Source organism: Staurois parvus, unplaced genomic scaffold (assembly GCF_062004578.1).
Source record: "Staurois parvus isolate SC_StPar_1 unplaced genomic scaffold, SC_StPar_1.0 ptg000546l, whole genome shotgun sequence".
Taxonomy (NCBI): Eukaryota; Metazoa; Chordata; class Amphibia; order Anura; family Ranidae; genus Staurois; species Staurois parvus.
The window spans coordinates 227,352-299,440 of record NW_028318342.1 but is presented as its reverse complement, the minus strand read 5'-3'; positions in this window follow the sequence as shown (position 1 = coordinate 299,440).

The window sequence follows — 72,089 nt, the reverse complement described above, 5'->3', positions numbered from 1 at the left end:
CTTTCCCAATTTACAAATAGACCTGTTTATATCCTACAAAACTGAAGTGATGAAATGCTCATAGCTTCCGGTCTCAGACTATAGAGATGATTGGAGCCATTCTGGTCTCTGACCAGCTCTATGGTCAGCCAACAGAACTGCCAGCTGCATTCTCGGATTCCCCTGTGGGACAGGAGAGCCCAAGAAAACTGTGGAATGCAAAAGTGGGGGGAATGTCCCTTTCCGCTGCTCGTAAAAACAATTCAGCAGCTAGTTGGCCACTAGGATTGCTTTTACATGAAAGCTGAAAATGAATCGGTACCAGAATGATACCTGTAGCTGCAGGCATCATCCCGGTATAACCACTCAAAGTCCAGCGATGTACCAGTACATTGCTGGTCCATGTTGGGCTTATATGTAACAGCAGAGAACACAGGCATACGATTAATTGGCTCTGTGGATCAACATGACCGCAATTCATTCTTTTCTGTAATGCCCATGTTGAGGGTTAGGCCCAAAAAAGTTCAGAAACTGTGATAGGTTTTCATGCTAATTGTCTGGAAAGAGCTGAATTTGGATGGGCGGCCATGTATTGTTGTGTGTATAAATTGCCTTGGCCCATATTCAATTGATACAAATCTTCCATGAAAAATGGGGTTAAACACTAGTGCTGGCAGCGAACATGGCTGATCCTGCTAACTCTGTATTTTTGGGAACAGTATACAAAGGAGGCACTAGTATAGTTCTGTTCATGATCAATATCTTGATCCGTACAAACACTAAACTAGTAATGGCGGTGATCAGTGACCTATAGCGTGAGTGCGATAGTGTGTGGACAATCTCACACTAGCTGGCCCTGGCTGGGTGGAGCACTAACTAACCCTGACATTATCTGATGTCGCTAGTGGCAGGAATGCATTGATCAGTGAAAAATTCTATATACTGACACTGTACTAATGGCACTGGTTGGGTGATGGGGCGATCAAAGGGTTAATAGTGGCGATCAAAGGGTTAATAGGGGCGATCAAAGAGTTAAATGTGCTAATCTAATGTGTGTGTGTACAATGTAGTGGTGCTTTTACTCAGTGCAGTGTTCTCACTTCTCTCCCTGGACCGACGAGTGTGGGGGGCAGCGGGGGGCCCAGTTGCGTTCACATCCCAAAATAGGAAGCGACGCAAGGTTACATTGCTTTGCCAAGAGCTGTTGCTCATGGGGGAGTGGTTGGCAAGTAGCTAAAAACAAAAAATAAAAAAAAAAAATTTTCAATATTTTTTTTAAAAACATTTTTTTAATTAGTTTTTTTTAAATACTATATTGTACTACTGTGTGTGTGTGTGTGGGGGGGGTGATCAGTGTGACGATCGTGGTGTCAGACCTCAGCCCTTCTCACCAAACTCGTAACCGAAGAACTAGCCAATCTAAAACCGCGCTGTCACGTGCGTAACAATGCCACGCCCAGCTGAACCCTGCACAAAGATTTTCCAGCTAATGGACCACAATCTGTGTGTCTGAAGCCTGAGAGCGATTGCTAGGTCAGGTTAATTACGCAATTAACCCTTCATACTGCCACCACCTCCTTTTTGTACAGAGAAAGAGGAAACTCGGCAATATTAGCAATAACACTATGATGTTTGAATAATCGTTTGTATACACAATGTCACCGCAGACAGATGTATGCAGACATTTAAAACACACAGTAGCGCTCTTCAGAGACAGGGGTTCTTAGTTTGCATTAAAGAGCTTTAGAAACAGTTCAACACTTTTAGAAAGTAAAATTTATTACTAAAAGGTCAAAATGGTGCAATAAAAATATTTACAGAAAAGATGTAGCCAATATATAAATATACAGAGAGCAATAACACAGCAAAGAGATAACAGAAAGGAATTTAGAGAGATAAAGTACTTGCCAAAAGTCCTGGTTTAAGCAGATCAAGTTTCCTGAGCCAAAAGGGTGCCTTATCTCCCAAAGTTAGTTCTGATGTTAAAAGGGAGAATCTTCAACTTAGCTCAACTCAGCTTAACTTAGCTCCAAGCATAACAGCCTTTTTCTAGGAACTCAGCAGGGTGTCTCCTTAAAGCAGAGAACCAATCGCTTCATTTGGGGAGGGGTGTTGTAGGCGGGGAGCTCAGGCTATGACCAAATCCCTCCCAAATTATACTATGGTCAATAACTTTTCCTAGGTACATGTAACAGTCTATCCATTGGTAGAATAATACGCAGAATAATCTGCTGAACGTCTAGTTATGAAATATGACATACCTGCTGGGATGGTTAAGGAGATATCATTTTCTGATATAGAGAATCTCCTCTCCATGCCACACTGGAAGTTAAGATTTGCCACCACTCTTGTTAGGGCTGGGGACTCTGTGGTTTTCCATAGGCCAGTTATAATATTTTTTGCTGCATAGAGAAGGTGAATTATGATGCTACGAAGTTCTGTGGAGAATCTATCAATACCTACATGGAGAATTGCTAGGTCCGGACTGAAGGAATTTACAGTGCCCAAGATCGCTAAGATTAGATTGAATATACTATTCCAAAATGATCTGATAGACTTATAAGCCCATATGATGTGAAATGAGGATCCTGATTCTCCACATAGTCTCCAGCAATGGGAGGAAGTTGTCGGGTATATTCTGGACAGTTTAATTGCTGTTAGGTACCATTGATGTAGTAGTTTAATGTAGGCTTCCCAATGTGTGGCACATCGGGAGGCTTTATAAGTGATGGTAACGGTTCTCTGCCAAATCTGGTCTAAGACCTTTTAGGATAAGAGGGGTTCCCAACTGGATAATGATGATGTTTTAAAGGTGTGTTTAGCATCTAAAATAAGTGAGTAAAATAGGGCTATGCCTTTACCAAGATAGTGGGATCTGTTCAAAAAATGAAAAGCTGAGGCAGGGAGTGTAGTGATGTATGGAAGATTGTTGGATTTCACACAGTGTGAAATTCAGAGCTATGTAAATTTGTCTTTGGAGGATAACGGATATTTCTGTTGCAATTGGTGAAGGGGGGCCAGAGTTTGGTATTCAAAAAGATCTAAGATATGTGATATATCTCACTGTTCCCAAGGATTTAAGTCTATGTCGGAATTAAAGTAGCGAGAGCATTAAGAGGAATATATATCTTGTTGGACTTAGGAAGGGGGAGGGAGAATAAAACTGACCAAGCATCTAGTGAGGGTTTGACGCAGGGGTGTGTGTGAGTTGGAAACTTTCTATTGGTGGACGAGAGCAGAAGGTATGATTGTGGTGTGCTGGGGTGAAAAATAGTAGTTTCTAGGAGTGACTAATTTTTGTGTGAAGATGGATGCCACCAAAAGTTGCCTGATCTAGTAGAGTAGCCAGGTAATATGTGTGAAAGTGAGGGTAAATGAGGGATAGATATGGGTAGGGTCCTAAATATGTATAGGATTTTGGGAAGGATAAGCATTTTCAGGGCTGTTATGCAGCCCATTTTGGATAATCCATACGTCTGAAGTGAAATGTTTTATGATTGTGGTCGTACAATTGGGATGGGGTCAAATTGATTCCTTGGTATGAGATTGAGTATGTTGTCCAGATATAGGGTAGATCTTTAGATAATCGGAGTTGGGTCTGCCTAGGGGTATATGAATTGAGAATTAGGGATTTGAATACATTGAGTTTGTAGTAAGAGATACTGGCATATTGAGACAGGAGTTCTTTAATTTTTTATAGGGACCCAGTTGGGTTTGTAACCATTAGGATGATATCGTCAGCGAATAGACTTATTTTGTGTTCAGAGTCATTGAATTTTATATCTGTTACTAGAGGGTCCTGTCTTATTTTTGCAGCAAGTGGTTCTAATAATAATGCAAATATCAGGGGGGATAAAGGGCAGCCTTGTCTGGTTCCGTTAGTGATATTAAAGGAGCGTGATAATATGCCATCTATTAAAACTCTGGCAGATGGGGAAGAATAAAGAGCCAGTGTTGCTGATTGTATCCATTCTGAGATTTCACATTTTTGCAGGACTTTTTGCATGAACCCCCAATGGACATGATCAAATGCCTATTCTGTGTCTAACGAAAAGAGCAGAGAAGGTACTTTGTGATCTTGCAGATTATGTAGTAAGGAGATTATTCACCTAGTGGAGTCTGGGGCTTGTCGACCCAGTATGAAACCTACTTGGTCAGGGTGGATTAGGGAAGGTAGGATTGGGAGAAATCTGTGAGCTATAAGTTTGGCGAACAGTTTAACGTCTGTATTAATGAGAGATATGGGTCTGTAATTTTGAATGTTTTGTGGATCTTTTCCTGGTTTGGGTATAGTCGTTATGGTGGATTGCAGCATCTCTTTGGGTAAGGAGCCCTTGGATGTTGTTTCGTTAAAAAGAGTGGCTAAATGTGGAGACAGGACATTAGAAAATTGGTTGTAAAATTAATTATTGTGGCCATCACTCCCAGGCGACTTGTTAAGAGGTAGGGAACGGATTACTAATTCGATTTCAGTTGAGGTGAAGGGGTCGGATATGTTTTGCAGTTGTTCTGCAGTTAAGATTTGGAGATTAACTGACGATAGAAAGGTTTGTATATCATCTAGGGATGGTTGGCGGGTGTTGTGGTCCTCGTTGAGGTTATAGAGGGATTTATAGAAGTCTGCAAATGTGATTGCTATATCTTAGGGGTTGGAAAGAGATAATAAGGAGTAATACATAGCTTTTACTTTTCTTAAATTTAGGTCATATTTGTACATGAGGAGGGATCTGAGTTTTTCCCTTTCTTTAAGGAGGTCATCTGATATTTGTTGTGTAGGATTTCTTATGTTGGCTTGTTCATTCATTTTTATAGTGTCTAAAAGTTCTTCAATCTGTCGCCATCTGCGGGTAGAGACATGAGAAGATATTTTAATGAATTCTCCTCACATGAAAGCTTTGTATGTCACCCATAAGGTACTAGTAGAAATTTTGGGGGTAGCATTTGTCTGGAAGAAGAGATCATGAGCATCAGCTATGATCTTCCTATCATTGGGGTCTGCCAGGATTAGGGAGTTGAGCCTCCATGGTTTAGGGGGTGTCGTTTTCTTGTGGGTATGTAAAGCAATGCTGACTTGTGCATGGTCCGACCAGGTGATAGAACCTATTGAAAAAGATGAAATGCTTTGTAGGGTCCACTTATCTGTAAGGAAAAAGTCTATTCTGGAGTAGGATAATTGGGAAGGAGAATAGTATGAGTAGTCTCTTTCTGTCCCATGCTGGCATCGCCAGATGTCATAAAGGTCATGATCATGTAGGAATTGAATTAAGGCTTTGTTTTGAAGATCTTTTGGCGGATGTGGTATCAAGTTGTACATTTCCCACAATGTTAAAGTCTCCTCCTAATATCAACTGTCCTTGTTTCATAGAAGCAACTTTGGACAATAAGGACTTGAAAAAGCTAAGTTGATCTAAGTTAGGGCCATATACATTGACCAGTGTGAGGGGTATTTCATCGATCTTGCAAACAAGGATGTGAAAGCGTCCACTTGGGTCTGCATATTCCATGGAGAGTTGAAATTTGAGAGAGCCTTTGATGAGTGTCATAACCCCGTTGTTTTTTTTTATTATGTGATGTGAAGAATTTTGTTGAGAAAAATGTCCAAGACGACATCAGCTCGGTGAGCAGCAATTTCTTTGCTTAGGAAAGACCTTTTGAAGGGGGAATTAAGCCCCCTAGCATTAATCAACAAAATATTAATTATGTTTGTGGTAGGAAGCATTCTTATAGGTGGGAAATCGTCTGTGGTTGTGGAGAAATCTTAATGTAATGTTGGAGAAGTCTGCTCGAATATTCATGATTTCAAAGTAGAATGGGAAGTAAGGTCTGATGGGACCATAAGGCTTAAGGAACTTTGGGAAGGCAATGTTACATTGGAATCTTGAAGGAATTAGCATATGATATATATATGTATCATGGAGCACTAATTACTGGCTATAGTAGCAAAGTGTAGAACAGGAACAGGTAGTTAATAAACTCTTGCACAAAGGGCAAGAAACAGGTGTAGTTTGAAAAACTACTGTCAAACCGGGGCTTTGAAAAACAAATAGGAGCCATGGGTTAACATTGAGTAACAGCCATGTGAGCAAGCCTGACATTCACAGAGTGAGGAGGAAAAGAAATATAGAGCTCAACTCTGCAAGTGCAGATGTGTGGTGGGTAGGTCGGATTATCCAACTATTGCAAAAGGGATGTTCCAGTCTCCTTTCATGTGATGGGGTTGATTTTGACGGGATGTAGTCGGCGGTCTTCCACTGGAAGTATATTCCACTCCTTTAGAAGATGTATGCTGTCATCTAGGCTTCTGATAATGGATGTTCTTCCTTGGTGTTTGATGATAAGTTTAGTAGGGAATCCCCACTGGTAGGCAATGCCATGATTTCTTAAAGCTTTAGTAATCGATATCAAATTTTTTTGTGTAAGAAGGGTTTCTTTAGATAAGTCGGTGAAAAGCTTAATACCAGTGTGAAAAGTAGGTAGTGCTGTGGGATGTCTAGCAGCCAGCATGGGCTTTTCTTTAATTTGGTAGAAGTGGACCCTGATAAGGACGTCTCTCAGGGTAAAAGCTGGTAGGAATGAAGGTTTAATAGGGGTAATAGTCGGGATCAAGAGCTTCATGAGTTGCTGTATATATATGGTAGTAGGGCGTCTGTCATTACTGATTCTGGGTTCCCCCTAATTTTTATATTATTTCACCTTAATTGGTCTTCTAAATCTGCTATTTTACTTTTCAGCACGTTGATTTCAGAGTCATGATCTGCATGTGCGCCCACTACCGTGTTGTGTGCTGTGAACATGGCAGACATCTGGTTTTCAATATGGTGTAGTTTTTTATCATGGGCTACAATGGCGTTGGAGATGGGGGTCACCATATTCATTATGTCTCTATGCAGCATTTGCCGCAGTGAGAGAAGCATGTTCTTCATTGCCACTTCAGAGACCGGCTGGTCAGAACCAGGGAATTCTTCAATGGCAGAATGGATTTGCAGTGTAGGATTAATTAGGGCCTTTGATGTATGAGGGTCACTTAGCAGGGGGTCTTCAATTCTAGGCCTAGACTTAGCGGGGCTTCTATTTGTAGGTGAGAGTGGGGGGGAAGACTCACTAGGGTCCCCATAGTATAGTGAAATTCGAAGCCATGGATCAGGAACATAGGAGCTGTATTCTGCATCAGGGATGGAGCTGCTGTGCAGAGATGAGCCGGCGCCATCTTGGCAGCATGTGTTCCGGGTCGGGAAGACGTCTGTGAGCTGCTGGGGGATTGCTGGTAACTTCCGTGTCCGAGGCATAGCACAGCAGGTCTTGAGGGAGGTAATCCCCTTATTTGTGGGGTGTTAGGTCCCAGGCGTCGAGTTGGAAGTCACTAATGGACCTGGAGTGGCAGTGGAGCTCAGCTAGGAAGCGACCATCTTGGATCCCGGCTGCGCCCCCTAAAATGGTTTGTTTATGATTCATGGATTTCCTGTGTAATTTTATCTTGGGGAAAATAGTTGTTAAAGCCCAATGGAAGCTTCTGCAAAAACTGTATAACTTAAATCTGTTTGCAACAAAATTGAAAAGGGTGTATTTCTGACCTTATTTCCTATGAAACATCACCTAGCTCTCAAAGAAAAGTGCCTCCCCATTCTACGCTGCAGAGTTGGACTACTGCACTCTGTGCATGAGCAGCAGTTCTCTCTGCAGTGAACCTCTAGGTCCCATGCTGTATTGGACCTAAAGTCCTCTACGCTTTCAAATTTGGAAACATACCAAACACTGAACAGTACACTGCTGCTGCCTGCTGTTGACCCCTTCTAATAGATCTGGGGTTGATTTACTAAAACTGGACAATGCAAAATCTGGTGCAGCTCTGCATAGAAACCAGTTAGCTTCCCTTTTTCTGTCAAAGCTTAATTGAACAAGCTGAAGTTGGAAGCTGATTGACTACCATGCAGAGCTGCACTCTCCAGTTTTAGTAAACCAACCCCACTGTGTTTAGCTAAAACAGTTAAAAATAGAAAAGATTCACTAATTCTTTTTGCTGAACATGATTGGATGTATAAAGTTTGTTCAGGTCCTTACTCAAAATGTACTCCTTTAGCAAATAAACCCTAGAACTGGGCTATTACCACTGGTCTGCACATAAACAGATGTGTACCTTTGTAAACCTCCATGAGCAGGGCCCTCCAATTCCTTCTGTATTGGCCTGTATTGTAATTCTACAACCCCCCTTATATTGTAAACGGCTGTGTAAACTGTTGGCACCATATAAATCCTGTATAAAAATAATAATAATGATTTAACATGACATAACCTTTTTGCAAGTGATTTACTTCTGTATAAAAACTAAGCTTACGCAAAGGCTATAGCTGGCACACAATTTCTAAAATTTTCACTTTGAAGGATACAATAATTTTTAATGTATTACTCTTTTGATCTTTAACTGTTCTTGGTATTTGAACTGTTTTTATGCACAGTGGAAATGTTATTATAATTTGAAATTATGCATACGTGTTTTGCAATTCCCATTTGGTCAACTTCTAGTACACATCAACAAAATAGTTTAAATTAATAGCTTTATATCCCAAAACACACTTATATGATATACATAATGAAAAAACTGAAATAAAAATATGAGCAATCTGTGGGAAAAACTCCATTTGATATTTCTAGTAAAGAAACATGGAACATTGACCTTTCAAATGAGAAACTGTGAGAAACTGGATAATTGGCTGGTATGTATTGCTTTGTGTAAAGGCATTTAAGTGTTGTACTTTGTTAGCAGAGTGAAAAATAATTAGTGTAATTAACAAAAAAATGTGTTATTATAATTTAAAGAAGAGGCATACTACCATAAATAGGATTTTACATAATAGGGTTGATTTACTAAAGGCAAATAGGCTGTTCACTTTGCAAGGGAAGTTTGTATCTAAAAGAGTAACGAGCAGTACAGCTCTGGGAAAAAAAAACTACATTTCAGTCTATTTGTATGAGTTTTGATTGCTTTCTTTTTCCTGAAGGGGAAGGGAAATTAATACACTAGTGTCGATTTACTTCTTCCTATGCAAAATGAACAGTCTATGTGCCTTTTAGTAAATAAACCCCAATGGGGGAGATTTACTAAAACTGGTGAACACAGAATCTGGTGCAGCTGTACATTGTAACCAATCAGCTTTCAGGTTTTATTGTTAAAAGCTTAATTGAACAAGTTGAAGTTAAAAGGTGATTGGTTACTATGCATAGATGCACCAGATTCTGAGTGCACCAGTTTTAGTAAATCTCCCCCAATGTGTCCTAATAGTGATAATCACAAAGTATTTGTAGCTACCTTTTTGCTCTGCATTTTAACATTGTAAAACTGTATTTCGTTTTTTTATGTATACTCTCGTACTGATGTTCCCTTATTGAAAATCTATTGTGGAATATAGGGATGTCCTTGATGTTCGAGTCAAACATAAGTTCGACTCGAACATCGGGTGTTTGTGTGTTCTGCGAACACACGAACAGTAAGGGTGTTCGGCGAGCTGTTTGCCACGCTCCACAATGCACTGCTCTCTGACAGTGGATTGTGATTGGCCAAAGCACTGCACCTGACCACAGGTTAGGTGCAATGCTTTGGCCAATGACGGCACAATGTACTGTGAGAGCCATGAATCGTGGCTCATGGATTAAGTCCACAGCCCACACTATATTAGGCTGCTTACACATCAGCCTTGTGTAGTGTGCTGGTATTAGTAGTGAGGTTAGTTAGTGGTGTGTTAGGAGACAGTCAGTGACAGTGTAGTGCAGTGTTGAGAAGAGCAGTGTAGTGGTGTCATTAAAGTGTCAGTGTTTTTACAGCACTTCTGCATCACTACTGTTACCATTTTTTTTCTTTGTTAATTTTTAAATTTTTTGCAGCATCATGTTGTTTTGCTGCATCATTACTTTTCCCTCTACTGCTTTTTAGTCATTCCTAATTCTGCGTCAGCAGTTGTTTTCTGTTTTTTTCTATTTATTTTATTTAACTACTTGCCCTCCTGAGGATTTACCCCACTTCCTGACCAGGCCATTTTTTTGCATTACAGCGCTGCATTAGTTTAACTGACAATTGCGCGGTTATGCAACACTGCACCCAAATGAAATGTATGTCCTTTTTTCCCCACGAATTGAGCTTTCTTTCAGTGGTATTTGATCACCTGTGCACTTTTTATTTTTTGCGCTAAAAAAAAAGACCTACAATTTTGAGAAAAAAACAATATTTTGGACTTTTTGCTATTTAAACATGTCCAGTAAAAAAACATTTTAAAAATCAAATTTCAACATAAATTTACACCAAAATGTATTCTGCGACATGTCTTTGCTGAAAAAAACATCCCAATACATGTAAACTAATTGGTTTACGTGAAAGTTTTAGCGTTTACAAATGGCAGTATAAATTGTGGGATTTTTTTTTTCTACTAGTAATGGTGGCGATCAGCAACTTTTAGCAGGACTGCGGCGGACATTCTGACACCGGGGGGGAACTGGCTTGGTGTCACTGACATCCCCAGTGACACTAATACAGCAATCAGTGCTAAAAAAAAGCACTGACACTGTACTAATGCAACTGTGCAGGAAGGGGTTAATATGAGGGGCGATCAAAGGGTTAACTATGTGCAGGGAGTGTGTTACTAGGGGGCGGGGGGTGTGCTTCACTGTAAGCACACTGCTTTGGATGGCTGTGCTGTGCAGAAATACTGCTACAGGACGGCAAGTCTGCACAAAATCATATATATATATATATATATATATATATATATACGTGATTTGCATGTCCAGCTATAGATGTCAATGCCGGAGATTCCCCGCTGAGAAACAGTGACGGGAGAGACCTGTGTGCAAACAACACGGGTCTCTCTCCTGCCAACAGTAACATGCTGCTGTGTTTTGCTCTGCACAGCAGAGAACCCCACCCCCAAAAAATTAGGGAGAAAAAGCACCCCCCCTAAATTCTTATCAGAACCTTGATCCAAGCACAGCCTTGGCAAGTCAAGAGGGGGGACAATGAGAGCACCCCCCTGCATGAAAATCCCAGTAGATCAGTTTTTTAAATACTCAGACCATGTTCAAAGTCACTTAAATCCCCTTTCTTCCCCATTCTGATGCTCGGTTTGAACTTCAGCAAGTCATCTTCACTACGTCTAGATGCCTAAAATGCATTGAGTTGCTGCCATGTGATTTGCTGATTAGCAATTCACGAGGTGCACCTAATAAAGTAGCCATTGAGTGTGTCTGAGGATATTTCTACAGCAAGATTTGGATAATATGTCACCAAGATGCTGGAGGTCAAAAGTGTAAAGTACCACAGACAAAAATCACAGTGTTGTAAGTTTAATAGCAAGGTTAGCCATCGCTGCCTAGTGTGTGACAATGTCATTGATTTATGGAATAAGTATTGGCAGGTAAAACATCTTCCTAAAAGTGTTTTGCCAGCTTCTGCATAATCCTGTCTTGGCTGCTGTATGTTCATATTGTGAATCATTCAGGTAATCCATGATGTGTTTTTTTTACTGTAGGAATTAATGGCATATATCCATATTGCAGTGAGAATTAGTAGGGAGCGAATTAGCCAAAATTGAATATGTGCCGAGTTTGGTGAATGTATCAAACATTTTGCTGAACTTGAACTTTGTGATGAATTGCATTGAACTCAAGGATGGCACAGTTTTATGGTCAGTTGTGCCAGCACTGCCAATATGGGGCAGATAAGAGACAGTTGAAGGAGAAATACAGATTCTGGTTTGGTCACTGGCCTGCACTATGCAAAAGAAATAAGATATGTCTGTGATTAAATCTAAATCTCAATTTATTACTGATCAGGTGCCAAATGGGTGTGTGTGAGTAAGGGAGGGATATAACCGCTGTCAGTTTTTTGCCATTTTTGTCTCATTGGGGAGATTTACCTCCACTTTACTATCTCATAGGCAAAAATGGGAATTGAAATGAAATCCCGCCAAAGTGAGGGAATCCTTGGATTTCACCATGCTCACCAGAACTAGTTTCCCTACTAGAATGTTTCTCCTCAGTTCCTGTTCTGGTGATCACCCAGAATTTGGGGTTTACTTTCATTTCTACTTTTATTGATTCCAGGAAACAGGACAATTAGAAAGGGGGAATGTCCCCAATGGGGCACAGATAGCAATAAAAATCTGACAGGGGGTTTAATCCCCTCTACTTTATGCAAAACATTAAAAAAAATTATTTATATTTTAAAGCAGAACTCCATGCTCGTTTGGTCCAGGGGTTTAGTGGAAAAGCAATACTTACCTCGTCCTCCGATCCTCTGGAAAACTGCACTCCCCCACAGCCAACGGTGGACTGTTCCTGCCATCCTCCTGGAACCGTTCTATGGGCATGATGATGCCAGGAACAGTCCATTCAGAAGCTAGTGTGCAGGGGGGAAGAAGCAGCAGTGACCGGTCTTGCGCTCTGAGGATCGGCAGGTTTGGTAAGTATATCTTCACTCTTATGACCCCTAGACAAAAACAAACAGATGGCCCATGCAGTGCAGGCACAGCCCCACTGTATGGTCTAGAAAATGGTTTGCCCGGATTTCTGCTTTAACGTGCCAGGCACTGATGTCTCCTGGAAATAACATGCATGCTTTATGCAACATTTGTGTATGGTCACATGGACTATTCACTGAAGGTATAGTGCAGCTTTTTTTGCATGTGATATTTTTTTATGCTGCAATTAAGAGATTGTGTACTTAATTTTAAGAAGGAGTGCAGAGCTTTTAATTAGAACTACTGTAGGTTGAGACAAATCTATAACATTGTCATTAAAGAGTAACTCCACTTTCATTGAAAAAAAAACATTACTTTCTGAGTGATCTATAAACATGGCAGAGATTTTACCCAACTTTTGTTGCAAACTTCTACTTTTTGTTATTCTGAAGAAATAGCTATTTGTGTGTACAAACAAACGTAATACTTTTGTCAGCTCTACAAGTGGAAGAACTCTGGATGTAATGGGTCTAGATAATGGCCCAGAAAGGGCTTTGCTTCTGTTTTGTGGAATATATTAAGGACAATCAACGCATGGAGCCTAGACATCACTTCAGCTTTGCTTCCCACTTCAGATCAAGGAAATGCCAAACTGAAAGAAAAACAAAAAGAAGGAGACACACAGGCCTAGTGCATTACCATAAGACCTTTTATTATTAAAACAAATTCCAATGTACTCACAAAAGTACAGGATAAAATGCAGGTATTAGAATCCGATCCAGACCAATGCGCCTTCTTCTTTTTTGCTTTTGATTCTGATTGTTTGTCGGTGTCAATGTGTAAAGTGAATGGGAAAGCCTTTTTCATTAATGATCAGCTGATGCACTTGCAGGGTTCCAGTATCTTCATTAGAGGGTCTGCATCCCTTCAGACATGTAAAAATAGTGAAGTGAGCGCTCTAGATTATCAGTGTAACACTAAAGGTAACCACAATAAACCTGCAAAATGACAATAAAAGATATAAAGTGCAGCGCTGATAAAAGTTCATATAGCATTAAATGAATAATCCTCTCAGCAGCAGATTTCTAGCAAGCTATGTCAGGAGGAGCTGACATAACGTGACGTCATTGCCGCCGGAGCCCCGAGGAAGCCCGGCGGCCATCTTTAATAAGATCAGTGCTGCTTAACTCTGCATTTACTCTGCAAATACTGTGCAATACTACCCTGTCTTTTAATTTATTTACTGGAATAAATGTTTTTTGACATACTACACTATTGGCACCTGTTTTATGGCTCCTTTATGGAGCTATTAAACTTGCAGATATCCCCTATCGAATTCAACACCCAGAGGAAGGGAGCCCTGTATCCAGGCTGAGCACTCATCCATCCTTAAGGGGACCTCTGGATCTAGCAGATTTCCTTATTATCCCAAGACTTGATGACCGATCCATAGAAGGAAGCTCACCATATACCTGACACATTCCGCCTACTTAAGAGATCCTTGGTGGTTATATTTACATATGCGCATTACCTACGCGCTTCCGGTGAGTGCGCAATTTTACCATTGGTTCCAGTCTCGAGCTTGCTAGAAATCTGCTGCTGAGAGGATTATTCATTTAATGCTATATGAACTTTTTATGTACCTATTATTTATTTCCTACATTGGAAGAACTCATATTTTAATACTTATGACTATTTATCAGCGCTGCACTTTATATCTTTTATTATCCCTTCAGACCTGATTAACTCTTCGGGAGCATATCATAACTAAGTTCTAACAGCTGTGATTCCAATGTTCAATAAAAAGATATAAAAAAAAACCAAAACACTCCTATTTCTTGCTATATTTTTACCAGAGCAATACACCCACAAGCCTCTATACTCCTAAGAGTAGCCATCTAAAAATAGTGAACACAATGTTGTATAGTGAACTGTTACATCAGTTATTGCCAAAAGTGAACATGAATGAAAATCCTACATTTTGGGTTGTCCTCGGAACAGTAATAAAGGGGAAATCTTCTAGTGAGAACACCTGTGCTGGTGACCCTGGTGACAACCAGGCATTCCCTCACTTTGGAGGGATTTCCTCTCACTTCCTCTTTTGACTATGGGACAGGAAGTGAAGGAAAATCTCCCAAATTGGAAGTAGATAATGAAAACCAAACTGTTATGGGTTCAACCCTCCTTTACTCTATCCATAATTTAAAAAAGTTTTGACTTCAGTTCTACTTTAACCCCCCTGGCGGTATTCCCGAGTGTAGCTCGGGGTAAAGTTTCAGTACCACAAGCGGTAACCCCGAGCTACACTCGGGCTTACCATGCGGCGCTGCTCCTTGAACCCTCGATCACTTACCTTGTCCTGCGCTCCTGCGATGTCCCTCCTGCAGTGTCCCCGGCAATGTAATCCGGTGGATGCCGGCATCTGTCATCTGGGTTCTGTCCCCTGCGAGCGTCGGGACGTACAGGGGACGGAACGGAGGGAAATTTGAAAATGACAAAAAGTGACATTTACTAAAATCACTAAAATCACATAGTATAACATTACTGTATTAAACCATTTCACATACATTTTGTCCCTAGTGCTTTGTCCTGTGCCCTGCCTGCATTTTTACTGTTCTTTCTGCCTGGAAACTGAGAAACGTCCATGGTGTCCAAAAAGCGTCCCTTTAGGTCAAAAGCGGTTTTAGACCAGCTACAGAACAGCGATAGTAAATCAGAACCACTTGCAGAATTGAGTGATAATGATTCGTGGGGAAATTCATCATCAGACACTGAAAACGATTTTGCGACTTTGCTCAGTGATGTGCGAGCTTGGCGCTCTATTTCAAATTTCAGTGTTTTTGGTTTGATTATATTATTGAATTAAATTTATTATTATTATATTATTATTATTTTTTATGATTATTTATTAAATTATAATTTATGATTTCGTGTTTCAAGTTTTATCCTACCCGGGATGTTTGCATATTTCCATGCAAAAAAATTTACCGCTTTGAGCACAGAAATATGGACATAATCAGATTGCTAGGGAGGTTAGAAAGCTGAGAAAGGCAGTGAAGAGGCTTTTCTGTTTAATAAAAGTAAATGGAGCATTTACCTTTATGGAACATTTACTTTCCAACATTTAAAATGAAAAGAGGTTCAATTAAAATAGTTTTTCAAATGGTCTTTCACTTGCCTCTCATAATCCCCCCTATGAAGTTTGGATTGAGAGGAAAGCACTATATTCCAATCAATTGTTACTACATTGCACAATGCTGTGAATCTATCAATTGGAGAGTGCTGATTAGAAGAGAAAGTACAGAGGTCTCATCACTGACCTTTTGTTCTTTTAGTATCCAGTAATAGTCTTGACAAAGTTGTATTGTTTTGGCTGCAGTAGAGAAAAGTAAGGGGACAAAACTGGAGAAAATTACATTTTTTTGTACTTAAAACAGTTCACAGATATGCATTTCAGCTGTGTATTCATCTGTTTGCCCCACTTAAAATGTGCTATTTTTGTTGGTGAAGGAAATCTGTCACCAAAAAAATAGCACTGGGACATACAACATTCCACAATTAGAATTAACATTTTACTGCCATATGTCAGTGCCTGGATTATTATGACTATGCAATACAACATTCACTCAAGGCACAGAATATTCAATTATTATCTGCTGTGTCCAGACTCAACAGTGTTAAAAGCTCTGACCTTCTGTAGTTCTGTCCAGATATATGATATTTAAATAAATGGCTTAAAAACTGATGACTTTCTATAGATTTAAAAGTTATATTTCTGCAGTGTTGCAGTTTGCTCTGCACTCTTGCAATTTAGATCCCTGGTGCAGTAATCATAAGGGCCCTATATCATATATCTCTTTTTATGTAACAGTACGTTTAAAACCACAAGGTAAGATTTCTGCAGGCCAGCTTCAATAGCAAGTGCTAAACATTTTTTTTAGGAAATTGTCAATTAATAAATGTTTTTTCCTTTGTTTTTAAATAGATTAACTGTGCAAATATATATGTTGAAAATACTAGGCAGAAGCAACCGTTGCAATGCATAAATATTGTTTCTTGTCGTCTTTTTTACTTTGCACTTTGCAAAACAGGCGTTGAGCTAAATTCTCTAGGTGGAAGACATAAAAACAGTCAGCCATATTTTATTTCTGCGGCTCTTCCATAATTTATTATTTAGGCTTGTGTGCCATCATAAAACCAAATACTCTTCAGTATAGCTTGAGAGAACTCATATTCTTTCACAAAAGGCTTTAAATCTAACCAGCAATTCTTTCTCCATTGCAGCCACAACAAATACTTTCTTTCTATGCTCCTGGGGGCTTTCTTTGTGCAGATTCAAACTGCTATCATTTAAAATCTATACAAAAAACATTGCATTTTAAATCAAACATGTCATAAATTATTTTCTTTCCACAAATATAGAGTGATTATCAATGCAGTGTCATTTGTTTTCCTGAAAACACAAGGTTGGGGTAAATATGGTGAAAACTAAAAAACAAACTGATTATTAATGTCAAACAACATAAAGTTTGAAAAAATACTATGGAATTGTCATAAGTGTGCTATTTATTAACACAGTGCTTTCTATAGGTTAGAAACTTGATTTATCAATTGCCGAAAACACTTTTTTATGACATCTAAAGCATATTGAGATCAGGCTGGAGCTCTGAAATTTGTAAGAAAGATGAATTTCAGTAATCTTCAACTCTTAATGAGGACCTAAACCCTCGTATTCTTTTCAGCCAAGAAAACTACCATTTTAGCCTCTGTTTGATCTGCAACTGCCATGGTGCTGCACATGTGATTAGTTATGACACCAGCTATTTGATGGTTTGACAGTTTGGTTGAGAGCACAAGCAAATGTAACAGCATTCCTGGCATGCCAGGAATGTACAGAAAAGTGTCAACCACCCCAACCTATAACTGGCCTTAGCAACAAAGTGCAAATGGAAGGGCAATGCACATCACAAACAAAGGATTTCCCAGCACACTTACCAGCCAGCCTGCAAAATTACTGAATTGGCTCTGTCTAACCATTTACTTTAAAAGCAGAGGGTTTTGTTTGCACAAATATGCAAATTTATTTGTAAGCTGAAGTGCACACACCCAGGGACCTTTCTATATACTGCGGTCCTAACTCAAAATTTCTAATAAGAATGAACAGATGAAGGGCAGGTATATCTGGAGGGAGCTCACCCCTCCTTAAAGGCACAGGGATGCATTTGACTCCCAGCAAGAGCACAATGGCAACGAACGCATCCAGTGTGTCCCTGGGCACTGCGGCTTATACATATATTTGAAAATGTGTGCGAACAAAACCCCCTGCTTTTATCGTAAATGGTTAGACAGGATCAATTCAGTTGTTTTGCAGGCTGGCTGGTAAGTGTGCTGGGAAATCCTTTGTTTGTGATGTGCTTTGCCCTTCCATGTGCACTTTGCTGCAAAGGCCAGTTATAGTTTGGGATGGTTGACACTTTTTTTGTATAGTTGGACAATTTGGCTGCAGAAGGGCGCTAGATGCCTTTGCTGCAATTGTGAGCTTGCTGGGAGTCACATGCATCCCTGTGCCTTTAAGGAGGGGTGGGCTCCCTCCAGGCATTCCTGCCCTTAATCTATCCATTCTTTTATGTGCTCCTACAATCGACTTGCTGAAAATTTAGAGTTCGTACAGCAGCATATACAGAGGTCCATTGGCATGGGCAATGTGGCTTACACATATATTTGCAAATGTGTGCAAAAACCCTCTGCTTATAATGTAAACAGTTAAACAAGGCAATTTCAGGTGTTTTGCAGGTTGGCTGGTAAGTCTGCTTGGAAATTCTTTTGTTTGTATGTGACATACCGGGAATGTAATGTTTTTTGCAACTGTTAAATTGATGGGTTTAGTTCCTCTTTAATGTTCTTTAAAGTGATTTCACAGGCTGAATAAAAAGTGGACCACTGGAACCTTCTGTGTAGAGATAAGCACAGGTTCTCAAGTCTTGCATCTCTCATGTACTTTTCTGCTCAAATAACAGAGGGTCTCATGTATTACAGTTGTTTACTATCTGTTTTTTTACCTACTATTTATAACATAATATTATTCACAGAGTACAGCCATGTTTCGCTTTTTAAAGTTACTTTACCTATCATTTATATAAGCTTTAGTATATCCAAAAACATTGACTTTTTAAGCTCCCTTGAAAGGTATAGTTTTGTTTTTTTTGTTTATTTGTTTCCTTTTTTATATAGCTGTCCCATCTTACTGCATTGTCCTGTTATTCTGTCTTCTCTAATGACTTCAATTCTATTCTACGGATGTACCAGCTGAGATGTATGATTGGTAGTATCCACAATGGTGCTTGCACAATGAGAAAGTAAGAGAACATCACATATTCCATTAGAACATTTAAACTAGCTCTGATATGCAGTATCAATTCATTTACAAACAGGAAGGGTTTGATTTCAGAAAAAAAAAACAAGCCATGCAAAGTATTGCAAAATATAACCCTTATTTGAAACTTTAAAGCAGAAGCTGGAATAAGAAAACAACTGCTGCATAAGTGACCTGTGAAGACTGAGATTGAGCTCTGCAGTCACTTTTGCCACAGTTGTTGTCTTATTCTGAGTCACAATCCTGCACAATGCCCTTTTTTCTCTTACAGTCAGTTGGCCATGTCGACCACGCTTATGCTTCTCAGGCGACGCTTTCCCGTAAACTGTATATGCAGTCAAAACCTTTGATACTGTACCTCACGATACAGCAAATACATTGGCAACTTCAGTCATAGAGGCACCAGCTAAGTGGGTAACAACAACTTGCCCCCTTTGAAGCTCAATAAGCTCTGCCATGACTCCGTAGTACTAGCAGCACACATAGTAAATGATGAAACTGCGGCTTCTCACCTGTTAACTAGGTGTCTCATCACACAGCGGAGGCAAAAGAATGTTACATCATTTTTGCTTTCAACGCGAAACATGTTGTCACTTTCACATCTGCAAATCATGTAGAGGTTTTTTTTTTTTTTTTTTTGCCAACCCCTGTATATTCCACATTAACAATTATGCTACCAAGATGAATGTGTGCTGTTAATTGCCTCCAGCTTTGTTCCTGCTTCTTTCTGCTGGAGGCTGCCATTTTGTTGAATCCCATAGCAGTCACTTTTCTATGGAAATCTACCCCCTGTCCTTGGTCTCAAAACCTAAATAATACATTTTCATTTCATGCTTTCATTATATACGGTATATATTTGCTCAGAGAAGTAAGCTGACAGAAGCTTTGCCTTGAGGTTCACAGGCCGCTGATGAGGGAAAAAGGAGAAAATATTTGTGCTATACATCTTGTGCAGCTGTGTAATAAAGTTGAGGATTCATACTGTGAAACACTACGTCCCATGTTGCTGCACACCTTGTCTCCTAGAATGTAGCATTTAGAGGGGGACACTGCAGAGCCTGTGTCCTGCTCCACCAGTCCAGCCTTCCTCTCCCATCTCACTCCCAGTGGCAGAATGGGGTCCCACTGTGAACGAAGCGTGGAACTCATGCTTCCACAAGTTAACTCCTCCAGCTCTCTCATACCTGTGACTAGGTCCATGGAGTCTCTGTGTTATGGTTTGGTCAAGATTGCTTTTGGGGCACTGACTGCTAGTGAGGGAGTCCAAGTACTGACCTCCTCACTACCAGAGCACCTGTCACCCATGGCCGGTATCACTCTCCACTGTGTGGCTGCTATTACATTCCCACCAGTTCATGGTTATACATAGATACTACATACTTTCTGCCAACTTCTTTGCCGAGTTAACCCTTTGTGCTGGCTTTCCTTTCTTTCCTCTCCACCCCTGTGTGTCCTTGCAGACCCTGTTCTTTTGGATACGCCATGTATCATCATGTACCCCTTTCAGTAACTTCAGACGAGCCATAAAACAGTTAACAGTTTTTACTGAAGATCAACAGTGCATTACAGCAGCATTGAACAGCAAGATAGTCTTTCCTTGACTAACTATACAGTACATGGATGCTGTTGTGGACCTTTTGAATTATGTCTCAAAGATATGACTTTATCAAGACATAATATTATATGACAAGCAGCTCAATATAGCCGGATGTTAAGGGGTTAATTTGTCTTGGTTGGAAAGTCGAATGACCATCTGGCTGGAGAGGTGTAGACGGTGGGTGAAGGGATTTTTTTTCCTCCTAGAGACAATATACTATTTTGAAGTTCTACAGGTGGTCAAACACCATTATTCAGACTTCAATAGCAGGTAAACATATACAAGGTCTGGACATGACAATAGAGGAACCAAACTGATTGTCTGAGAGCTTAACCAAACCTTGCAGAGTGTGATAAACCAACAGAACTCTCAAACTATCACAATATGCTATTGTCCACCAAGGGTGAAAGTATTAACAGTTGTTTACTGTGACTCCAATACAAGAGCCAGGCAAACAGAGAGTTTTCCCTACACATAGAAAATGTTGGTTCTAAAACAAAGAAGTTAAATTCAGGACATTTAAAGCTAAAAAAAATTGAATGTATCTAACTACAAAGATATACTACAAAAACATGTTATAAAAGAGATGTTATAAAGAATAGGTTTCACACACCACCAAATATTCAGCAATGGGAACTATATATCACTAACTTGAGTATTGAGATGATGGAAAGTAAGATGTATTATAAACTAGCATTAGTTACATGTCTTATCAGGAAACAAACAGGATGGTATTTCAAGAAGGAATACCGGAATATACACCTATATTCCATGGTCCCTATTTAGAATATTATAGGTATGATCACTTATATCTTTAAAAAGACGTATATTTGATCCCTGAAATTACCTTAAGATTCCACCCGAGGTATGAGTCATCTCAAATACTCAAATTGTTCTATGATACATGACCGCCACCTGGCGGGCAGTTGAGAAATAGCTTATGTACACACATTTCTCAACTAGCCAATCAAGAAGCCTGGTGGGAAGGTATCTTAGAACAATGGATTAGTGGATATAAAAAGCCCTTGTACCTTTAAAAAAAAAAAACTCATCAAAAGAAAAGACCTCATCAAAAGAAGACCCTGACATCTGAAGAGATCTCTGCTGAATAACTACTCTTCCATACTTTCAAACTTCCTAAAACTTTACTAAATTTCTAAACCTCTATCCTTATAACTTCCTACATTCTCCCACACTATTGAACTCTATCTCAATTTCCCCTGTGGTCATCAGTCTAAAGGCGTTCCACTGCCAGCTAAATCCACGGGAGAGTTGCCTAGTCTGAATGCTGGGTGCGGTGAGATTGTTTATTTGATTTTGTATTACCTATTTTCTCCATTGTGTAGAATCATAGAATTACCTTAGTGTATCACAACAATATTGGGTAGTTCGAGATATATGTAGAGAGATCCTGTTTTTACTGTTAAAAATTGTTTGGTGCCATATTATAAATTTTTTTTTTATATTTCATAATTTATTGAATATTAATAATCAGAGTATAATATATCAAGGGCTAGCTTCTTGCAATCCTATGGCCACGGCTTGTGAGAATATCACCTTTGAGATACTCGAAATTATTAATTATTAATAAATTTAATTAATAATCAGATCATTTAAAAATTGTGATATTGATGTAATTAGTTAGAAACCTTATTATTATGTATTACATTGGTAGGGTATATTTTTGATTGTGTGTACAAATATTCATTTATCACCAGTCTTTTGCGTTTTGTGTTAATATATATATAATTTTTGTACATAAATAAATTTTTATATTTATCTATTATAAGGCAAATTTTGTGTGTATGGTACGAAATCATATTGGCTAAAAGAATTCAAGGTATAATAATAAGTGGTGATCAAATTATCAAGGTGTCCAAATTATTGGTTCACTAAATATTTGCCGTATTTTAACGGCTGGAGGCACTGTAATATTTCATCTAAGGGAAAGGGACACGCCCTTTATAAGTAAAATATATCCTTACATAAACCACCACAGGATAAATTTGGAGGCACTGCTGAGATCCATAGAAATCGTACCATAACACAAAACGCACTGGTGATTATATATTTGTACACTTGGTCAAACATATATTTTGTATCAAAATGGCATCCAGTAATCACGGATCCACCTCTTCCAAGCATAACGAGGAAAATATGGCGGCTCAAGGCATTGAGCAGGAAGCTCTGAAGCCAGCCCGGAAAGCTGTCGGTGCTTGGCAGAAGTATGTTGAATGTGAAGTAATAGATTACATCCGCAAGAGATTAAGTTTGGGGGATAGCAATAATGAATTTGTGGATGAAGAGAAAAGGCAGGCTATGAGCACCTTTGAGGACCTGTTCAACCAAAAGGGCCAGGTTGTTGGGTTTTTAATAGCGTTTGCTGGAGCAGAAAGTGATAAAAGCCGTGACAGACTTCTCCTAGAAGCTTGGCCCATGTTATGGTTCATGACCGCTGGAGCTGCCCAGCGAACCATGACTTTAAGGGAAGAGTTGTCAGAGGCCCGCCTCTTGTTAGAAAGCAGAAATCAGGACATTGAATCTTTGAAAGGGAAGCTTGGTCATGCCGGTATTCGTTTAGACGAATCCCAGAAATGTTATGATAGATTGGTCAGAGACTATCGAAGTGCTCAGGACCTGTATGAAAGAAACTTTCAGGAATTAAAACAACTTCAAGAGAAGTATCAGGACTTAAAAGATGAGGTGGAGTACTTCAGATCAGAGAGGTTATCTCCTGTCAAAATTAAAGTTCACCCAGGGGATAAGCATGACCAGTCAGAACTTACATTGATAAAATCTGAGCAGAAAACTCTGGAGGAGCAGATTATGAGGTTGACGGCCCAAATAAATTCTGGAGTCCAAAACCGGACCAACCCAGTCAAGCCGGAGGCTGATGAGCGGAAATACCCGCATCACAGCGAAGTATCTGATAGTGAGGCAGGGTCAGAATATAGGTCACCTCCTAGGCTTTTAAGATACACTCCAGAGCGCTCAGAAGAAAAGTATGAGGTTTTATATAGGCAGGAAGGGAAATCCCAGGGGTCATTCAGGAGATATGACACCCCAAAGGTCATTAAGTTCCTGAAGGACACTGTCCCTATGTTTTCTAAGAAAGGGTCCCTTGAGATCACCGAACACATGAAAACATATGAACAGACGTTAGAGATTCTGGGCATTAGAGATGACCACACCAAAATAGAATTGCTGCCATGGGTGTTTGAAGAGAAATACCGGCAATTCTTTGAGACCTTGAGGGCCTATTCCAATCAGTCCTGGAGAGAGGTTAAACATAAGTGCCACATGGAATTTGGGCCTTATAAAACTGTAACCTCTGCCAAGGCTGCGGCCTACAATTTAAAGTGTGGTCCTCACCAAAGCCCTGCAGAATTTCTGGCTGTCCTCAGAAATGCCTATTTCCTGGCTGAAAAGGATCCCAATCCTAACCAGCCAGAATTCAAGACCCTATTCTATGAAGCATTACCTGCTTACATAAAATTGGGACTTGCAAAGGATTACAGAAAGGGATGCTCTCTTGATTGGTTGGTGAGAGAGAGTGACTATTTATTCTCAATCCAACAGTCTAGTGAGGGCGGGATAAAAAGAGAACCCAAAAATAGCCCCAAGATAGTAGCAACCACTACCGTTTCCCCTCCAAATCCAAATTTGCAGGCAGAGAAGAAATCATATGCGGAAGTAGTCCGTGGGGGTAAAACCAATGGTTCCCCTAGATTTGTACCTCAAACCCAGCAAGTGAAGGAGGTCCATAACTTTGCACCCCAAAACCAGTGGGTGAGAAAGGATAGACAAAAGCTAGGAAACTACGGTAGTGGAAGTGAGAAGAATAAAAAGTATGGTAAGGGTCAGTACAGTGATGAAAATCAAAGGGGGCAATGGTATCCTCGGAGGTTCTATTATCCTCGCCAAAACCAACATGGGAATTTTTATGGGAACCCCAATTTCAACAGGAACCATAATTACAATAAGAATCCCAATTTTAATAAGAACTCCGACTTCCAAAGATTTCCTCCACGCCAAGAACACCCTCAAGCTCAAAGGGGGGATACGGTACCCCAGGCTCCCCTTAATGACAGGGAGACCCCAAAGCCTCAGAGAGAACAATGGCGTCGGGACCAGAGCAGTAGTTCTGACTCTGAGTCTCATTACCAGTCTCGTCCAAAATACAAGCGCAAGTATAGGAAAAGGGAGAATCAACAGAATGACTCCTCTGAGCGTATTGGACAAATAGAGGCACAGGTCAGCAAAATGGCTGAACAAATGGACAGGCTTGTCACTCAATTTTCATCCAATCCTTTTTTAGGAGCAGCTCCTGTGACCAACCAAGGGTCACAGAATTAACAGGCAACCAAGCCTTAAACCAACAGGGGAGAACACTGAGTCAAATGACAGGAGATGTGTGTCCCGTCCCTGACATGCCTACTAATAGAGAATCTAGTTCTCAGGCAAAGGGGGACCATTTGTTGGTTATTAACGATTCTCCTATTTTTCAGTGTCCATCTATTGCCCCTAATATAGTCGCGGCATCGGAAGTCGTCGGGATTGACAAGCCAGACGGAGCACCAACTTCTAGTTGTGCTTCTGTCTTAAAGACAGTCCAAGAATCCCACCAGGGAGGATAAGGGTAAAGTGTCCACCACATGCGGTGAGATAAGAGCTAGTCATATGTCATTGAAGGGCCCACAGATCTTCAACCACACCAATTTCATGTGTGAGCTGACTGAATCTGATGGGAGATATTATGCCACAGTACAGGTGCAGGATGCCAGTGATCTTTCTATTGTCGGCCTAATAGACACTGGATCCCAAGAAACCATCATGTCACAGGAACATTTTGATAAAGTGGCGAATGTCATGCCCACCAAGCCGAGACTTAAAAGCTTTGACAGCTCATTGATTGGTGTAGGTGGAGACCCTTTACAAGTCATGGGTACCGCCTGGCTTAAACTGAAACTGGGTAATAAGGAACTGAGACACCCCATCATCATTGCCAGCATCTCCCAGCACCACATGATAATTGGGATGGACTTCCTAAAAAGGCTGAACACAATAGTTGACTGTGTGAACCAAGTACTGTGGTCACAGGTAAATACCCCGATTAAATATGGGAAACTTAAAACTCCCCATTCCCGACAACACTGCCACCTGGTGGAAGAAAGGCCTGGATCATTAGAAATCCATTTCAGGAACAGCCAACTTCCTGATGTAACGGTTATCAAACCTGATGACCATAACCCTATCAGAAGAGATGAGGAACACATTTTTAGAATTCCCCAAGATAAAATAAAAGATATTTCCCTCCAAGATGACATCCTTACGATATCTTTTCATCAGGAGGATAAACCAAGAAAAGGGGGAGATCACACCCAATTCTTGACAGGTATTGAAAGGGTTAACAGCGACTTGTTTATCCCCATCCGGATAAATGGTCTTAATAGGTCAAAATATGCCAAACTAGATTTGAGACAGGAACACAGCTTTGTAAGCCATGGGCTGATAAAACACCTGACCGAAATGGAAATGATCCGTTTCTCCACACCTCAGCGTCATTGGATTTCAGACTCCATTGATGACTCTGATGATCACAATTCAATGGCTAGGTGTCTCTTAAACGTCACTGTAGGAAACAAAACAGCCACCCATGTGTTCCTAGTCTTGGATAATCCCCAAACTAAAATTTATTTTGGCAACGATGTATTACATCGCTTTGCAATGCAAGTCGACCTAATTAATGACTGTTTATGGAGTCGACTAAAGGGGGACCCCGAAAAATACCAAAATCTGGACTTAGCTTTAAAATCCCAGCAACAGATGCCTTATGCTGTTGAAGTCCAGGTAGCCCAAAAGATTACAATTCCTAAGGGCATAAATAATTTCATACTCCCCATCCAAGTTAAAAAGGGACATAGACTGAAGGGGTCAGATGCATTAGTATGCCTCTCCCATAGAATGCAGGGGGAGGGACTGAACATTACACACACGCCCCTAGTCAACACACATCAATCCCCGATGTACATTTACATACATAATCTGTCTAATCAGGACATCGTCTTACCCAAAGAGACCCTTATTGGTCTAGCGGTAGAGACTGAATATTACACCTTTGGGGTCACTAACCAGGTGATTGGACTCATCCCCGATGAATATTTGTCGGAGGAACAATTAATTGAACAAACATTCCATTCATTACCAGAGGGTATTTTCACCATAGAGTCCATTTATCCATTCGATTCTAAAGATGGCACCTGTCGAATCGAAGAGACATCAATCGTCTTTGATCAACCAATAAAAGAACAAGAGTATCCCAGAGAACCTGGATGGCAGGAGAACACACACACACATCACATACCCAATGACCTCACCACAAAACTTGAAGAGGCATATGAGATAGGTCAGCCGGAAAGCTTTCCTGGATTCAAGGAGTTAGTGGAAGAAATGGTGGCCCTCGCCGACGCGTGTGCCAGTGATCTCGACCGACAATTGCTCCGAGAGCTTCTCCTTGAATTCCAAGAGATCTTTGCCAAGGATTCTTACGATTGTGGGACTACTGACCTACACATCGCTAGGATCCAAACAGATCCAGATGCCCCACCAGTATTCGTAAGACAGTATAGGTTACCATTAGCTTCCTATGAATCTCTAGCTGAGATTATCAGGAAGTTACATGAAAGGGGTATCATTAGGCCCATCCACAGCTCCTATAACCACCCGATCCTGGGTATTTTAAAACCCAATGGACAATGGCGTTTGTGCGCTGACCTCCGTCAGCTGAACAAACGTGTGTACATGTCAGGATGGCCGGTCCCATACATAGACCAGTGTCTAGCCCAGCTCAAAGGATCCCAGGTTTTCACAGCCTTGGATTGTGCACAGGGGTATTGGACCATTAAGGTGAGTGAGGAAGACCAATACAAACTGGCTTTCAGTTTTGGGAATCGACAATATTGTTGGGTGAGAATGCCTTTCGGATTCATAAATTCCGGACATGAATTTGCTGTGTTCATGCACAAGGCCATGCCAGACGCCTTCGAGAGGGGGACGTTGGCATATGTGGACGATATCCTGATCAAAAGTACTGATATGGCCAAACACATTACAGAACTTCGGCATGTCCTGGGCCAATTGAAATCAGCAGTTGTTAAACTGTCCTTACAAAAAGCCCAGTGGTGTCGCACGAAGGTAAACTTCCTAGGCCATGAAGTTACTGCTGAAGGTTTGAACCCACAAAAGAAGAAAGTTGAGGCGGTTCTGAACTGTAAAGTCCCTACTAACCTTAAAGAATTGAGATCATTCCTAGGTATGGTAAACTACTTGCGTAAATTTATTGATAACTACGCCGAGATAAGCAAGCCGTTGCTTCACCTACTGAAGAAGGATGTCGGATGGTCGTGGGGTAAGAAACAGGAGGACGCCATGAAGGAGTTGAAGGAACGTCTTACACAAGCGCCGTGTCTAGGATATCCCGAAGGGGGTAAAAATTTCTATCTAGAGACAGGGTTTACGCAGGTAAGTATGAGTTCCGTTCTTTACCAGAAACGTGATGATGTCAGTAAGGTGATTGCCTATGCCAGTAAAACTTTGTCCCCGGTTGAAGTAAAGTTCAGTGACTGTGAAAAAGCTCTATTGTCCACCGTGTGGGCATTACAGAATTTTCGCAGTTACATTCAGGGAGAGAGAATCATTGTTGAAACGGCACACCAGCCTTTACAGTATTTAAAGAGTGAACGTATCAAGGGAGGAAATGTGTCTAATAGCCGCATCACTGCTTGGACTTTGTCTTTGCAAGGGTGGCCTCTTGAAATTCGGTACAAACAGAACAAGGAAAGTCCAGTAGCCCAGGGCCTAGCCGAGCTCCATGATTGTTCCGCAACTACGCCTGCTATGGAGGCCCCGGACACTGACTTTCTGGAAGAACAACTGTTCTCTCCCTACAAGGTTTACGATGAAGAATACTGTAAACAGCTGCTGTGTGTATATGTGGATGGTTGTGCTTTTCATCACAAGGATGGGGAACAGCTCCAACTAGTGGCAGGTATTGGAATCGTTTGGACCCAAGGTGTCACCCCAATTTCTGTGGGATACAAACTTGGACCAAAAAGCAGTCAGGTTGCTGAACTTACTGCAATCCTTAGAGCAGTTGAGATGGCTATAGAGTTCAACATTAAAGAGTGTGCCATCATAACCGATTCCAATTATGTCAGGAATAGTTTTGTGGAGTATTTCCCTAGGTGGAAGCGAAACAACATGAACAAGAGTAATCACAAACCCGTGAAACATGGTAAGCTCTTTTGTCACATCGATGAACTGGTAAGGTCCAATGATATCACCCTGCACTTCAAGAAGACCAAAGGCCACTCCAAGGTTCTAGGTGCCGAGAAAGAAGGGAACGATCTGGCCGATTCTCTAGCCAAGGAAGGGGCAATCACCGGTGAACTGTTAGACATTGATCAATTTTTAGGTACCGTACAGGTTGAAGCTGTCACCAGGCAACAGGCCAGAACAGCTGGTGATCCCAATGCAATACAGTGGAGTCACGATTATCCTAGTGAGGATTTAATTACTGCCCAAAAAGAAGACCCAATAATTGGCTTGTTTTATAGTCATATAGAAGATCCCAACCAAAATCCCATAAATAAGGAAGTATGTAGTGGGAAGGAGGATTTACGTATCTTAATGAAATCCAAATCCCAATTCTCTTTATACCAGGGATTGTTGATACGAACCTCAAAGGGTGGCGTACAACAATGGGTCGTCCCACTTAAATTTAGAGGTTTGATGCTACAGCATGCCCATGATGCTCCCACTTCCGGTCATCGTGGAGAAAAGATCACGTATGAGATCCTGCGGGATTATGCCTACTGGCCTCATATGTTACGTGATGTGAAGGAGTACTGCCAAGGTTGCCTAATATGTCCCCAATTTCAACCTACCAAGCCAACTCACAGAGCACCTCTCCAGAAGAGGGGGATATGTATGCCTTGGTCAGACCTTCAAATGGATTTTATTGGGCCCGTAACAAAATCTTCACGAGGTAATCGGTATATGTTAACAGTTACATGTTTATTCACCAAGTATGTCGAATGTATACCAGCACCAAATAATAGCTCCAAGACATGTGCTGCATTGCTAATAAATCATGTATTTTCACGTTTTGGTCTACCACAGAGGATAGAGTCTGATAGAGGATCGCACTTCACTAGCGAAGTGATGGCCAAATTGTGGAAAATTTTGGGGGTTAAAAGGAAATTGCATATCGCCTATCGGCCAGCCTCTAGTGGTGGTGTAGAACGATACAATCAGACCATCGTTAATGTCCTTAAAAAATTTGTTAAGGAAACAGGCAAAGATTGGGATGTCAAACTTCCACTGGTCCTGATGGCGTTGAGGGCTACTCCGAATACAGTTACAAAAATGTCATCTTTTGAACTGATGACAGGTAGACGGATGGTACTGCCCCAGCACTTATTGTATCGCACTACAGATCAAAATTTGATCAATGCCACCACCACACACCAGTACATAGAGGATTTACGTAAACATCTGCAATATGCTTTTGCCTTTGCCCAGCGAAATTTGGAAAGAGCTGCAACGAGTGCTAAGACATACTATGATCTCAAAACCTCCAAGAAGGAATATGAGATTGGTGACAAAGTCTATCTATACAACTTTGCAAGAGACCAGATCAAGGAACGGAAATTCCTTCCATCTTGGAAAGGTCCGTTCTCTATCATTGATAAAATCTCTCCGGTCGCATATAAATTGCAGGTTACCCGGTATGGTGAAATCAGTGATAGATGGGTGCACATCAACCAATTACGTGCTTGCCATCCAAAGTCTCAATTGCAGTTGTTGGAAGACTAACCCACCAGTTCCTATCTGGAGATATTGAGATCATTATTAAATTTCCTTTGAACATATAATTCATCTTATGCTTTACAGGATCCAGTAATATAATTTTATGTATATCCAATACTTAAACTGTTCATTTTAATAATTTAGAAAGGAAGGCCCAGACTATGATCAGACCGGCAATCGGAGGTGTCAATGACCAGACCCTAGAAGGAAGCTATAATTTCCTGTGGGAAAGACCAGATGCCAGAGATCGATCCGGAGACGATAACCTGATGTCCCAGGCCACCTAGGACCAGTCCAGAGGAAAAGACCCGCCTAGGAGACCGTCTAAGAGACCTGTCGTGCGGAGGACCCATGGACCCCAAGGTGGATGTGCCAGGCCAGGCCGGCCTCATCACAAGACCAGGATCGTCATCAGAAGTGTCCATCTAAAGACGCCGAGTCAAGTTGAGGACCAACCAGCATCACCGCTGCCATTTTATATTTAAAGATTTTTTTTTTTTTTTTGAATTTCATTCACTTCACCGGAGAAGACGAACAATCACTCTAGCCAAAAGTCCCACTCATGTTTTGCGACACAGACACCCCTATACACGTGCCTGTACCCCAAACAAAGGGGGATTTGTTGTGGACCTTTTGAATTATGTCTCAAAGATATGACTTTATCAAGACATAATATTATATGACAAGCAGCTCAATATAGCCGGATGTTAAGGGGTTAATTTGTCTTGGTTGGAAAGTCGAATGACCATCTGGCTGGAGAGGTGTAGACGGTGGGTGAAGGGATTTTTTTTCCTCCTAGAGACAATATACTATTTTGAAGTTCTACAGGTGGTCAAACACCATTATTCAGACTTCAATAGCAGGTAAACATATACAAGGTCTGGACATGACAATAGAGGAACCAAACTGATTGTCTGAGAGCTTAACCAAACCTTGCAGAGTGTGATAAACCAACAGAACTCTCAAACTATCACAATATGCTATTGTCCACCAAGGGTGAAAGTATTAACAGTTGTTTACTGTGACTCCAATACAAGAGCCAGGCAAACAGAGAGTTTTCCCTACACATAGAAAATGTTGGTTCTAAAACAAAGAAGTTAAATTCAGGACATTTAAAGCTAAAAAAAATTGAATGTATCTAACTACAAAGATATACTACAAAAACATGTTATAAAAGAGATGTTATAAAGAATAGGTTTCACACACCACCAAATATTCAGCAATGGGAACTATATATCACTAACTTGAGTATTGAGATGATGGAAAGTAAGATGTATTATAAACTAGCATTAGTTACATGTCTTATCAGGAAACAAACAGGATGGTATTTCAAGAAGGAATAACTGAATATACACCTATATTCCATGGTCCCTATTTAGAATATTATAGGTATGATCACTTATATCTGGAAAAAGACGTATATTTGATCCCTGAAATTACCTTAAGATTCCACCCGAGGTATGAGTCATCTCAAATACTCAAATTGTTCTATGATACATGACCGCCACCTGGCGGGCAGTTGAGAAATAGCTTATGTACACACATTTCTCAACTAGCCAATCAAGAAGCCTGGTGGGAAGGTATCTTAGAACAATGGATTAGTGGATATAAAAAGCCCTTGTACCTTTAAAAAAAAAAAACTCATCAAAAGAAAAACTCATCAAAAGAAAAGACCTCATCAAAAGAAGACCCTGACATCTGAAGAGATCTCTGCTGAATAACTACTCTTCCATACTTTCAAACTTCCTAAAACTTTACTAAATTTCTAAACCTCTATCCTTATAACTTCCTACATTCTCCCACACTATTGAACTCTATCTCAATTTCCCCTGTGGTCATCAGTCTAAAGGCGTTCCACTGCCAGCTAAATCCACGGGAGAGTTGCCTAGTCTGAATGCCGGGTGCGGTGAGATTGTTTATTTGATTTTGTATTACCTATTTTCTCCATTGTGTAGAATCATAGAATTACCTTAGTGTATCACAACAATATTGGGTAGTTCGAGATATATGTAGAGAGATCCTGTTTTTACTGTTAAAAATTGTTTGGTGCCATATTATAAATTTTTTTTTTATATTTCATAATTTATTGAATATTAATAATCAGAGTATAATATATCAAGGGCTAGCTTCTTGCAATCCTATGGCCACGGCTTGTGAGAATATCACCTTTGAGATACTCGAAATTATTAATTATTAATAAATTTAATTAATAATCAGATCATTTAAAAATTGTGATATTGATGTAATTAGTTAGAAACCTTATTATTATGTATTACATTGGTAGGGTATATTTTTGATTGTGTGTACCAATATTCATTTATCACCAGTCTTTTGCGTTTTGTGTTAATATATATATAATTTTTGTACATAAATAAATTTTTATATTTATCTATTATAAGGCAAATTTTGTGTGTATGGTACGAAATCATATTGGCTAAAAGAATTCAAGGTATAATAATAAGTGGTGATCAAATTATCAAGGTGTCCAAATTATTGGTTCACTAAATATTTGCCGTATTTTAACGGCTGGAGGCACTGTAATATTTCATCTAAGGGAAAGGGACACGCCCTTTATAAGTAAAATATATCCTTACATAAACCACCACAATGCCCAGCTCATACCTTAACAGGCAAGAGTCCCTTCAGAGTCCTGATTCCAGGTGTGGTTCCCTGTGGGGGGTGCTTCATTGGTTGCTGTGGTCTCCATCATTCTTCTAGCTTATTCCAGCAATCTTCATCCAGGCAATGGCAAAAAGCCCCATTGTTAGGGCCTCCAACCCTATTTATAATAACTCAGAATAGAGGACAGAGCCCAAGAATTCCCAGGAAAGAGCAGAGCAGCGTTTGACCCGTTCCCTATCTGGGCACCCTAAACTAGCTAACTTTAAAGTATATGAAACATGTACTTAACCAAAAAACATGTAAGCACCTACTTACACTTTTATTTTTAATGTTTTTCAAAGCTATATCTGCAAAAGGAGTCAGCCTGAAGTGATCTATCAGGACTTCTAGTTCCACCTTAACAAACAATACCATGACTATTGATAACCCCAAATCAGGTTACGAAAGATGCCACATCCCATAAATGAATATACCAGAGGAGTATCTAAAATAAGGGGATTTTAAAGGCACCAACAATTATCAGACAGCATTAACAATGAAACATTTATTATATTTAAAAAAAAAATGCAAATAGAAACTGGTCCATAATCATACATAGAGAGCCACGGTGAAACACATGAGCATAATAATGCATAAAAAAGTATTTTTAATGCTGTCTGATAATTTTTGGTGCATTTAAAATCCCTTCTTTTTCTACTCCCCTGGTTTATTCATTTATGGGCGGTGGCACCTTTTGAAAACAGATTTGGGGCTATACATTCAATGGCCTCTTTATTAGGTACACCTGTTCAATTGCTTTTTTTTTTTTTTTTAAAGAAGCTTTATTGGGTTTTATTGTACACACAAAAAAACCAACGATGAGGTTTGTCAGTATTCATAGCGTGGCAACATGCCAAAACAGATGAATAAATTCCAGGATAACAATTTACTCATAAACATATTACAGAAGCCCCGAAAGAATCCGAGAGGGAATGGAGAAGTTTGGAATGAAGAGTATCTATGGGAAAATATAGCACATGTAATATGTCAGGGTACAAGGGCTTGAAGTTAAAGTATGCAGGATTTCGAAAAATCACATATATATATATAAACATACGTAAAGCAAAAGAATAAGCGACTTGAGCAATGTTAACCATTTGTCATATCGACCGATAGGGAGGTCATCGTGCATGAGATTAAGAAAGGAAAAAAGAAAGTGAAAATATAGAATAGAGATAAAGCAGTAGGGACATAAGACCAGGGAGTTGGAAAAGCCAGCATATAAAGAATATGCCAAAAGGGACAGAAAAAAAAAAAAAAAAAAGGAGAATTGGAGTACAAGAAGTTATGTACCAAAAGTCTGAGGCCAGAGGACCATGAAAACAAGCCAGGGTAAAGAGATTAGGATAAAAAAAGTAATAGACTGATAAAGTAATAAGATAGTCAAGTATAATGAGATATTAAAGTATAGTGAGAAGCAGCGCATCAGTATGTATAAAGATGTGCTAGTAGGGGACCACTTCATATAGGTCCGCCAGGAAAATGAGAGAGAGATTAATAAGCCAGATTGGCGAAGTGGGAGTGGAGCAAAGCGAGAACAAAAGAGATTTCTGAGAGGTACACAGCATTTATAATGTTACAATCATTTGACCCCTTGAGCAATAGAATCACCATGCATCAGGAATACCCTGGAAACTAGCTTAAATCTAGCTTATAGAACCATGAGAAGGGTGCTGGGGCTCAGGACTTGGGAGAACTTTTGAAACATATTGACCCCACTTGCGGTTGAACTTATCCACTCCTGTTGTAGAAGGAGCTATATGTAGACCAAGCCGATCCAATTGAAGTAGAAAGTTGAGTTCCAATTTGACGTCTGAGATGGTAGGTGGACAGTTGGAGACCCATTTTTTCAAAATAGACCTTCTCGCCGCCATCAAACAAATGGATAGCCAAGGTTTGGTTGCTCTGAACAAAGCAAGATTGCAGTGTGAGGCAGCAGGCACTGATATTTCCAGATTGCCAAAGAGAAGAAGCAGCGGGTCCCTAGGTAACTGGAGAGTAGTGACGAAAAGCACAAAGTTCAAAAGTTGGTTCCAAAAGATACAGACCCGTGGACAATTCCAGAATCTGTGATGAAGTGACGGTTTATATGAACCACAGAGCGGGCATGTAGAGATCAATGAGTCTGCTCGGGAGTACAAGCAAGGCATATATGCATGGTGCATAATTTTGAATTGCTGCTCCCTCCAAAATTCGTTCGTATTGAACGCACAGGTAGTATTAAAACCTGTGAGCAATTGCTCCGCGGTGAAGGCATTGTCAAAGTCTCGTATCCACGTTTTGATGGAAGTATAGGAATCCAGCGGTTTTGCATAGTGCATAGATAGTTGACCATAGATATTGGATATGTTGTATTTTTGATTCCTTACAAGGACTTCTATCATAGTAGAACAAAAGCGAGAAGACTTATTTTGTACTATGGAATTCACATAATTCCTAACTTGCAAAATATACAAAAAATGATGGGAAGGTAAGTCAAACGCGCTGAGAATTTGTTGGAACGGAAGGGGGGATCCTGATGCTGAGTCATACAACTGACTTACAAATCTAAGACCCTGGTCATACCACTTTTCATAAGCTGCATACTGTTGAGAGACAGAAAAGGAAGGATTGTGATGGATAGGAAGATATCGAGACAGCCAGGGAGAAACTCCTAGTCTACGTCTGACCTCCCTCCATGTGAAGAGGGTGTCCCGTATGAGTGGATTGTGTTGAAGATGCGGAGGAAGTGAGGCAGAGTTAGAATGTAGGAGGGCCGACAGATCATATGGGCTCACCATAGCAGATTCGAGTCGGTAATTAGAAAACACGGACGAACGGGAGATCCAATCTACACACACCCGTAAAATACAAGATAGATTGTAGAGCCTAATGTTAGGAAGGCCCAGACCACCCTCACATCTAGGAAGAAACAACTTATGTATAGCTATTCGCGGACGGCGCCCCCTCCATAAGAAACTAGAAATCGCTTTATTCAGCCTGACTATATCCGTATGTTTGAGCAGGAGAGGAATAGTTTGAAGAGGATACAGAAGCTTCGGAAAACTCGTCATCTTGAAGAGATGGACTCTACCCATAAGTGATAATGGCAGTTCTTTCCACATTTCCAATTCCCCTAAAATTTTTTGAATTACTGGTGAATAATTCAGAGAATAAAGGGACGAGGCCAATTTCCCAATTTTAATACCTAGATAAGTGATATGGTTCGTATTAATTTTAAAGAGTGAGTCGCCAGCCCACTCAGGGAGTCGAGCGTGATATAACGGCAGAACCTCACTTTTCGCAAAATTAATACGGAGGCCCGAGCAGCATCGAAAATCTGCGAAAACGGATTGAATGTACGGTAAGTCTAGAGTCGGGTTGGAGGTGAATATAAGTATGTCGTCCGCAAATAAAGCTAGACGAAGATCCTGTTGGGCAATTTGAATGCCATGGAGTCGTGATTGAAACAACAGGAAGCGGGCTAAGGGTTCTAAAGCTAAGTTGAAAAGCAGGGGGGACAATGGGCAGCCTTGTCTTGTACCCTTATGTAATGGAATGGGATTGGATATTTTCCCCGCCGCCACTACCTGAGCCGTCGGGGCGGAATACATAGCCTGAAATAAACGCGTGAACGGTCCAGAAAAGCCAAATTTAGTGAGGACCGAATAAAGCCATTGAAAACTTACATTGTCAAATGCTTTTTCAGCGTCGAGGGAAACAATCGCTAGATCCTGTAATGGGTTATGTTTAGCCTGATGTAAAACTGTGAGCACTTTGCGAATATTTGAGGTGGCCGAGCGCCCCTTTATAAAGCCAGCTTGAGAAGGATGAATAAGGGTGGGCAAAATGATGGCCAAACGATTAGCTACTATTTTGGAGAGAATCTTTGCATCTAGATTAAGGAGAGAAATCGGTCGATAAGAGCCAGGGTCCGAGGGGTCCTTGCCTTTTTTGGCTATTAATTTAATGTGGGCCTGCGAAGCTGATGGCAGATATACCCCGCTCTCCTGAATAGACTGATATACCAGCTGTAGAGTAGGAGAGAGAGTTTTATCCATAAGTTTGTAAAATTCAGAAGTGTACCCGTCCGGGCCTGGAGCTTTACCATTGGCTAAGGAACTAATAGCTAAACAAATATCCGCCTGCGATATCGGGGCATTTAAAGATTGCAGTGCTATTGGATCAATTTGTGGTAGATGTACGCTGTCAAGAAAGGAGTGTGCCTGTGCCTGGTCTATAGGGTCCGGCCCATATAAATTTGCGTAAAAATTTTCCAGAATAGATATAATCTCTTCCGATGATTGTTTAAGTATCCCTTGAGAATCCTTTAAAGAGGTGAATTGTGTGGGGGTAAAAGGCTTCCTACACATGCGCGCCAAAAATTTTCCTGGTTTGTTACCAAACCTGTGATACTGTAGGTCAAGGTATGAGTGATGAAGTGTTTCCTGTGCTGCCGCCCAAGTGTTGAACTGGTTCTTAGCGGCCGCCCAAGCTGTCCTATTGTCCTGCGTATTTGAGTCCGTCATCCTGCGCTGAGTCAGTCTAAGAAGGTTACTAGCCTCCGTGAAATGGTGCAAAATTCTTTTTTTATATGCGGACGTAAAAGCAATAATTTTACCGCGTAATACCGCCTTCCCCGTATCCCAAAATAAATTTGGATTAGAAACATGAGCCGCATTAGTAGATTGGAAATCTGCCCAGGTGTCTTGTAGCTGCCGGGAAAGCTCCTGATTATTTGCCAAAAACGAGGGGAAACGCCATATCCTAGGGTGCGGTGTAGGATCTAAGAAATTTATCATAATAGAAATTGGAGAGTGATCCGATATGGCATGTATAGTAGATGATACCACATGTTGCAACGTTGTGGGGTTGCAAAAAATATAATCGATTCGAGATAAAGAGTGGTGAACAGGAGAATAGAAAGTATAATCTCTACCATCTGGGTGAGTCAAGCGCCATATATCAGTAAATTGCATAGCTTCAACAAAATTGCCAAGTAAAGTGGGCGTTGGACGGGGAGGCTGAGTAGAGCGAGAGTCTCGGTCAACACTCTGCGATTTATCCTCCTGCTCCTGCATAACAGAATTAAAATCACCTCCTATGACAAGCGGCTTGTGGATATAGGGTGCCAGCCGTGAAGACAGGCCCTGAAAAACCTGCCTCGTCGGGGAGTTAGGAGCATATATATTGGCAAGGACCAACTCTTGGGGTCCTATTTTGACATGTGCTGCTATGAAACGGCCCTCGGCATCTGCGTCCACAGAGACCAATTCAGGATTAAGTCTCTTGTGAATAAGAATAAGTACTCCTGCCTTATTATTAAGGGAGGAGGAGCCGAAGACGTGACCTACCCAAAGTTTTCGCATACGAACAAAGTCAGGCTGTGTAAGATGAGTTTCTTGGAGTAGAGCTATATCCGCGCGTAAGCGCCGCAAATGTCTTAGTACTGCCATGCGCTTGTGAGGGGATCTGAGGCCCTTAACATTCCAGGAAAAAATACGTGTCATTCTAGCTGGGATAAGGTATGTGATAAGAAGATACGGGACTTACCAATTAGAGATGTAGAAACAAATAGCGCTGCTTCATTAGGCGGACGTGGGTGGTGTAAATCTGGTCTCAGAAGACGACGGAGATCTCCAAAGAAGAGAAAGTGAAATTGGAGAGAAAAAAGAGGAGAGAAAGCGAAGACAAGAGCAGGGGCCCTAGCAGAGCCCAACAAAAATACCAAACATATAATATACCACAACAGTATAAAGGACTTCACGTCATTCCGCATGCTGTATCCACCAACATCAGCGTGACCGGGAGTAGCAGTGAGAGGAGCCTGCCCCAGGGACCAAGTTATAATTGCTAAGGATACGTGGGGGCGTCCCTCAAATGAACTCCCGACAGCGGCTCCAGCACCCCTCCCCCGCAGCACCGCTGATGTATGGAGCAAGGCAAATGCAGGCAGGAAGAAGTAAAATTCAGGCATATATGTAAATAAAACATGACATTGAAGTAGGCGACAATGCAAAGGCCTTGTGCCAAACAAATAATACATAGAACATCTAGCGCTGAACAATCGAACTGACTCAGACTGTAGAACGTGTGAGCTGTCAGTCAGTATTCAAAAAAAAAAAAAAAAAATACCATTCAAAAATAAGAATTCCAATAGAAAGCTCTTTCATCAGAGCCAATCGAATCAAGAGAAAAGCTTGAAGCTTTAATGTAGAGACCAATGGCCTCCTAGACCTTCAAGGCGGACGAGCTTTAGAGGACGATGGAATGATGCGTTGACGTTTAGGTGGGTCTTTGCGGGGACTGCGTTGATCTCTGGGCCCAAAATTTCTACCCGCTGGCTGTGATGTGTCGGCTAGGTGATCTCGGATATATTGGTGGGCTTCTTCAGGATGGACAAAAGATTTAGAGACCCCAGATGGTGCAGTGAACCGTAACGTGGCCGGATACGCCAATGTGAACTTTATTCCTTTCTGATAAAGAGTGCCACATACTTGTTGGAATGCTTTCCGTTTACGCGACACTTCCTGCGAGTAGTCCGCAAATAGCAGTAATTTGTGACCCTCAATCTGCAAAGAGCGTGAGTTACGGAAAGAGGTGAGGATCGCCACGCGGTCAGCATAATTGAGATAGCGGACAATCACTGAGCGAGGCGTTCGGCGCTCGGTAGACGGAGGCCCCAGGCGGTGAGCTCTCTCGACCTGGCAGGAGGAGGATAGGCCTAATGCCGCCGGGATCCGTGTTGAGCATAAATCGGGGAGAGATCCAGTATTAAAAGATTCTGGAAGACCTACAATGCGTAGGTTATTCCTACGTGATCGATTTTCCAAATCGTCGATTTTATCCAAAATATTTTGCTGTATACTATTGGATTGTGATGTGCCCGCTTGCATGGAATGGACTTCATCTTCTAAATCAGATAAACGCTGCTCAGCCTCAGTCAATCGTTTAGAATGATCACATAAATCCTTTCTCAGCTGTTCCATGCCCATTGTGACAGCTCTATCCACAGCCTGAGTGATATTAGGGAGCAATATAGAGGACACTGCCTGTGCAATCATATTATACTGCTCATTAAGGCAGTCAGTGCCTAAAGGGAGTGGAGAGGCAGTGAGGAGGTTGGAGGGAGATTCCATTATACCTGCTCCCCCAGTGTGATGTCGCTCCTTGCCTGTGTCCATAGAGTGACAGGCATCGTCGGCCATCTTGGCTGCAGGAGGGGGAGAGCCGCACCCCTCCGCTCTAGCAGCCGACTCGTGGCCGGACTGCGCCGGCAAAAGGTACCGCTCCATGCTGGGGCCACTGCCAGAAGGTAAGGGACACCCGAGGGCTGTAGAGCGGGGACCCGGAGGCAGTTAGCGGGATTTATATAGCCGGGATCCCGGGAGCCGCGGGTCCCGCGTTTACAGCATCCGGCGCCGGAACCGGAAGTCCAATTGCTTTTTAACACAAATTGCTAACCAGCCAATCACATGGCAGCAACTCAATGCATTTATACATGTAGATGTGTTGAAGACGACTTGCCGAAGTCCAAACCGAGCATCAAAATGGGGAAGAAAGGGGATTTAAGTGACTTTGAACTTGGCATTGTTGTAGGTGCCAGATGGGATGGTCTGAGTATTTCCAAAACTGCTGATCTACTGGGATTTTCCTGCACAATCATCTCTAGGGTTTACAAAGAATGGTCAGAAAAAGAGAAGTAGCAGTTGTGTGGATGAAAATGCCTTGTTGATGTCAGAGGAGATTGGGCAGACTCTTTTTAAGAGTTTGAGATGATAGAAAGGCAACAGTAACTCAAATAACCACTTTTTACAACCAAGGTATGCAGAATACCAGTTCTGAACACACAACATGTCGAATCTTGAAGCAGATGGGCTACAGCAGCAGAAGACTGCACGAGGTGCCACTCCTGTCAGCTACGAACAGGAAACAGAGGCTACAATTCGCACAGGCTCACAAAATTGGACAATAGAAGATTAGAAAATCATTGCCTGGTCTGATAAGTCTCAATTTCAGGTGTGACATTCAGATGGTAGGGTCAGAATTTGGCGTTAACAACATGAAAGCATGGCTTCATCCTGTCTTGTATCAATGGTTCAGGCTTGTGGTGTAATGGTGTAAGTTATATTTCTTGGCACACTTTGGGCCCCTTAGAACCAATTGAGCATTGTTTAAATACCATGGCTTACCTGTGTATTTTTGCTGACCGTGTCTATCCCTTTTTGACTACAGTGTACCCATCTTCTGATGGCTACTTCCAGCAAGATAATGCACCATGTCACAAAGCTAAAATAATCTCAAACTGGTTTCTTGAACATGACAATGAGTTCACTGTACTCAAATGTCCTCCACAGTCACCAGATCTCAATCCAATAGAGCTTATGTGGGATATGGGGGAACAGGAGATTTGCATCATGGATGTGCAGCCAACAGATCTGCAGCTGCATGATGCTATCATGTCAATATGGACCAAAATCTCTGGGAATCCATGCCAAGAAGAATTAAGGCAATTCTGAAGGCAAAAGGGGGTCCAACCCAATACTAGCAAGGTGTTCTAATAAAGTGGTCGGTGAGTGTATATAGTCATGGTATTTGTAAAAGTGGAACTAGAAAATTAAGTCCTGATAGGTCACTTCAGGCTGCCCAGGAGTGGACTGACAACTCATAGGGTCCCCCGGGAATGGGAGATCATGGGGCCCCCTGTGTCCCCCCAAACCCGCACACTTTAGTGGTGCATTGTGTAGTATACAATAAAGGATTGTTAAAGACCTGGGGTATCTACGTGCTGCCGCAAACAGTGGGTGTGGCTAAATTTGATTTTCAGCAGGTAGGGGCTTATGCGGCATAGTTAAACAAAACCCGGACTTACCTGTATCTATATAATGTGCTTTGATTGCTGTGCCACAAGCAAGAGTCCCGCAGACACATATAAACCTCAGCACAATACAAAAAAGAAGACTCTTCCATTATGTATAATTTGTGCACACAGAAAATAGAGAGCTAACACTTTATTTGAGTCTATCTTAAAGAAGAACTTCATTAAAATTGTCAGGGACTGCTGAGCAACCAGAAACTGCTGAGAGAGTGAGAAGTATGTAATGTACAATACAGCAATACAGTGTATATTAGGGATGCAACGATACCGGTTTTTTATCGGTGAGTACGAATACTGATACTTTCGGTCAAGTACTCACCGATACCAAGTACTGATACTTTGCGGTGCGATTTGCGTTAATAGACATAAATTGCACCTCAAAGAATAGCTCCTGTGTGAACTCAGCTTGTGACAAGCCTGAGTGTCACTGTTAGGAGAGGAGAGAAAGCAGCAGGGATTTTAAATCACCACCACTTTCTCTCCTTTCAGCGATGACAATTTGGCTAGACGGCATCTGATTGGTCAGCTGATGACCAACCAGATGCCGTCTAGCCCGAACTGTCATCGCTGCAAGGAGAGGAGAGAAAGTGGTGGTGATTTGAAATCCCCGCTGAGGTCTCCAAGAGGAGAAGTGGCCAGAGCGGCTGCCGCTGCCCCCATCCTCATGGCTCCATCATCCTTCCTCTCATTGTGGCCGGTACCTGAGCCTTCTCCCAGCGCTCTATCAGCTGCTGGTAGGGATGCCATTGTTCCTTGCCTCTTTCTGGTTTAACCTCCTCTTTTCTGCTTGGTAATCCATGGGCACCTCCAGAGGCAGACTGAGCCTCTCATGGGGCCCCTTACTGACCCTGGGCCCCTGATGATGAATGGTCAGTCCACCCCTGAGCTGGCCCCTTTTGTGGGTATAGCTATGTAAAACATTAAAAATAAGTGTGTAAGTGGGTGCTTACATGTTGTTTCGGTTGAGCACTGTGACTCTCTATATATTATTATTGACCTGTTTCTATGATGTTTTTATATGCATGGTGTTTTGTTTTTTTTTAAGTATAGAAATGTATTTTTAATGCTGTCTGATTTTTGGTGCCTTTAAAATCCCCTTTTTGCTACGTCTCTGGTTTAAAAAATATCACAAGTTGTACTGATCCAGCTTATAATCAATATGGTTGCTTTTCTAAAGCAGTAAAGACTAGTCACTTAGCAAAGTGAGGCATGATTCCCACCAAAGTGTTTTTTAGTGCTTTTTGCAGAAACGCACGACAGTTCATTTGACATGGTTTCGTATGGGACACGTTCACATCTATGTTTTTTTAGCGTTTTTGAGACACTACTGAAACGCATGTAGTGTGTTTTTTCCATGATTTGCGTTTTTATTCTGCCCAGCAACACAAACACTTCCCCTTTAATAAGCAAAATTTGAGCAATGGGTGGCCTTGCAAGATCAACCTGGTTTAAGTTGATTTAAGAAAAATGACTAAGCCAGATGGAAAATTATTGGCTGAGCATGGGCTGCATCCTACCAGATGCAGTCAGTGTTCATCAGCACCAATGTATTCAGGCAGCTGAGTGTGCTCCAGGTACTGAATACTGAAGAGCTGGCAGGAGCGATTCTTCCACCCATGCTGTTTAGAGTGCACAGGTGAATCAAGGCTGAATGAGATAAAATCAGACTTTAGTGGTAGCAGGCTTTGTGCTGAGTGGGTCTGTTTTTTTCCATCAATAATTTTTATTGAAAAAAATGTCTGTACTTGTTTGTAAAATATAACTAATACAATATATCACATTACAAAGTTGCTTAATTTCAGTGGTACATAGTATAAATATAGTAAGGAAGAGGAGAGGTAAGTGAGGGTAGGATTACAGGGTAGAGAGGTTACATACAAACCCAACAATAAAACTGTCAGTATGTCCAGAGACGTGTGATGAAATAAGAGATATTTCTTAAGTAGTTGTACAACTATCATAGAGAAAGGAGTCTATTTTTTAGCATTTTTACTAATAAGCTAAACCAGGTAGAAAATACAGTACTTGTTGATTGTGGATAATGCATTTGGAGGACTAAAGGATGCAAAGATCAGAAGCTGGAAGGAGGGGACTTGGAAGGATAGCGTAAATTTAAAGGTCTTGAGAACGCCCGATGGGAGGGGCGAAACGCGTTGACGCATTTCCGGTTTGTACTCCGTACGTCTGACGTCACTTCCGGTGAGTGGAGCGCACGCTGAGCGGTGCGTTCCAGCGGCCATCTTTTGGGATCTGTATATGCGATGTCTCTGTAGAGCTTCTGCTGAAACCTGGAGCTGTGATGTGAGATTCCGTGGGAGGTTGCCTTGCATCTACTGTTTATTTGGAAGAAGCTGATCCTAATAAATATGCCTTTTTAAATTGAATTGAATGTGAGTGACCTTAATCCTTGATTTCACTTATGAATGGTGTCTTACAATATTACACTATCTGAGATTTTTTTCTCCCTGGTCGGATGGTGGAGCCTATGGTGGAGAGGAGGATTCCTATAGAGTGGATACGAAAGAGGGTGTAGGATCCCATAAAATTCCTAAGAGGCGTTTTTTTCACCTTTATCTGGTGAGTGCATTTGATATTGGTTTTCACGGGTGGAAGGTGGAAGTTCCTCTATATTAGAAGAAGAATTTGAAAATATTTTTTTCTTTTTTTCTTTTTTTTTCTTTTTTGCACTAATATTTTTTGAACTTTGGTTTATTTTGATGGACTTTACCACTGATCAATTTTTCACTTATGTTTGCACTTTGTAATATTGATTTTATGTAAAGGTCTATGTTTGCGCTGTTTTTTCCTTTTTTTCTTTGTAAATTTAAAGTGGTTGTAAGGGCTCAAGGTTTTTACCTTCATGCATTCTATGTATGAAGGTAAAAAACCTTCTCTGTGCAGCATTCCCCCCAGCCCCATCTAGGCTATCCAAAGACTCCCTCTCCTCATTGGCTGAGACAGAAGCGGGAGATATTGGCTCCCGCTGCTGTCAATCACAGCCAGTGAGCCAATGAGAAGAGACAGGGGGCGGGACTGAGCCGCTTCTCCATCTGGATACCTGGAGCAGTGGATGGGGAGTGCGCATCCTTGGGTGCCCCATAGCAAGTTGCTTGCTATGGGGGCACCCAGCAGGAGGAAGGGGCCAGGAGTGCCAGCGGGGGACCCGAGAAGAGTAGGATCCAGGCTGCTCTGTGCAAAACCACTGCACACATCAGGTAAGTATAACATATTTGTTATTTTGTTTTTTTTTAATTACACATTTATAATCACTTTAAACTATTGTGGATCCACTCATTAAGTTAAGGGGGTCATGGAGGTCTGGTGAGTGCCCAATTTAAGTGTGTGAGCACCAAGACAGCATGGAATTTATGTTTTGGGAAGGAGGTGTTTTGTAGTCCACTATACGTAGCTTGCTGGAGCAGATATTGAGATTTGGATGAAGAAACACTGGATTTTTAGAGACGTTAATTTGTGGTTATAAAATGTATTTAAGTATAAAGGACACTTTATGGTTTAGGGGTTTCACTGGACACTTATAACTTTACATGAATTGATCATTTAACTAAGTAACTAAGAAAGGGTAAAGACAAAATGGATAAGTAGCTGCAGATCCATTCATTATTTTAATCTTTTCATGCTGTCCCTCCTCTCCTACACATATGATCTCCATCCTGTCTTTCTAGTGACCTATATATTAATACCTCCCTTGCTCTATGTGGCACATCTAAACATTCCCCATCATGTTTCTGTGTGTAACCTGTTCATTAGCCCCTTCACCTCCTAAACCCTCTGTGTTCTACCAATACCAATTTCATGTATCTAATAACCCATACCAAGCTTGATTCCATCAAGCTCAGCATGTTTTTTCATTTACAAAATATTGTGGCAAAAAATGAGATCACCTTTGGGTGTCTACTTTCCAAAAATGATCACTTTGGGGGGGTTTCTATACTGTCCTGACATTTTTATTTTAACAGAAAGAAAGGGGGAAAAGGTTGTATTTTAAATGATTGTATTTTTCTTTTTATAGTAAGAAAATATATATATATATATATATATATATATATATATATATATATATACACATATATGCACAAAAATAAAGCTATATCCCAAAAAGTTACACAACATTCATTTGGGTACAATGCTGCATGAGAGAGTAATTGTCATTCAAATTATCACAGCACTGGAGACTGAACAATAGCCTGGTAATGAAGAGGATGGTACTCAACTAGTTAAGCAAAACTTCTGCACTCTGAAATGAATGAAAAATTAATTTAAAGACCTAGATGAAACCAAATGTATGCCTGGGAAGGTTGGAAAAATGACTGACATGCATCTTAAGAGGTTATTTGCATATCCCCAGATTAATCAAATTTACCACTAATTGAAGACTCATTGCTTTGCTAAACTTGGAAAGGCTGTGTGGAGTGGAGCTATTTGTGAAATGTCTTGATGAGAATCATTTTTTGTTCCAACTTTATTAAGTGGCTTAAACTACTATACAAAATGCTGAGAACCTACCCTAGATTATTTTTATTATCCTTCCTTTAGGAGTGAACAAAGGAAGATGTCAAATCTTTCCACTTCAGTTTCACTCCCCGCAAGTACTAATATTCAACTTTTATGAAGATAGAGTAGGAAAGTGTATTAGAAATGTTGGGCATTTTTCTCTCACGTTCAAGCCTCCTTTAAGCATTTTCAATAACATTGAGTAAATCACAGTAACTTAATTAATTCAGAAGTACACAGTTAAATGCTCCTGCATTTCCACTTAGTGACTACACAAATACAAATATGAGGGAGTCTAGGTCTCTTTTGATATGTCATGAATGAAATTGAGTTTATACCACTAACAAAAGTCTTCAGTTTTTCCAATTTCCTAAAACAAATCTCATCTGTGCAGATCTGCCTGTGACTATAACTGAGGAAATGGACCTTTTAAAAACGGCAATTTTACTCAAATGTACATGTTTGTTCGGTAATTACCCTGTGTTGGTCTCTAAAAATAAATGGCCTCCTCTGAGAACATTTCCCCTGAGCTGGAATTAAATACATAGTTTTCCTCAATGAAAAAAAACAAACCCACTTTGGAAAGACTTAACTATTATATGGTTTAAGTTTTTAGTTGTGTTTTTTTATATATTACTTCTATGTGTGATGAGGTTAGAAGGATCCAAGCAGCGTTTTAAATGTTCTTATAGAACCTATATTCTTTCCTTGTTTTTTATTAAGAATGTCTAAGAAAAAAGGCGTTTTAATAATGATACTTTTTCCTAAACATCAACATTAGTTATCTTCCCTTTTTAACTTTTTTCTGAAGGGCACTTCCCTCTTTATATATATATATATATATATATATATATACACCCTGTTCCAAATTATTATGCAAATGATATTTTTCTCATTTACCTAAATAATTGATGTAAATAACAGTCAGCATAATTCTCATGTTATCAACTATTAAGAGTACAATCCAGATTTTATTGAACAAACCTCCTAATGATAACAGTATTTTTTTTAAACATAAAAAACTTACAATGCACTGTTTCAAATTATTACGCACAGTAAGTTTCAAAACACTTTATAGGTTGTAAAGAACTGAAAATTGTCATTTGCTGTGTTTGCAGCATATTTACTGAAATCAAAAGCTATTTCAATCAAACTTTTAACATTTTAACTTTTTAAACATTTTAACTGGTCACGTTACATTTTAACATAGGACTTCTTATTTGATAGCAGCTTCACAAGTCTTGCATCCATTGAACTTGTGAGTTTTTGGACAGTTTCTGCTTGAATTTGTTTGCAAGATGTCAGAATAGCCTCTCAGAGCTGCTGTTTGGATGTAAACTGCCTCCCACCCGCATAGAACTTTTGCTTGAGGATGCTCCAAAGGTTCTCAATAGGATTGAGGTCAGGGGAGGATGGAGGCCACACCATGACTTTCTCTCCTTTTATCCCCATAGCAGCTATTGATGCAGAGGTATTCTTTGCAGCATGAGATGGTGCATTGTCATGCATGAAGATGATTTTATTACGGAAAGCATAGTTCTTCCTTCTGTACCAGGGAAGAAAGTGGTCAGTCATAAACTCCACATACTTTGCAGAGGTCATCTTTACACCTTCAGGGACCCTAAAGGGGCCGACCAGCTCTGTTCCCATGATTCCGGCCCAAAACATGACTCCACCAACGCCTTGCTGACGTTGCAGCCTTGTTGGAACAGGGTGGCCATCTACCAACCATCCACTACTCCATCCATCTGTACCATCCAGGGTTGCACGGCACTCATCAGTGAACAGGACTGTTTGAAAATTAGTATTCATGTATTTTTCTGCCCAATGCAGCTGTTTCTGCTTGTGAGCATTGGTTAGTGGTGGCCGAATAGAAGGTTTATGCGCAGTTGCAAGACTCTGGAGGAATCTACACCTTGATGTCCGTGGGACTCCAGAGGCACCAGCAACTTCAAATATCTGTTTGCTGCTATGTAATGGTATTTTAGCAGCTGCTCTCTTGATCCTATGCATGGCAGAAATCTTCCTCAATGTGCCTTTATCTGCACGAACCCGTCTGTGCTTTGAATCAGCCACAAATCTCTTAATAGTGCGATGATCACGCTTAAGTTTTCGTGAAATATCTAATGTTTTCATACCTCGTCCAAGGCATTGAACTATTTCACTCTTTTCGGCAGCAGAGAGATCCTTTTTCTTCCCCATATTGCTTGAAAATGGTGCTCTGCTTAATAATGTGGAACACCCTCCTTTAGTAGTTTTTCCTTAAATTGGGCTCACCTGCTAATCTAATTATCACAGGTGTCCGAGATTGTTTTCAGTGATCAAAAGAGCCCTGACACACAATGCCATCCATGATATTAAACTGAAAAACAAAATATTTAATCTTTGTGACACTTAAATAGAATTTGCATAATAATTTGGAACAGGGTATAATAATATGTATATTATTGAAAGCAATCTAAACCCAAGATAAGTTCTACCCTTTCTATGCTATATTCAAAACTAATACAAAGATTTGGCTGGAGGTAGAATTTTTATTATTTACAGCTTTGTACATTACCACCTTTCCATGTCTCTGACAGTACCCATTGAATATTCTAAATATGCTGAGTTTTGTAGCATTTTCCAGCTAGTGTCCTCCATACACTTTTTTAAGACAAAGCATTAGTACCCCACATTAACTCATCTAAACCCTTCTGTTTGGAATAAATTATTCCCTCAATATTCTAAACTCAACTTATGAGCTCACCAGGATTGTGTGTGACAGGGGTCTATGTATCACCTAGGCACAAGTCAGAGGCATCTCTTAGGCAAATTACGCGGTCGCCTAAGGCCTTGTACTCACAGAGGACTGGGATGCCCTGATGCCAGTAAAGAGGCCATGTTGCCTATGCCCCGGAATGTTAGCTGTGTCTAAGCTATGTCCTGCTGGTGCATTATTGCCTGACCTCATCCTGGTTTGGCTTCCCAGCAGTGTCAAGTGTAGATGGCTCTCCTCTGCCTGTTTGCATGTAAGGAAACTGCGGGACTTCACTGGGTCTTTGATGACCAGTGCAGGCGTGCAGCACTCTCACATGTCGGCTGAGGTTGAGACAGAAGTGGGGGATGTTACATTACCGTAACTGTCTGGAGGTATTGTACTTATGTGGGTGAAACCTTGTTACTCATTCAGCTAATCGTATCAGCTTTGCAGACTGTCAGATGTGGATTGTTTACTTTGTTTTGTACAATCGAGGGCTGACAATGATTTGTACTGCTGGCATACAGAAACGGTCATCTGTAGTATCCCATGTAACATGCCCTGTCCCATGTAATGTGCTCTGTCACATGTAATGTGCCCTGTGCTCTGTCCCATGTAAAGTGCTCTGTCCCATGTAACATGCCCTGTCCCACGTAAAGTGCCCTGTCTCATGTAATCTCTCTTCCATGTAATATGCCCTCATGGATGTAATGTGCCCAGTCCCATTTAATGTGCCCTGTGCTCTGTGCCATATAATGTGCCTTGTTCACACATAATGTGCCTTGCCCTCATGTAATGTGCCTTGTTCCCACATATTGTGCATTTTCCCCCTGTAATGTGCCCTTTTCCCACATAATGTCCCTTGGCCGCATGTATTGTGCCCTGCCTCCATGTAATGTGCCCTGTTGCCACATAATGTGCCTTGCACTCATGTAATGTGCCCTGTTCCCACATAATGTCCCTTGCCCCCCCCCCCCAGTAATGTGCCCTGCCTCCATGTAATGTGCCCTGTTCCCACAAAATGTGCCTTGCACTCATGTAATGTGCCCTATTCCCACATAATGTCCCTTGCCCCCCAGTCATGTGCCCTGCCTCCATGTAATGTGCCCTGTTCCCACAAAATGTGCCTTGCACTCATGTAATGTGCCCTGTTCCCACATAATGTCCCTTGCCCCCAGTAATGTGCCTTGCCCTCATGTAATGTGCCTTGTTCCCACATATTGTGCATTTCCCCCCTGTAATGTGCCCTGTTCCCACATAATGTGCCTTGCACTCATGTAATGTGCCATGTTCCCACATAATGTCCCTTGCCCCCCAGTAATGTGCCCTGCCTCCATGTAATGTGCCCTGTTCCCACATAATGTGCCTTGCACTCATGTAATATGCCCCATTCTCACATAATGTCCCTTGCCCCCCAGTAATGTGCCCTGCCTTCATGTAATGTGCCCTATTCCCACATAATGTACCTTGCACTCATGTAATGCGCCCTGTTCCCACATAATGTCCCTTGCCCCCCCAGTAATGTGCCCTGCCTCCATGTAATGTGCTTTGTTCCCACATAATGTCCCTTGCCCCCCTGTAATGTACCCTGTTCCCACATAATGTCCCTTGCCCCCTTGTAATGTACCCTGCCTTCATGTAATGTGCCCTTTTCCCACATAATGTGCCTTGCCCCCCTGTAATGTGCGCTGCCTCCATGTAATGTGCCCTGTTCCCACATAATGTGCCTTGGCCCCCCGTATTGTGCCCTGCTTCCATGTAATGTGCCCTGTTCCCACATAATGTGCCTTGCCCCCCTGTAATATGCTCTGTTCCCACATAATGTCCCTTGCCCCCCTGTAATGTGCCCTGTCTTCATGTAATATGTCCTGTTCCCACATAATGTGCCTTGCCTCCTTGTAATGTGCCCTGTTCCCACATAATGTCCCTTGCCTCCCTGTAATGTGCCTGCCTCCATGTAATGTGCCCTATTCCCACAAAACGTCCCTTACCCCCCTGTAATGTGCCCTATTCCCACATAATGTCCCTTGCCCCCTTGTAATGTGCCGTGCCTTCATGTAATGTGCCCTTTTCCCACATAATGTGCCTTGCCCCCCTGTAATGTGTGCTGCCTCCATGTAATGTGCCCTGTTCTCACATAATGTGCCTTGTCCCCCTGTATTGTGCCCTGCTTCCATGTAATGTGCCCTGTTCCCACATAATGTGCCTTGCCCCCCCTGTAATGTGCTCTGTTCCCACATAAGTTTTGAGGGGCAGGGGACCTTAAAGCGGAGCTCCACCCAAAAGGGGAAGTTCCGCTTTAAAGACTGGTCCACAGCTCCCCATTAAGGATTAACACCTTTGGGGAGCGGGGGGGGAGCATGTACCCGAAATTGATAGGTACCCGCTCCCACTTCCGCTGCGATCGCCTAGGCGATCGGAAGTGGAAGTTGTCCTTCTACCCTCCCCGTAGTCTTCTGCGACATGTGACAGGTCCCAGAAGACTACAGGGCCATTCAGGAAGTGCATCGCTACTCGCAAATGCACAGTGGGCACCCGGCTGTGAAGCCGCAAGCTATTACAGCCAGGTGCCCACACTGAAGATGCCAGATGGCTGGTGAAACAGGCTGCGGGGAGGACACCACGGGATCATGGGACAGGTGAGTGGCTGTTTTTTAAAAGTCAGCAGCTACAGCTCTTGTAGCTGCTGACTTTTATTTTTTTACAGTGTGAGTGGAACTCCACTTTAATGCTGCTGAGCTCAGGCAGCGTTAAGAGCCCTATCACACTCCACCATAGATTGTGAAATCTGAATGGGAGGCTACAAATGCCTGATAGAAAGTTGTAACTCTCAGTCTACCGGAGCTACTCTGGGAGAAATCCAGATGGTAGAGACTTGAGTGAGCAGCTTAATGCTTTGCTACACAAACATTAATATTTCAGCTGGCATTATTAGTGTATACAGAGTGTTATTTTCTGTTTAGTTTGAGCTTAGACAAGCAACGTGTCTTTGTTTTTGCTTCTGCTGAGGAGTGTTGTATCCTTTTGAGAGAATAAACAGCAAGTAATGCCTAAACATTTTTTAAACCTCAGAAAACTGTCTCTTGTGGATTTTTCTGCAATAGAATTTTGCAAACTGATGCTTATATTCCACAGCATATGATGCTTCTTTGGACATGGTTAAGTAACCCTGTCATTACACAAAACAAGTGTACCTGCAAAATAATAATTTGAATACTTACTTTTCCCCCTACCCGCACCTCCAGAACTGTGCATTGTTCAGTTAAACTCTTCATCTGTAGTATGCGTGAAAATTGACACTTCCAGGTGTATCATTCTCATGGGTCCCTTGCAACTCTTTCTGGTACCTTCTGCTGACTTCTAAGCATTACAGGATACAGCAGTGACATGGAACCAGGAGGAACCAATAAGAGCTAGAGAGGACCCAGGATATCGACATGTCCTACAGAATCCAGATGAGGATTTCTACTGAATGGACTGATGTTACAGCAGTGCAGACAGCAGGAAAGGTAACTATTACATTCTAATGTTTTAATTCTGATGTCCCTTGGAAATGCATAGGGCAGAGCTAAGCAGTGACATCATCGCGCCCGCCAATATGAGTGGTGGGTGCTTTCTGTCTAAGCTGTTTGTGCCTAGCTTCATTATTTGTGAGTACATGCTTTTATTTTATTAAATTCTAACTGGGATTTACTATACTATGAGGATACTCCTTCTCTACATACTCTATGTGGCATACTTTATCATATTACCTCTAAGAATGAATGCCAACCATCCATTTGGGATCCGAGTGGGGTTTCTAGGAACAGTGTATGTGGTGCTATTGTTGCTTCTGGGATTTGGTATCTGAGCCATCCATCTATCTGGGATTGGGATATTACATCTAAAGCACTATTAGACTGCTTACACGTTGAGGTCTGGGTCTCCGTTAAGCAGTTGTATTCATCGGTGGTGGCTGGTGCACTGAAGTAGTGATAATTGCTGGAGATATATCTGTTTCAAGGTGAACTTTGTTTCTATATTTTGAAACTTTTTAAATGTATTTGTGTAATAATCTTATACAATATGATTTTCTTCTTTTTGTGCACTTTTTTTATGTTTTATGTTATATGGAAGCATTTGGATTATACTAAGGTTTATGGAACAATGCAACACACTTTTTATGTACATGCGAACTTTGTCTCTTGCTTCTGCACGGTTTGTATAACGACAACACCGTGTTAAGTGAAACCTGTACTAAGAGAAATATGCAGACTGTCACTGCTGGCCATCTATGGAATTTGCTAGTTGCCTGGGAGTCTCTGGTTTCAGTTCTTTTGGGATGCTGATATGAAACAAGTATTCAAATCAAGAATTGTATACATGTTTAGACCTTGTGCTGTACCTAGGACCTATTTTTTGTCAAAGAATAAGTACTGGCACTCACCACCCCCTCCTATATTCACATTCAGTTCATTCATGTCATATATCAACTATCACAGTTGCACTTCCCAACATGAAAACACTGCACCAAAGGCAACTGCCCCTCTTCCACTCCCCTACCACTCCCCTCTGACCCATAGAGGACCAGTGTTGGGAGGACCTCCCTTGGCCCTGGCACTATAATCTGCCTTCTCTTGAAGATACCTGTGTATCAGGGTCTGCATATGAAGGACAAAGTGTTTTCTCCCCAAATTAAGCAGACACCCCTGGGAATGACTCATGGCTATTCTACAAACTATTCTGTTATCACATTCTGATATGATTGTACAATATAGTGTATGTAAAGCACTGCACAAATTGCAGATGCTATATACAACATAGAAACATGAAATAATTAGATACAATCCTGGCGGCCATCTATGCTTAGGCAGTTTACCTCCTAAAGTACTACTTTTTGTCTAACCCTAAGGCTAAGTATCATTGTCACATACTATCTCTGGTTCAGTTACAAATTAAATCTTACCTTTGTAGGGCTAGGTCCACCATGCTCAGGTCCTAAGATCTGCCACTTTATTTTCCCGAGGGTACCTGTGTATCAGGGTATACGTATAAATGACCATCAAAATGTGTCTTTTACAGGCAAAAGACAGTGTAGCCATGTTTATAGCTTGCATTATAGTGAACATAAATACAATAGGAGTACCATGGAAATAATATAGATGATGCACACATCATTTAACAACAGAATCCTGATTTTCTTCATCGGTGGAATTTTTTAATAAACCTCATCATAGCTACCTACTACTGAACAGTAAACTACTTGCTAGTAAAAGAAAAAATAGAATACCATTGATAACTAATCAAAGGAAATGGACAAACCAAGAATAGACAGAAAAAAATAAATAAATTATTGTATTTACCTAAAGCTTTTAGAAAAACATACTTTTCCTCAGTAATATATGGAAGTGAATATATTGGCAAATATCTCTTCATTTCAAAAAAGTGGTTTATGGGAACTCAATATGGTGAACTTTTTAAATTAAGCATAAGGCCACTGCAGCAACAAATCCAGTATACTGTGAATGGACCTTAAAGTGTTTCTAAACCCACAACAGTAAAATCAGTCTGCATATGCAATACAACATGCTTGTTATACTCACTGTAGAACCTAAAGGGTTAATCCTCAGCATTTGTCTAAAAAGGCTGTTTAATACTGTCTTCTCTGATCCTCTCCTTCTTCTACTGTCCCCAATCCATCTGCTGATAGAGCAGAGCCTTGGGGGCAAGCTGCATGTGTTCAGTTTGGTGTGTATTGCTAGAGAGTTTTTTTTCTTGGGAGAGTGAATGTGATCACAGCACAGGGCCAATCAGCACTGTCCAGACAGAGGGTCAGGGGTTATACAGCCTCATAGGACAATCAGGGGAGAATAGAAATTCCTGCAAGCTTTAACCAGTGCTTTGCTGGACACTGATATAAGACACAAGACTGCTCTAACTGCTGATGATAAAAGATATTTAGCAGTTAATATTTACTAAAATAATTGCATTTCCATGTTGTCTGTACTGTGGGAGACCGGATATAGCAAATGCAGGGTCCTGGGTTTAGTAACGCTTTAAAACATTTTGTTGTTGTTTTGGGGGAGTGGGGATGGGTTAGAACCTGTGTCAGGTTTATTGCTGTATGTGTCCCTGTTGTGAAGATTGTGCACTACTGTGAAAAGATTGTGTTGTAAGCTACTGTGAAAAGCATGAAAAGTGTGGTTGATTATATGAAACTATATTAAATAGACTTTCTGACCTTGCTAAAGTTACAATGCTTTCTGGGTAGTATAAGCAGTTATATTAAGGGTTTTGCTCCAATGAGATTTTGCTCCTCATTTTAGTATAATGGATGCAATTTTGTCCCACCTTACTTTAACCTGTCTGGGTATGCTCTCTTGTTGCTGTATAAAGTCCTCTCTATAGAAGCCAGTGTTTCCATGGAGTGAGAATAGCCAGCAAGTCTGAAAAAGCAGTATTCAGTTTGGAAGAAATAGCTCTATAACATTAGGCTGTATCTGAACTGCAAACCAGAAATTCTGGATGCATGATTGTCCAAAGAAATTAATCGCATAGCTGTGACTACTATGCTAAAATGAGGAATAAACTACTTATTTTTATTTTTGGAAGTGAGGTGTGTAAATACCTTTTTTTTTTTTAGGGCTTCACCATGCTTAACCTTCAAGCATGCAAATGTGTGCAATACCCATAATGCACCGAGCGCAGTCCATAGAAACCCCGCTCCTAAAAACATCAATAATTATGGTTGGTATGCAGACATAAATACTAGCAAATATAAATATTAGCAAGTACATTCTGAAAACTTAACATAACACAATAAAATCTTACAAAAAAATGAAAACTGAATAAAAATATATTATTTAGGACTTAGTTTTGATTTTTGTTAGAACTTTATTTTTCCAGGTTTAAATCTTCTGGGATAAACTAGACTTAAGGGTCTAGGACACAGATATGCAATGAAAGTAAATCAAACAGCAGTTATAAGCAAGCCCTTGTAGAACCTTTGACCCCAGGCATAAAAGAAAGAAGGAAGACCTTCACAATTTATAACAAGTCAATATGTAAATATTGCAGTAAACTATTTCTGAATGTGAATTTCCCTTAATATACTCAGAGATGTAACACAAAGTCCTTTAAGTGAGAGAGGGAAACAAAAGAGAAAAGTCTTGCCAATGTGATGTGCTCAAACCCTTCAGCTAGCTCAATCACAACCTGCAATAATGAGTAACATGTGCAAGTGTTTCCTGTTAGTAGCTTTGGGGGTTAAAGAGATGAAGTAAAGGTGTCTCCATGCAGTCTCCTTAGGGAGAGTGTAATCAGTGTGGGCTTCTGCCCGCTTACCAACCTGGAAGATACTGAGGCTCAAAGGAAAGAGATGTCCCAGAGCAGGCTCTTGAAGAATCTGTGTCCAGTGAGGAGCACCTGAACTGGGCACCTGGCGATGCTGAGTCTCACCTGGGCCTGTCACAGTGATGATGTAAGTGACCTTTGACAGGAACTCATCCACCAGGGAGCTGGAACAGATAGGCTGCAGGCAGGTATCTGGATCACCCGCTGAAGATTCCCTGTGCTGTCTGAGCTGCAAGGCAATCTCTAATTGTCCGTCGTGGCCGGACCCCTTCTTTCAACCTCTGGCGGTGGTCCCAAGAGAGCGAGCTTTCCCTGGGGCAGGCTTTTTATGCCCTCTCCCAGCATTCCCCCTTTCTTTCCAGTTGGCTGGGACTTGTAGTTCACAGCAACAATGAATCCATGCAAAAACCTGGCTCATCGGACTACATGTCCCACAATCCCCTGCTCTGAGTAGCGTTCCTCCTCTCGCTGCTTCCAGGGTACAATGTCACAATTATCAGGTTGATCACTAGAGGGAAACAAGCTCATCACAGTCTTTGTTAGGAATGTCCCTTGGTAGTGCGGGTGAGCTAACCAGCACTTAGCTACATTTGGCATCTTTGGTCACCACCTAACACTGTTTTTCCCAATACACTTCTTAGCACAAATATAATAGTTAGATGCTAAGCCTACCCAGATATATCTGTAATTGATGTGAAGAAGTAATATTCCTTGCACCTTCTTTGGTAAGGTCCTATTTAGTAATTTGAGATGACAACTAGAAGTGTGCTGCACATTATTTCTGCTAAGTCTATCAGTAGATGTGGCACAAATTAATGGAAAATCTGCCTTTTCTTTTACATATACCAATGAAGAAAAAAGCAAGGGTGCTGGGATTTGATGAGAGATCATGTGAGAGGACATAAAAATTCATAGAGCTCCCTGACTCAGGTAAGGCTCCTCACAATACACAAAGATACCCTATGGGTACCTCAGCAAGTCACTAGAAAAAAACTTGCACGGATGGATGGAGCATAAGTCTAAAGCATAAAAGGGACTAAATCCATTTATTAGTTTATACTAAAAAATAACCAGAGAAAACTCCCCCTTCAGTTAAAATAATAGCCTTCAATGGACTCAAAATAGAGCTTTCCTGTGTGAATCTATGTAGGGAAGCTAATTGCTTAATCAGAACTACTGCCCAGCATATAATTGAAGTGAATATTTACACATTGTCAACTCTTTTAGTAAATCGTAAACCTCATTATATCCCTATCCAAAGAAGTTTGCTGTGTTTAAGGAATTTCATGTACACTATCTGGATCTTTACAGATGATAGCAATGACTTCTGATGTCTTATTTAGCAAATCCTAGAGTTTGTTATTTTACCCATATAACCAAATGAAGGGCCACTGCACTAATATAATATTTGCTCTATTTTGTTATACTTAAATAAATGATGTAATCCCACAATACTAAGGTTGAGCTTCTGATTTTGATTTTCTGATCATGAGTGCGGGGCTCAACACGTTGAGCACAATAAAATAAACATTCATCTATAAACAATTTTTTTTTTATTTTTACCCCAGCACTTACCATTTACTGTCAATGCTACTGGCTCTCATTCTCTGAACTCTCTGAACTTCCAGTCTTCACAGCAAAAAGATAACAGTGGACAGTGCAGTCTCCAGGCAGCCTATTAGTTTGGATAAGGTAGGGGGGAGGAGGAGGAGGGAGGAGCAGAGGAATGCCTTGCCATCCTAGTTTACATGGATGTGTGTTTCTATTGATGCACACAGCGGAGGGAAGCACAACTCTGCATGCAAGGGTGGCTCCATAGGATGCTGCAAGAGAAAGGAGCCACCCTGAAACAGGAAACCAGCATAAATTGGAATATAGGTAAAGAGTAAAAGCTAAACATGCTGTATCCTCAGTAAACAATTAAATCAGCTGCTGAAAGTACTTAAAAACTGAGGGTTTAATATCACTTTAATTATATTGAGCATTTAGATACATTCAATGCTACAAATTCAAAACCCCTATAATATTTAACCATATTTTGTTTCATTAGAAATCATTTTGCAAAATGTAGCTATATGCTAATTATTTTCCTTCCTTTCAGCATCTTCTAAACAGCACTTAAATTTATTTTTTTTAACTCATCACAATAATGTGCTAATTACACATAAAGTGCAGAATGGGCACATTAATCTCACGCTTAATAAAAGCAAATATTACACTTTGAATCATTTTTATTAGTTGCTTAAATACAATAATGGAATCATTAACACACTAGCTGCGCAAATATATGATCTATGCATTAGTTACGCACTGGCTTTAATGACTAGTTTTCTGAAAACAGACACATTAAGACCTGTTCTTTGTCAGAATATGCCTTGGATACCTAATAAGTTTCTGGATGTTCAATTGCTCAAATAGACAAATTATCCTAAAGTAAAAGAATTAAAGTAATCAGGGCGATATCATACCTTGGGGCTTGTTGTCGTGGTTGATCAAACAGATAATCATTAATTGATGATTCATTTATTTTTCTTCGAAGCACAGATAAAAGTCTAGAACATTGATTAAACATATTACAACTACAGAACAAGCAATGCTAGACAAAGTGGAACTAAAAGTGTAACTTACAGAGGTTAGCAACCCAACAGCAAACATTTATTATATTGCAGCTTACCACTTCCTAGACGTGCTGGGTGAATCAGTTTTCTTTTTTAAGACTTTCATTCCTTGATTTTCACCTGTTGATCCTGCCAGTAGGTCTGTTGTTTTTCAACAAAACAAGCTGTCCTGCAGATGTAGCAATTAGAGGGTTGAGACAAACCATTTACCACTGACAGGGGTGTTTCAAATGATCAGCTTTTTTAAAAATTATGCAAATCCTTTATCCAAAAAGTAAACAAAAAACTGCACATAAAGTGTTAGCTGGAGTTTAGCTTCCACTTGTTAGTGTATCTATATCTTCTAGTGCATCTAACACTACCATCCTCCTAGATTAACAATGCTGCTGTCCAAATGTGTCTCTATTGCTCCATCAACCAGATTGTAGACACTCTAATACAGGAAGTGTCTTACAAGCCAGATCACCAGGTGAAAGAAAGAGTGAAAAAAATTACCAAAACGAATGTTGTCACCACATCTAATGATTGGTAAGCTGCAACATATTACATTTTTGGTTTTGGGTTTAATACCGCTTTAAGTTTCAGAAGACTGAAACACAGCCAGAGTGTGAGGATAGTGGTGTGCTCCAGCCAGGAGAGGTGACCTAATGGAGAGACAAGACTCCATGTTAGAGAGATTCCCTTATCTGCAGGACTGGGAGAGTTGGTACAGGTAAGTGATTCGGCAGAGAACCGAGGCCGCATTTGGAAAGTAGACATAGATAACTGATTTTTTTAAATCCTGTATATTAAATGCTACCACATGATGCACATCAAAAGTATGTATTTTCTCTAATAAGATTAATGTTCAATTATGTTTACATTGAAATAAAAAAGGAGAGCAGCAAAACCAAGTTTTCAGAGTTAACCAGTGCCCGTCTCAGGGGAATTGCAAATTGAAGTTCATATGCAGAAAACATCCATCTCTATTTATAATCTGGCATGTCCAAAAATAGACATGGAACACTGAAAGGAGCCTTCTGTGTACATATATCTGACATATGGATGTGTAATCATTTTTTACTCAGAAACAGCTGTTTAAATTAGCTCCAGTCTCTGCCATTTGAGCTGAAAATGTGTGAAAGCAATAACTTAAATATATTTACCTTGTTATTTTGAATTAATTTACAGAAGAATAAAAAAGTCCTGAAGGATAAAGAAAGGCATATTTATAGTTCTATTTATAACCAGAACACTTTCTACGCTACTAAAAGAAATACTTTTAATAAACTAGAAAGAAAGAGGGAAAGAGGTCAAAGTTGATGTCTAATAAACTAGCTCAATTTTGCACATCATCAGCTTGCGCACTGAAAACATGATGCAATAGTATACAAAGGCATGCTGTAAGATCCAGAATTAGTGAGATAACATTCAACATTCAAAATCTATATCAATATTTAATCCATTCCATTGCATTCAGCTCGTATATCCCTTTGATTTAATTTTGTGATGCTCCTTTCCTGAGGTTAGAACCCCTCCAATTATTTTTATGGTATTGAAAGAGTTGAAAATAATTGGAGGGTTTCTTATGCACATTTGAAGGATACATTTGTGGATGCTTAATCCCTTCCCAACTGCACTATAGCCGAATGATGGCTACAGCGTGGTTGTCCAGTTCAGGGAGAGCATCTATTGACATGATCAGTGCCCTGATCACACACTGATCATCAGTGCCCTGATTATCAGTGCAGCCCATCTGTGCTGCCTATCAGTGCCCATCAGTGCTCACCAGTGCCAATCAGTGCTGCCTATCAGTGCCCATCAGTGATGCCTTTCAGTGCCCATCAGTGATGCCTGTCAGTACCAATCAGTGCCTTCTGTCAGTGCTTCCTCATCAGTGTCACCTATCAGTGCTCATCATTGCTGCCTATCAGTGCCCATCAGTGTTGCACATCATTGCAGCCTCATCATTGTCTCCTCATCAGTGTCCATCAGTGCAGCCTCATGAGTGCCCATCAGTGAAGAAGAAAAGTTACATATTTACAAATTTTATTAACAAAAACTAAGAAAAACTTTTTTTTTTCAAAATGTTTGGTCTTTCATTTGTTTCACAAAAAATAAAAACCCAGTGGCGATTAAATACCACCAAAAGAAAGCTATATCTGTCACAAAAAAATTATACAAATTTTGTTTGGGTACAGTGTTGCATGAGTATGCAATTGTAATTCAAAGCGTGACAGCAATGAAAGCTGGAAATTGGCCAGGGCAGGAAGGGGTGTGAAAGTGCCCAGTAGGCAAGTGGTTAAATACTGGTTTATAATTTTCATAAGCTTTATGCACTAGTAAGTAAGGCAATTTTTTTTTTGTTTTGGATAGAATGGAAATGTCTTAGAACCCCTGTCAGTTTTTATTGTTCTTTGTGTCCCCATTAGAGAGATTTGCCCTCTCTATTTGTCCAGTTTACCATCATTATTGAAAATGAAAGTAAATAAAAGAAAATCCCAAATGTTGGGTTGTCCCCAGAAAAGTAGTAGGCAATCTGCAAATAGGGACACTAGTTCTGGTGATCTGGGCGTCCCCAAGGAATTACATGAATTTCCTCTCACTTCCTGTTTGGCTATGGGACAGGAAGTGAAGGAAAATCTCCACAATGGGAAACAGATGGCAAAAAAAAATCTGACAGGGGTTATAGTCCTCCCTTCCTCTCTGCAAAATGAAAAAAAAAAAACGTTTTGCCTATAGTTCTACTTTAAGAGCACTGGTTAGAATTATATACATTTTTAAGTGAACTGTTTTTCATTTATGGGTTATTTATTTTGATTTCATATATTCACACAGTTTTGTACTATAATGGTTTTTGAGGGGTAGGGCAGCACAAGGTTTATTTCTTTTTAATACATACTGTAACTGTTACATTTATATTAGTGTAACAGTCGTGGTGCTAGCAGCTCGCAAAATAAACTTACATGTGTTATAGTCAGATGAGCCAAGACACATGATCTACATAATAATAAAAGAGACTCAATCCCTCTATTTGGTAAAAATGGACGCTGAGACAGAAATTGACAGTATAGATATCGTTTTAGAGTTATCAACAGAAGAGGTGAGCATAAGTCTTCCAATAGGATAACTGTTTTGGTAATAGCTGTCTTGTACTAGAAGTGATAGGAAATCATCCCAGCGGGATACAGACAGCAAGAAATAAACTAATGAGAGTTTTTACCCCTCCCTACTCTGTCAAAGGCTAATTAAAAAGGTTGCCTATGCAGACAATTTAATAACCATATTTTGATGGTTGAAACTAAAAGGCTAATTATTCTTTGTCATACGGCATCATCTTCTTTCCTACCTACGTACCAACTGTTATCAATCTAGCTTTCAAAAGATATAGTTCAATTCCAAAACTTATCAAGATATTAATAACCATTAGGTATGAGGTTCATATTCACCACTACAATGAATCCTGTGAGTTAGGGATTTGTGGTCCTGGCAAATTAATTTGCAAATTTGCTCAGGAGACTTTTTTTTTAAACCATAATGCACTGCATGGCCTAAACCATGGTCATCAGGCCAAAATGTGCTTTTGGATAAGCCAGCACCCTCAATATAAAAGGAAGGGGAAAAAGCAGACATAAGAGTATTGGAAGCTGTTGCAGGGAAAGGATAGAGAAATCTGAAAAATTGCATTGGTACAAATTAGGGTCAGTTGGGAAAGTGTACTTTAATTCTAATTGCTTTAATCAATTTATCTCTTTACTGACATTTTTGTTTTTATTACTGTAGGCTTTTTTTGGGGGGGTATATTGTTTTTACTGTATGCTAATATGGCCTTCTTTTTCGGTTTGGGGTGGTCAAAGCCCAGCATTAACCTGTTACTGATTATCTATTCTTGGAAATGCCTTTTGTTCATAGCTCCATTGATTGAACAGGCAAAAAATTATATCAGACACATCCCTTATCCCCATAGTAAAAATAAAAGTTAGGCATACACCGATTAGACCTATTCTTCCTAATTAAAAATTGCTGCTGATGGACACATTTACATCCTTTGTAGTTTCTTAATTCTTGTGGTAAATCACCTGCCTGTTCTCTTTATCTCCACATTATATTGTACAATTTTCCCTCTCTCTCTTAACCGCATAAGGACCGCCCGCAGTACATTTACTACATTCGCGCTACCACGGTTTTCACGGGCACGGAAGCCCTGATTTGATCCCCAAGGGATGTCCAGCCCAAGTCAGATGATCGATCAACTGTCCTCACTGTCCTGTGTTTACAGTTATACTGGTACAGGAAGTAATGAAATCTTCTTTCTCTGGTACAGAAGGTGCCCAGAGAGAGAAGAATCAGCAGAATTGTGAGTACAAGCACTACACAAATACAGCAGTTAGAACACTCTAGGACACATTTACCCCTTGATCGCCCTTTCCAGTTAACCCCTTCGCTGCCCTATCGCCAGTGTCATTAGTACAGTGTACCGATTGTTTGCTGATCACTGTATTAGTGTCTCTGGTGACTTCAGATAGTGTTAACATCAGTTAACTCCCCTCCCATTAGTACACCAGTAATCACATTTAACCTCTTGATTACCCCTTGATTGCTCTCATACACAATAAACCTCCAATATAGTATAGTGCCTAAACAGATCAATATCTTTGATCAGATCAGCACTATACCAGCATTCACATTAGTATAGCATCCCCAAAAAAGCAGCGTTAGCGGGATCAGCACCGGCACCTTCCAGCACCTACATTTAGCCCCTACACTTACCCTCCCTTCTCTCCCAGCAAGTGCAGTGTCAGTAGGTCACTGTCACTTGATACATTACACACAAAACCACAGTGTTTGCAGAATCAAAGAATAAAAAGCGCACAGGTGATCAAATACCATCAAAAGAAAGCTTTCTTGTGAAAAAAAGTACATAAATTTCATTTATGTACAGCATTACATGACCGCGCTATTGTCAGTTAAACCAGTGCAGCGCTGTATAGCAAAAAATGGCGTAAATTGCAGTATCTATACCATAGTTTGTAGATGCTATAACTTTCACACAAAGCAATCAATATACACTTATTGGGATTTTGTTTACCAAAAGCATGTAGCAGAATACATTTTGGCCTACATTTATGACAAAATTTGAGTTTACTATATATTTTTTATAGCCAAAAGTAAAAATAATTTTTTTTTTCAAAATGTTTGGTCTTTTTCTATTTATAGCGCAAAAAAATAAAAAGTGCACAGGTGATCAAATACCACCGAAAGAAAGCTCTATTTGTGGGAAAAAAGAACGTAAATTTCGCTTGGGTACAGCATTGACTACCGCGCAGTTACCAGCTGAAATAGTACAGTGCCAAATAGCAAAAAAGGCCTGGTCATTAAGGGGGGTAAATCCTCAGGATGGCAAGTGGTTAATCTGCTAAAATAAAGCCAATCTAATTGGAAAAAAAAAATAAAAATCAATTGCACAGCAAAAAATTTGCTGCAAGTGTGTGCTGTGCACACTGTCACTGAGACTATCTATAAAAATCACACTATTCCAAAATACCACATACAGCTTTAGGACATCACTGTATGATATTTAAAAGAAATTGCATCGGTACATGTCCCCTCTGGCAATGCCAAGATTTCTGTGCCTTTTGTTCCTTGTTCAAAAATTTTATTAAGACTAACACAACAGTGCACAGGCATAAACAATGCACAATCTAAAATACAGTTCAAAACACTCCGTTGACATCAAGATGAAAAAGATTTTCTCACAAGTTGTACCATTTGTACTTGGAATGTTAAACAAAACTTGATTTTTACATTGAGCTTAGAAAAGATTTAGTTGGCATACAGAATTTCCCCTAGTTCCAGGGAGGTAATGTACTTGATACCTCCAGCGTTCTCCATTTTAAGGCATAACCAAAAATATGAGGTAGAGTAAGTTTAGAATGAGAGTAGAAAAGGGAAGGAAAAGGATAAGAAGGGGGAGGATGGGGGGCTGGAGTCCCTCACAGTTCAGAAGGAGCCCAATGCCTCGAGAACCAGAAATGGGCTTAACTGCGCTGCAATTGGTGATCAAGGTTTCAGCAGTGATTGGTCAAAATTAGGGGGGGGGGGGAATAATGGTCTACACATGGCTACCAGATTTTAAGGTGCTTAGGTATATGATCACGTAGTGTAGCCTCAATTTTACTACATATTGTGTTATTTTGTGTTTAGTCTCCGAGATGCATATGGTCTGCTTGGAAGCAGTAGTCACACATATTAATAGATCAAGTTGTGCGATCGTCAGATCTTGACTACATTTATTTAACCTCCCTTAACGGTCTGATTATGTCAGTATTTCTGTGCTCAAAGCGGTACATTTTTTTTTGCATGGAAATATATTGTTTTTTTATTGTAGGCCTGTAATTCTTAGGAATAACTCACTGAAATCTGTCTGAACAAAAGTCAAGTAAACATCCTAGGTATGATAAAATTTGAAACACGAAATCATAAATTATAATATAATAAATAATCATAAAAATTAATATTATATTAATACATTTAATTTAATAATGTAATCAAACCAAAAACACTGAAATTTGAAATAGAGCGCCAAGTTTGCACATCATTTAGTTTAGTCTCAAAATCCTTTTCAGTGTCTGATGACGAATTTCCCCACAAATCATTATCACTCAATTCTGCAAGTGGTTCTAATTTACTATCGCTGTTTTCTAGCTGGTCTAAAATCACTTTTGACCTAAAGGGACGCTTTTTGGACGCCATGGACTTTTTCTCAGTTTCCAGGCAGAAAGAACAGTAAAAATGCAGGCAGGGCATAGGACAAAGCACTAGGGACAAAATGTCTGTAAAATGGTTTGATACAGTAATGTTATACTATGAGATTTTAGTGTATTGAGTGATGTCACTTTTAAAATTTTTTAATTTCCCGCCGGTTCCATCCCCCATACGTCCCGTACGTCCTGACGCTCGCAGGGAACGGAACCCAGAAGACGGATGCCGGCATTGGCCGGAGGAACATTGCAGGGGGGACATCGTGGGAGCGAAGGACAAGGTAAGTGATCGAGGGAATCCCTGAGCAATGCTGCAGGGTAATCCCGAGTGTAGCTCGGGGTTAGCGCTTTTGCTACTGAAAGTTAAACCCCGAGCTACACTTGGGAATACCGCCAGGGGGGGTTAACAGTGCTATAGTAGAATCTGGAGATATATGGGTAAACAAAAGAACCGAAAGCATACCAAAGACTTGAGCTCAGTAAGAAGGAAGCTATATGACAGGTCCGCCATATGTGCATATGCATGCCCTCTTCCGCACAGTCCCTATAACAGTTTAGGGAATAAGTAGGAAGTATCCTTGCAATTTGGCTGGGACTAGATACCATCTAGTTAAGATTTTACAATTGGTTTCCAAGACCAGTATATTAACAGTGGATGTCTGCGGTCCAATGTGTAGCATAAGCTGGAAGCGTAGTGTTTGATAAGGAGCTCAGGTGGGCATATATTTTAGATATCAGACCAGGTTTCCATGGGTCTGAGGAGCATATACAGTATGTTCAAAAAATGTGTGAGACTGTTGATCAGATTGACCTTTAGATTAGGTGGAAAAATAGTGCTTTATTTGAAGATATCTAAATATTCAGAACCTGATGTTGCTCTCACAAAGAGGCAAAAGTCTGTAGGGAGGAGTCTGTAACCAAGTGACCCAACCGGTGAAGACCTAGGGATTTCCTAATATGAAATGAAGCTGGGGCTACTGCCTGGGTAAAAAGAGGGATTGTTCAGAAAGGACAAATGGGGAACATCTGGGGACCGCAACTGATATAGTAAGTCATTTTTAGGGAATCCCATATGGCTAGATAATGTATTGTAACAAGGGTTAGTTTTGTCTTTCGTTCCTTGGTAGGAAGCCAGAGGAGGTTCACAATAATCAGGGGTCACAGTCTGCTGCTTCCAAAAATAATCAATAGAGGGGGTTCCTTACTCATATGGTATTGCGCCAAGTGGGCCAATTGAGCTGCCTGATAGTATTTGAGAAAGTTTGGGAGACCAAGGCCGCTGTTCAGTTTTGATTGCATAAGGACTGCCCTAGGCAGTGCCAGTCTACCTTGACCTCAGATATAAGTATTGACATTATCAACTGCCTGTCTGTGGAGTATAAAACCTACTTGATATTTTCGAACGAAAGAGCCTATAATAAGGTTTTAAAAAAGAGAAAAAACCCTTTGGGACTTTAGTGCAGCTAATATAACATCACACATATGATCATGAAATATTTTTTGGTTATTGTTATTTAAGATTATTGTTTAAAAGTACATTACAGCTTAAAATCACACTAATGGCTCTGATAAATATTCAATATAATGCCTTATAGGGTTACAACAATACAATGTTCCCAAGAATCTTTGACTTGTTTCGATCATTTCAATTTAAGATCTTCAGGGGGCATGAGAACCAAAGGAATCTCTAAATAAACATGTAAACATGCTCCCCTATTGGTGCTCCTGGTCCCTCCCTCCTTTCGGGTGCCCCCACAGCTAGCAGCTTGCCATGGGGGTACCCAAGCAGGCACGCTCCTGAGCTGCAGCTCTGTGTGTCCATTCACGCACAGAGCAGTGGCTAGACACCACCCTCTCCCTCACCTTAAATGGCTGTAACTGACAGCAGCAGGAGCCAATGGCTCCTGCTGCTGTCTCATCCAGTCAGGAGTGAGAGTCCCCGGAGACACGAGGCTCCCTTGGACATGTCTGCATTGAGAGGGGACTCAGAAAAGCGTTACGGAGTGCTGGGGGGGGCTGCTTCAAACAAAAGATTTTTTACCTTCATGCGTAGAATGCATGAAGGTAAAAAACCTTGAGCCTTTAAAGGAGTTTGCTAAGAGAAGTGCTAGGTAGCTTCTTTTGTAATAAGAAGTAGGCAGACTGTCTGGTCCTGGTTGCTTATTCATCTTCAAAGATTTGATGACACGCAAAACTTCATGTGAGATAGACCTATCCAAGGAAGAGAGTTGACTCATCTTAAGAGTTGGCAAAGGAACATCAGCAAGTAAGCCTGAGAAGAAGAAAAAGTGACTTGTTCAGTGTATAAATGGGAAAGGTGTACTCGGAACTCATGAAGAACTTTAGCAGGATCACTGGTGTACACATCCTTAGCTATTTTTAGTTAGATAGGTGTTCTATCTAGATCAAGTTGGCGGAGTCGTATTGCCAACAGGGTGTCAAGTTTGTTAGCTTTCATGTAGTAAGTGTGCAAGACCTACTTATAGACTTTTCCAATTCTTGTCTGGTTTTCCAGTTGAGGTTTATGAAAGGTAGGATGAGCCTGAAAGGCTAGAAAATTATCTTAATAGGCTCTTTCCAGAGCCTGCTGATGGGCTACCTTGTCCCAATTAAGGATTCAGATTTGTGTTAGGCACATAATAAGAGACTAAAGTGTCCTCTATGTCTTATAGAAAGCCCACTAGGATAAGGAAACATCCCTTATGATATTTGAGTTCAGTTTTAGGCACAAAGGGGGCAGATGAAATGCCAATGAAACGGGGGGGCGTGACTGGCTGCGGAAGGAGATGGCTGCTCTGTAGGAGAGCTCCGAGATCCGCAGACCAGCGCAGCGACGAGTGACAGCGGGGAAACCCGCCAACAGCATAGTAAGCACTCAGAACGAGGGGGGCACAAGGGAGGCACAATGAGGAAGAGAAAGAATAAGGAGGGGCCCCGCAAATTAACGGAGTTCTTTACTCCGGTGGGTGGCCCCTCCCCTCAATATGACGCTGGTCACTGTCCCTCTCCAGAGCTACAGGGACACGTGAGGGAGGATGGCCAAAGCTCTCCCCTGCACACATCCAGCCCAGCAGTGACTGCAGGCTCTGCACTTTCCTCTCCTACAAATAGCCCACAGAAGCACAGACAATGCTGCTCCCCAGATGTGCACCCTATGGGTGAGCAGCAGAACTCATTTTCACATAACTCCACAACTGAATTTGTGGAACATCTGGAGGATTACCCTGTAGAGTCCTTGCCCCTTACTGCAGCAGTAATGAACGATATGTTAAGCACACTCAAAGTCTCCCTGCATAAAGATATGATGGGCTTTGTATCGCAAGTTAACAAGGATGTTGATAACACACGTGGAAACCAAAATAGGTGAATTCGCTAAAGCTCACAACGAATTAGTTGACGCACATAATGAAGCAGAGGAAGACCTGAAAGCTCTAAAGGTGATAATGGCGGACCTGGAGGACCGCTCCCGCAGGAATAATGTAAAATTCAGGGGTATTGGCGAAAAGGTTTTTGCTGCGGATCTGCACCAATATATCCAACAAATGATCTCCGCACTGCTACCTCACACTCCGAATAGAGAAGTAGTAGTGGATAGGGCCCACAGACTGCCAAAACCCTCTTTCCTTCCTGATCATATTCCAAGAGACATTATAGCGAGAATTCACTTTTACCACGTTAAGGAGAAACTAATGCTATTTGCTCGGAAAAATAACCCGCTCCCTGACCCCTACACTGGGATCTCCTTATTCACTGACCTTTCACAACATACCATACTAGCCCACAAAAAACTGCTCTCCTTTACGGAATTGCTACGAAACAATGATATCAAATACCAGTGGGGCTTTTCTATCAAATTGCTTATCACTAAAGACAACCGTGTGATAACGGTCAACTCTGAAGCGGAGGGATTCCAACTAGCTAAAAAGTGGGGCCTCCTGCCAACAGATGAAGTACCAGTGCCCACTAAAGCTTCACCCAGGAAAATAACCCCTGACTGGGAACAGGCAGCGGGATGATGTGCCACGCCATTTATTCTCCCATGCCTCCTAGTTCTTTGTTGCCTACCCGCTGTGCACTTGGACAGCAATCAATTAAGCTGCGCCTCTTGGCATTGAACCCCCATCCGTTATAGTGATTAAGTTCACACAAAGTGTGACAATGTTGAATGTTATTTTTGTTTTCCTCCAATTTTTTCTTTCCTTTTTTTCAACCTTTTCCTCACAGAGCATCGGTACCAGCAAATTATGGGAACATAACACATCGTCCTTTTTTCGCCCTGAGAGGGTGCAGCCCTTTACTTCTCACTGGATCACTAAGGATACTGTAAGCATATCCATCTGGATTACCTCTTTTATTATGCATTTCCTACTTACACCACTTGAGGGCAACCCTTCATGATTTATCCTACATCTACCATGGTCCTGAAAGTAGTCTCTATGAATGCTCATGGCCTTAACAGCCTGTTTAAATGCTATTCTATGTGGAGAGAGGCACAACGGTTGGCTGGTGATGTGATTGCGTCCAGGAAACACTTTTTGCTTCTACTAAAGCTCCACACTGTTCACACCGTATGTTCCCATATTATGACATTTATATGTCCAATGGTCCGGACAAAAAATGTTGTGTCCTTATAGCTATTCGTAATTCTGTTGCATTCTCGTTGCTATCCCAAGTGTCTGATAGCAAAGGTAGATATCTAATTATTGTTTGTGAGATTAATAATATCACCTATACCATTGTCAATCTTTATGCTCTCAATGTTCATCAGATCCACTTTCTAAACTCCCTGCAGAAAAAAGTGGCAAAAATTCAGAAGGGCTTCCTATTTGCGGAGACTTTAATGCTATTATAAATAGCTCCTTGGATGTTTCACACTCCTCTCACAACCTGAAACCTGAGAATGTTCTTTCTGAGGCCAATTTTAATGATCTCTGGAGATTTCTACATATTTCTGAAAAAGACTATATGAATTACTCTGCACCCCATAACTCTTACTCAAGAATATACTTCTTTCTGACAGATATTCAACTATTACAAAAGGTTTCCAGCGCAGAAATTCATCCAATGACATGGTCGGATCATGCACCTATTTCTCTGAGCATTGAGGAATCCTTAAAATTCTCTCCAGTGTTGTTGTGGCGTAATGATGTTTCTATGTATTATAATCCTGCCTTTCGTTCCACTCTCACTACAGCTTTACAAGAATATTTTGATATCAATTCATCTCCTACTACGAACGTATTTAGTACGTGGTGCGCCCATAAAGCATACTGCAGAGGTTTACTTTTGAAACTGGCTTCACAGGCGAGGCGGGATAAGAACAAAACGTTCTCAGAAACGGTTGATAGGATAGCTAGACTAGAACAACTCCATAAACAATCCTTATCTCCCATTGTATTGCAGGATCTCCAAAAAGCTAGACTTGAGCTTAGGACCCTTATGTCATGGAGACATGCTTTAAATATGAAAAAAGCTAAGACTACATTTTACACACAAGGAAACAAAGTGGGTAAGATGCTTGCGATATATCTTGCTACTAGCCAGTCTAAATCCAAATTTGTGTCAATCTTGGACCCTGTATCGAATAAACCTACTTACCATCCTAATAAAATAGCAGCTGCGTTCCGCTCCTATTATTCCCAACTATACAATCTTAAAGAGGACCATACCACACCTCAACTCCAACCCCTCAACCCCAGAGCTGATCCATAAATTCTTAGATAAACTATCATTGCCTAAATTAGCACGTCACAAATTGGAAGGGTTCAATCAACCCATCCTGGAAAGCGAGATAAGTGCGGCTATTAAAGCCTTACCTAAAAGGAAGTCCCCAGGAGCGGATGACTTCACAGCGGAATACTACCAGGAATTCCAATCCATCTTAGTACCTCACCTTAAAAGAACTTACGATGAAGCAGTGCTTAAATCCACGTTTCCATCTGAAATGTTAAGGGCTATTATCGTTACTCTGCCCAAACCGGGGAAAACCCCTGACCGCTCTCAAAATTTTAGGCCAATCTCCCTACTAAACACAGATCTTAAAATATATGCCAAAATTTTAGCAATTCGTCTATTAAATATTACCCCTCTTCTCATTCAGGCTGACCAGGTGGGGTTTGTAAAAGGACGACAGGCAGCAGATGATACTCGTAGGATACTCAACCTGATGCGTTTGGTCGAGTCAAGGGGGCTTCAAGCGGTGTTCTTGGCACTGGATGCCGAGAAGGCATTTGACAGGGTTCACTGGCAATACTTGGATGCTACCCTAACCATATTTGGTATCAATGGCTTCATAAAGTCGGCCATCATGGCGTTATATATTTCCCTCCACTCAGGTATTCACGTCTAACGCCCTGTCAGTCCCTTT